Genomic DNA, 72,089 nt, shown 5'->3' on the forward strand with positions numbered 1-72,089 from the left:
TCAGACACATCACATCAATTCTACTTGGATCTTGACTTTCTATATATACAAATTACGTTATCATGTTTTTCATATTGTTCCTACTTGATCCAATTTTGTTAATGGATTAATTGATGAACCTAACACGATAAGATATATTATATATCTTAAACATAAGTGTGAAAAACATGTTTATGTTTTGGTGGGATCAGGCAGGTTAATCAACTCAAAAAGTAGGTATGTTAATTAATCAACTCAAAAAATAAAGAATATATGTTGAAAAAAGCATTGAACTTCAATTTCTGAACATTATAATAAATTATGAAAATACACATTATTTATGCTGCATATATAGCGCGCTTAATTTACAAAGAACTTATATCTATTGAAGCAAAAGTTCAGTTTCAAAAAATAAAACAACTCTATAAATGTTCCATAATTTAAGTCGAGAGGGCATAATGTATTTCAAAAAAAAAAAAAAACACAAAAACCCACGTACATTTCTACCATCTCATGTCGGATCGCGTAAAAAACATATTTCTCGAAAAGTATAATTCCAATTTTTGAACACTACAGCAAACTCTGAAAATTAATACTTTCTTTGTCCCAATTTTATGTGACACTTTTCGTTTTTTGAGAGTCCAATAATTTAAGTTTGACCGGAAATTTGCGCGTGGAATCTTCATTATTTTTGAAATGAAATTTATATATTTGTAAACTACGTAAAAAGTATTATAAGTCTTAATAATTAAAAGATATATGAATAAATTACAGTCCAAGATAGACTTGTTTGAATCTCGAAATCCGAAAAGTGTCACATAAATTGGAACGGAAGGAGTACTATTTTGTTGGGTCTATGTTAAACTTCTTGGCTAATTGGGCCTATGATGTTTGGAGATCCAATAAGACAATGGTTGGACTCACTTCAGTGTGGGCCTATATCTTGAATTGAGAATGGGCTGTTTTTGGAGATCCAATAAGACTAAGTTGGCTAAGAGAATAAATATGGAATATCACTTGTTGTCAATTGTGGTTTAGTGGTTTGGTGCTACTAAGCTAGCGTTATCGTAGATTTTAGATCAGATTTTGAAAATTTACATTTACTTATCTATATGATCATGTGAAGATTGGAACTTTAAATATTTTCAAGTTTTAAAATGACTTAGTTTTTGAGACTCTCACTCATAAAACTTCAAAAAAAATCCAAGTAATATATAATTAGGATAAATTACCTATATACACATCTTTATTTTCCATAATTTCCATTATTCCCTACCATTTCAAAATATTTTCAAAATCCCTTATTTTTTCCTAATTCTCAAGTCAGCCGGATACATAAGTGTCCAACTTTACCCACGTTTCTCTTCCTTTTTTCACTCCTTTAATCTCTCCCTAATTTTACTCCACAATCTTATCAGTTACAATTTCAACTCAATTTGAATGGTAAAAGAATTCTCTCTCTCTAGTCAACCAAATTCAAATCAATTAATTGGTAAATTTTCGTCTTCTTTGTTGTTGTCTTCTCCACTGTCATCTTCTTCTTAAAAAAAAAATCATTCTTATTTTCTGATATGGATCACATTCCTTGAAAAAAGGGTAGAAAAATTTCGTCTACAATTTCTCGACCTACTCTATCCAAGGTAATGATTTTTGATTTATTTCTACGATTTTTTTGATGTTCAATCTTGCATCTAGTTGTTGATTCAAATGCACGATACATTGCTGGAAAAATGATAGAAAAGTTTCATCTACAATTTCTTGACTCACTCTACCCAAGGTAACGATTTTTAATCTATTTCTCGCTATTTTTTTATGTTCAATCTTGCATCTAGTAGTTGATTCAAATGCATGAAACATTGCTGAAAAAGTAAATTTATTATATTGCATGTATCATATTCATATTTAAGGTATTGATACATAATACTAATGTTGTTGAATCAAGTTCTTTAATGTATCTTCCATCTTATTTAAATGTTAGTTTTATAAAATTTTGTTTTAAAGTATATGTTCAATTCATTTTTATAATGTATCTTCTACATTTTGTAGGGATTTTGGATTGTTTGCAGTTGCGTTTGCTGAATTTCTTAACGATGAAATTTCAATTCCATCTAATGATTTCTGATTCGATTATCTCCGCTCAAGATATGCAGCTTTGCTATGAAAATACGGCAGTGAAAAGGCTGAAGCATCAGAGCCTAGGGGTCATTTCATACTACTAGACTATAAGGATTTAGTTAATATGGAATAGTTATAGTGTAACAATGGAATATATATATATATATATATATATATATATATATATATATATATATATATATANATATACAAGTCTCTCTATATATAATAACAGAAGTGAAGAAATTATGAAATTACATAACCACACAAAAATATGGATAAATATAGTAAGTTTTTCCTCTCCACTGGTTTTATTTATTGAAATAAAGTTCTAACTATGACGATTTTCATAGGCAGAGAAATTTTTCGATATCTATATAAAGTTGCTCATATATATTAAAGTTAACACGATTTTTTTTTACTTTACACATTTTTTAGAGCAATTTTCCTTTGTTCCCCCCACTATAGCCAATATCCTCATTTCTGAGATATTTAGAAAGTAAAATTTGATAATATTCAAAAGATTGTTTATCAATGCTTTTTCAATATCACTTTTGCATTATTGGGAGGGAAGTAATTTGAGATTTTTGGTAGTTTTCTATATTCATTTGCTTTCTTGAATTTTTAAATGCTGGAAGTTCGTATAAATATTTTTTTTGGGATCTTTAGATCATGATTTCACAAATAAACGTAATATCTTTTAGATTGCTTATTTGATTTGATTTTTCTTATAAATTTATTTTTAAGAATGATTATTTAGTTAACATTTAATTTTTTTATAATCGCATAAACAAATTAATTAGTTAAAAAAATACATGATGAATTAACCTAGATATCCGTTCATTTAATTATTAGTATTTAAATTAGAAATAATTAATCAACATGTAATATTTACAATGTTTAAAAAAATAAAGAAGACATTTGAATTTTGCGTTGTTAAACTAAAATTATGTTGAATGTATTAAGATATTCTTTGACCTTAATGATCTTACAAACATGTCATATTATGAAGGACATAATCACCTAATAGGAGATTATGGGTGCCGAGAATTAGGGCAAAGGAACAGTTAGTAATTGAGAGTTTATCTCGCTTATCTTTCATACTAATAGTCGTAACATTCCTTTGAAAGTTTCATATTACATTTGTCTTGACTTTGTTCACTTGTGTTTGTTTTCTTTCTCCAAATTACTTTATGGTGATACTTTTACTTAAACCATCAAAGCTTGTTACATATTATTCTCTCTAGATTTCACTTGCGAAATTATATCAAATATCTCGTCGTTAACATATAACATAGTATGTCGGGCTCGTTTGATACGAACGATAAGATAAGAAATAAGTAATTTCAAAATTAATCTTAGAAAAAATTTATTCCATACTATAATTGAAATAAAATTACGAAATAATTTATTCTGATACTAATTATTTTGAGATTATAATTAAAAAGTAGAATAACAATTCTGAAATAACTATTCTCCGATTTAACAAGGGTTCAAAAGGAACAAAGGTCCCACACTCCCATTGAAATTTCCGTCTTTGTTTAATACTCCCTCTGTCCCATTTTATGTGGCAACATATCCTTTTTGGTCAGTTCCAAAAAGAATGTCATATTTCCTTATATGGAAAGTATTTAAAGGTACAATTCCTTTTTTATTCTTGTTGGTCCCACTTAATCTTAAAATAATACTCCAATACATTTATGAGGAGAGAGAAATTGAGTCTACTTTTTAAAAGGGCAATTTGGTAAACATTTCAAAGTCTTCATTTATTTCTTAAACTCCGTGCCCGGTCAAATGTTGCCACATAAAATGGGACGGAGGGAGTATATAATCTGATTTCTTCTTCTTCTTCTTCTCACAACTTCCCCTGTTTTTTTCTTCTACTCCACTTGTTAACAGGGAAAATTAACTCCATGAATGCTACAAAGCTCATTTTGAGCGCAGCAGTACTTGCAATAATCACTGTCCTATTGACTTTAAGCTCCAAAAATGTTTACAGTCCACCTTCAATACCAGGATCCAAAGATCTCTTATCGAAATCTGAAGTAATACATCTGAAAGGAGCAGTTGGGCCGGAGAGTGTTGCGTTTGACCCGAACGGAGAAGGTCCATATACCGGCGTTGCTGATGGCCGGATTCTTAAGTGGAATGGAGATTCTGACGGTTGGGTTGATTTTGCTGTCACTTCGTCTCAAAGGTAAAGCAAAAATCCCCAATTTCTTTTGCTAATTTTTGGTAATTTTTGTTTTATAGTATTTTTTTTAATTCTCAAGCCTTAATTAGTCTTGTTAGATATGCTTGTTACGGAGTTGATTTCTCATATGGTCAGTCGAGTACTTGAGTAATAGTTACTATTAGAAGTATCTCGAAAGTCACTGTCTTTGTTGGAGAAAAATGGAATTAAGAAAGAAAGATGGCTTTTTGAGTTGAGTTATTATGTGAGATATTAAAAAATCCCTTATTAGAGACGAATTCAGGATTTAAAGTCTATGTGCTTAACTTTTGAAATTATGGGTTCATATATACTATTTTGTGTGATTTTAATGAACTTTTAAGCATACATTTATGCTATGCGTCGAAAGTATTGAGTTCAGATAAACGATGGTTTATGTCTGCTTCTACCCTCTAAATTGTATTGTTATCGTGGATTGAAGGAAAAACTAACCATAGGAATTTGGTGTGAAAAATTGTATGTATAGGATAAGAAAAGTATGATAGAACTGTTAGAAATGTTGCATGAGTGAGTTTGTAAATTTTTTTTGTTTCATTTTTCTGATAACCAAGAAATTGTCGAGGGCTAACTGGTAGACGGTTTGAATCTCGGAATTATCATTAAACTGTTAATTTTTGCTTTGATTATTGATTATTGTTAACGGTGATAATCGTAATCGTATAGTATCTTTTAAAATGATAATGGTGGTATACAGGCCAGTTTAAAAGTATGTCGGGTAATTCTAGGTCTTGTGAGGTAACTTTCCTTCTTAAGCTCTGGACTTACTTTTCTTATGATTAATGGAAGTGTCCATTTAATCTTTTTCCTTGGGTTGAGGGTCTATCAGAAACAACTTCTCTACCTCTGAAGTAGGGGAAAGGTCTGCGTACACTCTATCCTCTCTAGACGCCACTTTGTAGGACTATATTGGGTATGTTGTTGTTGTGTTAATGGAAGTGTCAATTGTGACCAAAGTTCAAAATTTTAGACATATTTATATGAGTTATGTGCCTCCGGTTGTGGAATCTATATATTCCGGAGGTTGAAGAATCCTACTTTACTCAATTTATCTTTCTATAGTGACACATTTTTTCATAGATGGAGTCAATTGTAAAATTGTTTATTAAATCTCAAGACATAGAAAACAAAGATTTTGGAAAAATCCATATACTTTATAAAGACCATCAAGTGGTGTGGTGGGATGGATAAGATCCTTCTATTCTTACCTAAAGGTCTTGGGTTCGAGTCCTGTAAATAGAGAAACCTTTAGTAGGGAGCGTTCCCCACTTTCATTGGCCATACTTAGCTAATCTGGATTATTCGAGCTAGTGGGTTCCGGTAAACCTTTAGTAAGTTCCAAAATGTTAAGTTGCGATGTCATGTTCCCTCTATTGCACCACCTTTACGTTCAAGTTCAAAAATAAATCTTTAGTAACTTGTCTTATAACTAGAATATGTAAGTCATCTTCTTATTTGTCTAGTTCATATCTTCTGTCACATGAGGATTCATACTGTACGTAATTACAGTATGTCATCCTTTTAGTTTATGGCTAGTTCGCCGTTGTTCATGTGGTGTTTATTTTTTCAGATTCCTACTATAAACAATCCTTAATACGAGTATTGTCAAAGACGAACACAAATAGCCTTGTCTCAGCAGGGAAACACTTGCAATTTAATGTTTTTTGTTAGTGTGTTTGATAAGTATGACTATATCCTTTTCCTCATTACCCCGAGAAACCGTTGAGATGAACTAATTTTTGGCTTCTCTTTATATTTTTCTGTGTACACCTTTTTCAAAATTATCTAATGGAACTTGACTTGATATCATCAAGGAAGGAATGTGTGCACCCTTTTGCTCCCCAAATGGAGCACGTATGCGGAAGACCGCTGGGCTTACGATTTGATACAAGAACCGGAGACCTCTACATTGCTGATGCCTACTTAGGACTTCACGTTGTGGGTCCATCTGGTGGATTAGCTACCCCACTCGTCACAGAAGTTGAAGGCCAGCCTCTGCGCTTCACAAATGACCTTGACATTGATGAGCAAGAAGATGTAATTTATTTCACAGATACCAGCACACAATTCCAGAGGAGGTAATTTATTGCCAGTGGACTATATTTTAATTTGAATCTGTTCATGTGAAGCTAAATTGGGTATGATAGCCGATAGGTTGGTATAATGTAGATTGCGTATAGGGTTGTCATTGATAAACATTAAGCAAAACAGAGAAGTCAGTTTCATTATTAGCTTATAATTAGTTATATGCCACTTTGTAACATATAGATACTCGTGCAGAAACTGATTCCGATTTCTCATCTTATATCTAGGCAATTTATTGCATCTGTTGTAAGTGGAGACAAGACTGGCCGGCTGATGAAATACGACAAATCAACCAAGGCAGTGACAGTCTTACTACGAGGCCTTGCTTTTGCCAACGGTGTAGCCTTGAGCAAAGACAAGTCGTTTGTACTAGTGGCTGAAACTGCTACCTGTAGAGTAGTAAGGCATTGGCTTAAAGGCCCTCATGCAGGAAAACACGATACATTTGCTGATCTACCAGGATATCCAGACAACATCAGAAGAAACTCGAGAGGGGAGTTTTGGGTTGGTTTGCACTCCAAAAGATCGCTGCTTGCAAAATTAGTCACATCCAATTCATGGCTCGGAAAGACAATACTAAAACTTCCATTCACCTTCCAGCAACTGCATTTCTTGTTAGTTGGGGGACAGCCTCATGCAACTGCAATTAAGCTAAGCGAGGACGGGCAAGTTTTGGAAGTTTTAGAAGACCTCGAGAGCAAGACGTTGAAGTTTATAAGCGAGGTTGAGGAGAAGAATGGCAAGCTGTGGATTGGTTCTGTACTGGTGCCTTTTATTGGAGTTCATGAATTGTCTTAAAAGTTGCAGCATCCTAAATAGGTTAACTCCCAACTTTCTGATGAAAAGTTTTTAACATGAGCCAAGAGTTTATCGGAAACAATGTCTCTGCCTTCACAAGGTAGGGTAATGTTGTGCAAACCCCACCCTCGTCAAACCCTACTTGTCGGATTACACTGAATTTGTTATTGTTGTTTCTGGTGATAAAACTTTCTTAGGTGAACTATTTGTGAATTTCTCAGTTTCTTCTGTAGTCGCCTGACTAAGTTTAAACTTTGAATTAGAGTTATTTAATATACCTGTGTTCTTAGTTATCTCGGGATTATAGCCCTGAGATTATAATTTTCGAACTAATTTATTCTATCTACTATCAACCAAACGCAATATAAATATAACTCAATCATGAGAAGTATTCGATTTCATCGACTTAATGCACATACTAGTTGTTGATCACATGCTGCTGACCAAAAGTAAGGGGGCTTGGAACACGTTACCATATCTTCTAATAATAATAATTAAATTATGACCATATAATATATATCCACATTCTTGGGAACACAAATATTAGAAGCTTCCTCAAAAAAATATCCAAGTTCAACCTTAGCAGATGGTATAATATAGTAATTAATTTTTATCTCGTTAATGTTAATATGTAGTGGAGTGTTGTCTTTCTTTCGAAGAAATCAAACTTGTTGGTGTTTGTCGTTGAGTTCTATTCTTATTAGTTTTTAGTTATTGATAATTATCTTTATCTGTTTATTATGTTTTGGCTATTATACTATTCTGTTGTTTGTATTTTATTTTTTTAAGCCTTGCACTACTATTAGTTGTTATGTTTTGTTACTGTTTTCTTCTTCTTTTTACCAGATGGTCTATCAGAAATAATTCTTTTTACTTTCATAAAATTATAATAAAATCTATGTACACTCTATCCTCTTCAGACTCCACGTATAAATTTTTACTTGACTATGCTATTGCTATGCTCCTCTACTTGTATTTTGTGTAATTTGGATACATTATTTGAAGCAAATCCAAAGTGAAGGAAGATTCTTCTTTTTTTCTTTTTTAATAAATTTAACAAAGTTAAAAGAAAAAAAAGTGTTTATAAGTTTTTCCTTTCCTTTTCCTCACATGCTTAACATAAGATGCTATAAAGTATAAACTTTAACAACCTTTTGAGAATTATTAGATTAATTTTGAGTAACTAATTAATTAATTACATAGAAATTTCAAAAGTTACTTTTTACTGTTTAAAAATACTTATTAGTTATGTTAGTCTATTCAATTTTAGAATAAAAACTTATTCAAACCTAACACATGCAACAAGCTATCACTAATTAACCACCTCCACCTACAAATTTAGTGAGAGACAACTTTTATTGTGAAATATTATAACTTCTATCGTTAAATAGTAAATTTTTATTATGAAACGTTATAATTTTTGTCGTTAAATAACAAAACCATCCATATAGCAATGTACTATTAAAAGTTTATGTTAGTTATATTTAATATATCAATTTCTATTTTGTTTTAATAGTTGTGTTAACTAATTATCATGGTTAAGTGATACACTTGAGGTGAGAATAACTCTAATGTTATTCAAAGTCAAATGAACCAATTATTGAAGACAAGTTTTACTTAATAATAACTTATTTATTTTTGAATTTATCACTAAACAAATCATATAATAATATCATGTGACCTCGAAGTTCTTAATTAGTATTCTTTATTAAAGCCAAAATTTAAAAAAAAAATGAAAGCTCACATGATTTTAATGGAGGAAAGTCTATCTAAACTTTGGATAAGAAGGGTGATATTACTTGCGAAGAGAAGTCAATGTTATAGAATTATTCCCGAATGTGGCTGCTCTTTTTTTAATCAGGTTTCGAATTTGAGTCTAGATATTAAAAAAATATTAGTAAGGAGCATCCCTTCCATCCCACCTCTCGATGGTGCCTTACGTGGAGTAATTCTAATTGGTCGGACTTAAATGTGAATATTCGATACCGGATGAAAAATAGACATGCACCTGGATGGATGTGGTACTAACGTATGAACTTGGTTACTGATTTGACTGATTTTGCAAATATATTAGTGATTGTGCGGACCGTATTTCTAATTACACTAAAAATAATTGTTTAAGATATAAAAATATTTTAAAAACTCATTAAGCTGTGTTTTCTAAGTTCAAAAATTATAAAGTTAAAATTCAAACTTTTGCTTTTAAATATTAAACTCTCTTACTAAAAAGAAATTGTCAACATTATCAATATCCATCAAGCCTAGTTGCTATGGCTACCAATACATTAGCGTTCGATAAGCAGAGGCGTATGCAGGAGGGGGTCACCGGGTTCACGTGAACCCATGTTCCCCTCCTGAAATCATATATAGTAGTATTATATATTTATTTATTTATTAAATATATATGTGTGAACCCACAATCGAAATATCATATAATGGAATGATGATTGGGTGCACCTCTCGTGAGATTATAAATTTGAATTTTATATCTATCTTGTACTATTTTTCTTTTTAAAATTAGGTAACACCTCTCTAAGTGGTTATTGGTAGCATTTTTTGTGTTATAATTAATTAATCATTTCAATTTTGGACCTATATATTTAAAATTCTAACTGTTTTCAACGATACGAAACTAAGTGTCAAACCAATTAGATTCACCTTTTCACAATAGTGCACTATGCACCCATCATTCTGAAATCCTGGATACGCCTCTGTCGATAAGTGAATTATTACAAACGATATTACACATAGTTTTTCTTGCCCTTTTTGTCACTGAATAGTCATTTAACGATCTTAACGAATCGAATGATGATTAGCATTTTGATTTTCTTACTTTTTTTTGTGGCTAAACTTTAAAGAAATAAAATTTGGGGGCCCTATTTTGCTTGTCAAGTTAATCAATCAAATGTCCAAATCATCTATAGCCATAATTTCAAAGACATAAGGGTCCCAATTTACAATTTGTGTGCTTTGAATTTGTTGATTTTAATTTGAAACTAAAGTCTTTTTGTTACATATATATGGTGGGACTTGAAATTGCCTATTCCACAACATATTTGGAATGGATCTTAGCCATAAAAGAATTGTGGGTCTTCATTGAATTTAAAATATATGACTTTTGTCAAGTTAGTTTTGTGGTGTTGTTTCAATCTTTGCCTTCTCCTTTTTGTCATTTATCTTTGAGATTATCCTTGAAATAACTTATATAAATTATTTACTAAAATTAATTATATATATTTTGTATCAATAAAGTTATTCAAGTTATTATATACACCAAAAATAATCTTTAGCGAGAATTAACTAATGAAAAATATTTTTAAAGCTTATAGTAATACTGAATCTAATGACACTTAACTAATGCTGATAAAAAATTAATCAACCCACACCAAAAGCTTTGACTAAAGATTTTATTTCACAAAATAAAAGATAAAACATATTTAAGAAAAAATTCAATCCTTTTAATTAACTTCTCTTCTTGATCAATATGTATATTATTTATTATAGATGTTTTCTTTCTTATAAGAAAAAGGGATAATTTCAAAATTAATTGTATTAGCATATTGATTTTTCAACATAAATTTATCTTTTAAGTTTTCCATATGATATCTATCAAAAATTAGAATATCATTATAGCTTTATTTTTATATGATTTTGAATTATTTTTTAGTTGAATTCCAACATCTCCATTTGGGGATATTAGCTCTGATCTAATTTTATTTTATACGTGTATTCATCACAAAAATAATTTTTCTATAAAAATAAGTACTTACCAATTTCCATCAAAATGTTTTTTTTTTTAAAAAAAAAAAGTTATCTCACTGCTCTAACATGATTTCTAAATGAAACTGGAAGCGCATTAGTAAAACGCATGGGAGACATGCGATTTATATAATCCAACATAGAGTAGTAGGTTAGGTAACTTAATATTTAATATCATATAAAATTATATTTGGGAAAAATAAAAATATTGTGTAATTTCAGAAGTGAAAACTGAAAAATGACGTACGTGAATGTAACCTTACTTATAAAGATAGAGATACTATATTTTCAACAGACCTCGACTCAAATACTTGAAATTATCTTCAATTGAAAAATACTATTGAATCAGATTCATCCATTAAAAGGGTGTTAGTTCATCTTTATACGTCTAATCTTCCACTTATAAACCTTTAAGCGATTACTTACAAAAGTACAACTTTAACCTTCTAACACACTTCATCTTCACCCCAGCTTCGTAGCTTCCCATATCCTCAGTCCTCACCACGCACCTCACGCTTCTACCCATCTCTATTTTATAATATTTGTTTAGATTATAATATCAAGATTCTAGCCCCAACCCCGCCCTCACAATTAGAAGCGAACCCATGATTTGAAAACTTCGAGTGCATCACTAAACTTCAAATAAAAAACAAAGAAAAATAAGGCTCTAGTTGGATTTGAAACCTAGTCTCAGGGGTGGTTCCTCTAACTTCTAACAATAAAACAAGGACATTTCTATACTCGTCAAAGGTGCACTGTTAATTGTATCCTAATTTATATGTGTGTAATTTTTTCCGAAGCTAACGAATGTGCATGACACCCACATATGGATCCGCCTCTGATCACAATGCATACACAGAAAAAAAAATATTTCAATTTTTAAATATTAACTTGCCTTTCCAATTTGCAATCAAGCAATCTTTTGAAGCTTTTGAAAGCAACACACTTCTCTTTGAAAAAATAAATAATAAAAAATCAAAGACGAAATTTATCATAATGTATGTATAACTACAAAAGAAGTATGTCAAGAACCTAATTTCTTTGTCTTTTTCCTCGTAACCAATTTATTTTATTTTATACTTCAAAACAAGGCGTCAAACTCATTTGAATTAAAAATATTTTTTAAAAAATTAATAAAATAAACAAATATCTAGAACCTTTTTCCACACATTACTTAATAATAATATTAAATTTATGAAAACAATCATTTCGAGAACCATACTTGTCCTTTAGATAAATGGAACAGTCATTGAAGCCAACAAGTACTTGATGCCACTTTGCCCATTTTGATCGACTCCACGTAGACTCAAATAATGGTGTTCGAAAATTATTTTGCTGGTGGGACGTGACAGGTATCTCGTAAAATTAATCGAGGTATGTGAAGATTGACTCAAACACTATGATCATCAAAAAAGAAGTAAAGACACGTTTACTGATTAAGTTATGAATATAATAAGAAAAAATGAAATATATCATGCATTTTTTCGTTCAGTAAAGCACTAAGTGCAAATAAACTTTTACCATTTAAATTTACTGATCCAATTAGTTAACATTCACAGTATAAAAATAAGTCATGAAGAGATTTTTTAAATTTCATATCTTGACTCTCGATTGTTCTTTTTACTTATTTAAACGATCATTTTTTTTAATATTAAAATACGCCTTGATAATTAGTTATTGATACATCTAGCGGACACTCCATTTTAATTGAAAAAAAAAAGTGTCTTAAGTCACACTCCACATGACTAATTTCATTCACCTAATCTAATTTTTATGATGTTTATTAGTAGTAATTAATTATAATTAATTAGTGATTTTAACAAAGTATGGGATGTGGACCTGCTGACGCGGATTCAACTGCTTATAACGACATTTGTCATCTGGCCACGTCACTATTCCCTAAAGAGCAATTTTTAGTTTTAGATCCAAAAAGAAATTATGACAAAAATATTATAAAAAAATATGACAAATTAATGTGTAAAAAAAGAACTATAACCACAACAGAATAATGCGAGAATCGAAGAATACTCGTAACCTCTATCTCCACCACCCCACATTCCCATCCTCAGCGCCCTATCTCTTATATCACGTATTGAAGATAATTATTTTTACCTACATATGAATAAAAAAAAATTATTTAATTTTTTGAAAAATCGCTCGGAACAACCCTAAATAAATCAAACTACTTTCTTGTCCAAACATTTTTATAAAATTGAAATATAAAAGAAATTCAAAGTGTCCTACATCATATAATTTAACGATTAATAAATTTGTGACTTGAAATTAAGATTCATTATTAGTTAATGAAAGCTTTTGGATATACCAAAAGGGCCACTTAACCCAAGCATCGTGATTCATGACCAACTATTTAATAATACCAATTAGTAATATTGAATTATGCAAAACATCTACGTAATCTTTAACTTATGTAGTCATTGTTTTTCGAAGTAAATTCAATTTTATTCAATAACTCATAAATCATATAAATAATATAAAGCATCGTAATTCATGACCAACTATTTAATAATACCAATTAGTAATATTGAATTATACAAAACATCTACGTAAAGTTTAACTTATGTAGTCATTGTTTTTTGAAGTAAATTCGATTTTATTCAATAACTCATAAATCATGTAAATAATATAAAGCATCGTGATTCATGACCAACTATTTAATAATACCAATTAGTAATATTGAATTATACAAAACTTCTACGTAAACTTTAACTTATGTAGTAATTATTTTTCGAAGTAAATTCGATTTTATTCAATAACTCATAAATAATGTAAATAATATAAAGCATCGTGATTCATGACCAACTATTTAATAATATCAATTAGTAATATTGAATTATACAAAACATCTATGTAAACTTTAACTTATGTAGTAATTATTTTTCGAAGTAAATTCAATTTTATTCAATAACTCATAAATCATATAAATAATATAAATTGCATTAGGATAAGCTTGATTAGAAATTACGTTGCACCAACTCAGTTATCCTTACTGAATATTCGGGAACCAAACCCGGGGTGTTAAATAACCACCTTTCTTCCTCTTTTTTTTCTATAAATAAAGCATCAAAAAAACGAAAACGAATTTTGGAAAAAGATTGTTCTCTAATGGCGTTAAGGACGAGGATAATCACTAGAGCATTTAGCAATTTGATCCATAAACCAAAGTTGCAGGTTCTCGGAAATGGGTCTTCTGATGTGATTCGGGCTGACCCGACTGGAAGTCCGGTGTCGAATTTGGGGTCTTCATTTTCGACGGCGGCCGCTGCTGTGGAAGCGCCGGCGCCGGCGTCGGCGTCGGTTGAGAGGCTGTTTGGGTTAGTGAAAGAGTATGAAGATTATAGAAGGGGTTTGTATGGTGGGCTTACACATAAAGCCCTTCTTGTTGATGCTGTGGGTACTCTTGTTATTCCTTCTCAACCAATGGCTCAGGTAAAATTTCATCAAATTGTTAGATTTATTGACTAATTTTGGATACACATTTTGTAGTTTTTAGCTTTATTTGATTTATGTTGTTCGGACTTTTCGAAAATATTGTTGGGTGCATGTCGGATTTTTCAATAGTAGTGCATTTTTGTAAGATCCAACACGGGTGCTGCAACGTATTTTGGAAAGTCCTTTTTTTTTTCTACTGTTTTCATGTTCTGTGGTTTTCTTTCTGCTTTTAAGTATGTCTATTCGTGTTTTCATAACTACTTTGAATTGTTGTACTTGAGCTGAGTATTTGGAAACAATCTCTCTACCTCCACGACTCAGTTTTGTTTCTGCTTGTAGTATATTGTATTTGTTTGTTCTGTTTCTAATGAAAAAATTGTCAAAGAAGTGATTTTTTTTCTGGATCTAATGGTGAAGGTTGAAGAACCAGAAAAGCTAGTAACTTTTTTTCCTTTTTTGCTTGTATCTTTGATGTTCTCTCTGTAATTGAAAAAATATTTATCGAATTCCTCCTTCCGTCTTAATTTATGTGTCATTGTTTGATTGTGCTTGAAGATTTAAGAAAAAGAGGGAAGAATTTTGAAACTTGTCGTCTAAAACAAATCTTAAACATTTGTATGGCTAAACATGAAATTTTAAAGTTTAAATTGTTTCTAAATATAGAAAAGTGACGTTATTTGAATCGTCTCATTCTGCGACGTTGTGTTTGAATAATTTGATTTAACTTTTGGATCTTTGGATGCTTCTCTCTGTTTGTATATGTGTGTACACATATATATATTTTACATTATTCTGTCTCTTTCATTATGGGCAGAGCAAAGTTCCTAATTTTCCCCCCTAAAATGACTTCTTTAGTATATATTAATGTTGTTTTTATGGACTTCTCTCTGTTTATTCTGCTTGTCCGTTTTGTTCTTGTTGACAATATTTTAACCATATTGGATGTTGTAGATTTACAAGCAAATTGGTGAGAAGTACGGGGTGGAGTATTCTGAAGATGAGATATTGAAACGATATAGATGGGCTTACGGGCAGCCTTGGGGTAGATCTAGGCTCAGGTATCTTGTTTTGAACCACTTATTATCTTACCTGTTGTTTGTATTTATATCTGTAATAACTTGCCTCCTTGTCGATATTATTTTAATCATACGAAAAGAAGAAGATCAGTCACTGCTAATCATATTCTGCTTTAATTCATTGCTGTTTAGCGTTCATTCCTATGTGATAATTTGTTAAATTTCTCTTGCTTGCATATTGCAGATATGTCAACGATGGACGACCATTTTGGCAACATATAGTTAGTTGTTCGACTGGCTGTTCTGACTCTCAGTACTTTGAGGAGCTGTATAACTATTATACGACTGAAAAGGTTCTCTCACGTTTGAATTACCATTTCTGTTTACAGCAAGTTGGTTTATTCTTCGAGTTGACAACAGAACATTTCCACTAATAAGAAGATACTAAATAATTTCACTTTCATTCTTCAATAGGCTTGGCATCTTTGTGATCCAGAAGCCGAAAGGGTATTCCAGGCCCTTAGAGCAGCAGGAGTAAAGTTGGCTATAGTGTCGAACTTTGACACCCGGTTGAGACCAGTGTTGAGGGCTCTGAACTGTGATCACTGGTTTGATGCCGTAGCAGTTTCAGCTGAGGTAATGTGTTTGTCGTCTTTAAAACTTCCTTTTCGTACTTTCTGATCCAATAGCTGATATTCTTTTTGGCGTTTAACAGGTAGAAGCAGAGAAGCCTAATCCAACAATATTTTTAAAAGCTTGTGAGTTACTAGGAGTAAATCCAGATGATGCTGTTCATGTAGGCGATGATCGTAGAAATGATATTTGGGGTGCTAGAGATGCAGGTTGTGATGCCTGGCTGTGGGGAAGCGACGTTGTCTCCTTCAAAGAGGTATTTTTTTTCCAGAACTTGCTTTATTTGGTCAAGTTACTTAACAAAAGTGGGGAAACAAAGATCTGCTAGCATGAATTTGATTTGAATTCCCAGCGTCTAAAACTCATGGGCAAGAAGTTTCCTATACCATCTGTAAATTATACTTTCTACTGCATTATTGTAATTAGAACGGGAGCCTTGGCATAACTGGTAAAGTTGTTGTTGCTATGTGATCAGGAGGTCACATTTTCTAACCAAAAGTATTGGTCGCGATTCACTAGAATACTTCTCATTACTAGTTGCACAACCTTCTTAGATTCGACTAAGCTAATCTTTTGCCTGAAACTGTTGCATGACTTGATATTTGTCTCGTGCAGGTTGCTCAGAGAATAGGCGTCGAGGTCTGAAAGGGTAATATTAGTAGATGCTTTCGTTGTGTAAAAAGCCGCTGCTTGTGTAGAGATCTCCTCATAATCCTATGTATATATTCTGCTTTTTTGTAATCAGTATGAGAGATTTCACCAATGCCTTTGTTAGTGGCAATGTTTAGTTTGTTTTGAATAAAGTGGCTGTAGAACTTTGGTTTAATTTCTCAATGCCATATTTTTGTATATGTTGGTGTAAGCTGTTGTTCTATCAAGTTATGCATCTTTAATTTTTAGAAGTTGTGCAAATATAATAGTTATCAAAGTTCATACAATTTGACTCTGGAAAAGTAAAACGCGACAAAGTAAAAGTGAACAGAGAGAGTAGGTTCTACTTATTTTCTTCCTCCTCAACCTTGATATCTTCATGTTCTTTCTCCTTCATATGAAGAAAATCAATCAAGCCTTTAAGTGCAATGTCAACTTCATCATCCTTCATCAGTTTCTCAGCCACCTCAGCCGGTGTCACCGCGGTGGCTCCGATTAAATTCTCAATTTCTTGAAAAAGTTGATGCTCTGTAATTCCAAGGTAATTGGAAGCAAGAAGTTTGAAGCCACTAGGAGTACAATATGACATGTGAATGTGCACGTCCATTCGTCCTGGTCGCAACAATGCAGGATCGAGTTTTTCTACGTGATTTGTTGTGAAAATTATGATACGTTCATCGCCACAACTTGACCATAATCCATCGATGAAGTTCAGCAAACCGGACAATGTCACCTATAATGATAAAAGATGGAGAACGAAAACATTGCATTTTTATAGGGCGCGAAGAAAGTCTCACATTGATAACAGAAGGGAAAAAAGAAACATTGTCAATGTTAATAGTGCTAGAGTAACAATTGATTCCTTTTCTCAAACTTTACTCTTAGCAACTCCTATGTTTGATGCAAGATGTTGTCTAATTAGACTACAAATTACAAATGTATGGAAAAGTTCTAATGTTATTTCACGAGGCAATCTATATTGATGTAATAAAGGTGATGGACTATGACGATAACAGAACATCCTAAACAATCAACTCGTTTACTAAGCAATTTCTAACCTCGTTTCAACTGAGAAAGATTGTCAATCTTGGTGATAGGTTGGCTCGTCATCTTAGGGACGAGCCATGTGGTACTAGGTTTGAGGGGTTTCTCAATCTTCCATGACGGACTATGTGGAACTTGACCAAGGGTAATTATATCATATCATGCTAAGAGTATCTTTGGACTAGCGTGAGAGACAAGATTGTTTTTGTTTCTATCAACAACATTATACTAAATTAGAAAGCGTAAAAAGTGTGAGAAAGATGAAGACACTAACCTTGCTTTCTTCCTCATGAGAGTCGTTTGAAGGAGAAGCTCCACGACTAGACAACTTCTCTTGCAAATCAATAGTAGCATCAATATCCTCCACCACCAAAATGGACTTATTAGCGGTTGCCACAAGCAACCTCCTTAAGTCCGAGTTCTTCTTCACCTCTGTCAACTCCAAATCATATATATCAAAGTTCAAGTAATTCGCCATAGCTGCAATCAAACTAGATTTCCCTGTCCCCGGAGGACCATACAACAAATACCCTCTTTTCCACGCCTTCCCAACTTTCCTATAATACTCTTTCCTCTTCACAAATCTATCCAAATCCATCAAAATCTCATCTTTTTGCTCTGAGTCCAATGCTAATGTCTCAAATGTCGCGGGATGATCAAGACTCACCGGTGTCCACACTTCACTAAGATCATGCATATTCTCATAATCCATAGTGTGGATTTTCAGTGTCTTGGTTTCAAGATACTGCAATTTCGCTGCGTTGATAATGTAAGGCAAGTAACATTCAAGGACAAAGTCCTTGCTTTTTCGCTGAAACATGAGTTCGTAGGATCTTACCTCAGACCTCAGAGTAGAGTTGATATCGCGAGGATTGTAAAACGAGTCTCTTGATGTTTGAATTTGTTTACATACCCAAATCCACTTGAACTTATGGCCTTTGTAATAGTCAGTGACCTCCTCATTTCTTTCCATGCTCGTGTTGAAACTCTTTTCCTTCTCAGATTTGCTAATTTTGAAACGACGCGTATCAGGAGAGAGCTTTGAGCCTAAGTAAATTTGAGCTGATTCGTATACTTCATTGCTCACCATTCCATCAAATTCGTCAATCACCATAGTTAGTTGATTCGAGAATTTAATAAATACATGTCTGAGCCCGAAAAAGAGGTAATCTTGAACTTCTGGTGGGAGATTATGTATCAACATGGACATTGCAGCAGCTGAGCCAATTGCTGATATTACAGTTTTGGCAATTGCTAAATTTGATTCACCAGAAGAAGACATTGTTGATTAGTGAAATTAATCAAGATTATAGATAATTAATTGTTGATAGCTCCCTGTTTGCCCTGTTTCTAGTTTTTATAATCTCTTGGAACAGAGGATTAAGATGGGAACAGAATCTTGAAATGCAGTTAATTAATGATTAAAACTATGCTTTTCCTTTTTAACAAGTAATTAAGAACGTGCTAATTAATAAAATCTTGAAGTAAAGAAGATTGTAATGAACAAAGAATATTGAGCACTTTCCATGTGACCACCGACACCCCTCAAGAAGGGCTGACTGATGAGGGCAGGTCAAGCAGGATCGACAGACTTTTAGACTGACAAACAAAAAGAAAAGCTTTTGTGATGACCGACGCCCCTCAAGAAGGGCTGACTGATGAGGGCGGGTCAAACAGGATTGACAGACTTTTAGACTGACAAACAAAAAGGAAAGCTTTTGGAGAATTAGACCCAGGTGTCAATTTCATTACAAGATAATACAAACATCGATCTTGCTATATTATATTATAATGAAATGGACACTGAGTCTAACTCAACCGTAGAAGTCAACTGATCAACGAAAGATTATCCAACACCATATAAAGAGACCAATCATCTTTCTTTCATCCGATGTGGGACTCTTCGACAAACAATTCAAACGTATGTACAACACATGTTTAATTACTTACACTGATAATGCAAATGAATTTTTACGCGATAATTGGAATTTTGCCTGCTATAAAAGATTGCTCGCCTTATTTTCACGTAACCAATTCAACTAGGTATGATAATTTAACTTCTTATTTACCTTTTTTCGTGACCTGATAGCGTAAAAATATTTGATTCACCAGAAGTAGACAAGTTGATTTTTTTTAAGAATTTGGATTATGGGGTTATTAGTTAATTAATCAAGATTATAGATAATTGATTGTAGATAGCTCCCCTGTATTTCTCTTGGAACTGAGGATTAAGATGAGAACAGAATATTGAAATGCAGTTAATTAATGATTAAACTTATGCTTTTCCTTTTTGACAAGTAATTATATTAGGAACGTGCTAATTAATAAAATGTTGAAGGAAAGAATATTATAAAGCCACAAAAAGATTGATGAAAAATTAGAAAACTACAAAAGTTGATTCCTCATTATCAAAGAATATTGACCACTTCCCATGTGACGCCCTCACGAAGGACAGACTGATGAAGGCAGGTCAAGCAAGATTGACAGACTTTCAAATTGACAAGCTTCTGAAACAGAAGTGGACATAACATATTATACCTCAAGGGTAGGCTGATGAGGGCACGTCAAGCAGAATTGATAGATTTTTAGACTGACAAACTTCTGAAGATGAGGTGCACATAACATATTAGACGAATCTCACATCAAAATGAGAGACGAAAGTGAATTTATAAGACATAGCTCAAAGAGCTTTTGAGCTTAATGTAACTTAGCCCGAAAGACAAATCCATATTGTCCTAGACCAAAAGCGGACAATACGTGCCATGAACTTAGGTTGTGATATTCCAAGACAATAAGTACAAGAATTCAAATTGTAGTAAACACCTTTATATCATATATCTTCTCTTATCTCCATGATTCATATATGTCCAATCTCATGAAGAAAAAAAACATTAGTACAAGAAGGGACATCTTAATTGTCAATCATCACATAGGTTGGCATACAATGTGGGAGTAAAAGAAAAGCAAAAAAAAGGCAAAAAATGCATTAAAGAAAATTCCTATTTCATGATCGATAAGTGAGGCCTGTTCAAGTAGTTGAACACCTCCACGACTACCAACAAGGGTTCGAGTCACACTTGAGGAATAATGAGAACACTATTGATCCTCCTGGTGTGAACGAAAGACGAAATCCAATTTCAAGATCCATATTCATATAGGTATCTTTCTGCAATGGCAGCATGAGTAGCTGCACCAATAGGCAATACATCTTCATCAATCATAAAATGTGGTGAATGTCCTGTATGAATTGATCCTAAAGTCTCATTCCTTATGCCAATATAGAAAAATGCAGCAGGAATTACTTCAGAGTAGAATGAAAAATCCTCTGCTCCCATCATTGGCGGAACGACCTTAAAATTGGTCGTTCCAACCAAATCACTCGCGACTCTCTTCACATGCTCGTACATTGTGTTATCGTTCACAGTCGGAGGGTAGATCGTGTCCTTGTCTTCAAAAAAATCAACTGTTGCACTGCATCTGAATACACTAGCTTGTTCTGTGAAAACCTGTTGTTAAAATGTTATGTGAAGATCAGTACAGTTTACTTATTAGTCCGTTTAAAAAATAATAGAACTTTTCATTATTTTAAACTTTATACTCTTAGCCGAAAAATGTATACTCGATGACTTAACTAGTATCTCTTAGAAAAAGAGTATGTCATGTAGAATTTGAAGAAGATATTTAACGTTTAGTTATACTGATTTTGTTTTTTTAGTTAGAGTAGTGTGACTATGTTAGTTACTATTGACAGGTTTCATTGCCACCTATGTTACTCGCACTCTTTAAAAATATCAAAAGGTGCGTATCCGATTCGCCAAAAGTAATGTATTTTTGGAGAATTCGACACAGATACGACATTGAAAGTGAAGAGCTCACGCAACGACTATCAATAGTTTTTTTTTTTAGTTTCTAAATTGAAAGAAAGTCAAATTTATCTAAATACTAGACACGCGAAAGTGGGGGATAAATGCAGGGAAGAAAAAAAATTCTGGGAGGGATTATTTGTCCTTCTAGTCTTCGACACAAAGAAAGTGGTGTAGAAAATCCTCTTTTCTTTTGTATCGAAACGAAAGAGTAATGATTTTTGATGATATTTGTACTCCTCAATTTTAACTTGTACAGTACTTGTGGACATTCCAATAATTGAGTTACTTTATTACACGATTTTCAATATAGCTAAGTGACCATATACTAAAAGATTATAGTATTATTTTATTATGCACGTTTTTGTTATATTTTGTTTTCTTGTTCTACTGTTTTGGATTTTTTATTTTCTTTTCATTTAATGATAAGATCTTTTAGAAGATTGTAGAAAGGACTAGTCCTTATATATGGTGCACCATGAATATCTAAGAGTGGTGATTTTTTTGCTTATTTTTAAAAAACTTTTGGCCCAATCACCTTGGGATCATACCATGTGATGTGTAATTCTTCAATCAATTCTTTATTTTTTTGTGGATATGAGCAACATTGGGTCCCTATGATATTTTGCCAAAACAGGCCTATCTCTCTGCAATTTTAGGATAAGTGTTGCATAAAGCTCAACATGGTATGGTATGGTATGGTATGATATGGTATGGTAGATATCGAAATCAAAAGTTTTGATATCGCAATTTCGATATTATAATACTTTCCCCGTTTTAACTTATATGAGCAACAAGTTTAAGAAAGAAAGAAAGAGTTTTGAGATTTATAGTCTCAAGAAAGTCATAGATATTTGTGTGGTTATAAATTATTTCACTAAGGATAAAATAGATATTTTAAAGTTAAATTATTACTGAATATGAAAGTGTGCCATTATTTTTGGTATTGACTAAAAGGAAAAAGTAAGTCATATATGAATTGGGACAGAAGAAGTATATGATATACAGTTTAATTTTTTTGGTATATTGAATATCATATCGAAATGTATAGACATATACAATTTATATTTATTATTATTATACTAATAAATATGCAGTAGCTCGTTTATCTTGATTGAAATACCCTTTTTGAGTAACTGATTAACAAAGAAAAATGTTTATACTTTCTTTTGGATAGATTTTTATTTGTATAAGGTGTTAGTATACTATAATTTAGACGTTCCTTGAAAAGATCTGGTCATAATTCTCTATGAGTATATATGTAAATCAAAATCAAATAGATTATGATTATTGATTTACTATACTATAAAATACGAATATCAAAATTAAAAAATCTCAAATTAATTTGATATGACAATAATATAGTGCAATATTTTTATGTCTTTTCAATATCATTCATTTAATACCATGCCTATCTAGCCCTAGTGGTGACTCATGAAATGAAATGATACTTTATAACTAAGACTAATAATTGTTGTGGAAGTAAACTATGATATGATATGATTTATTTATTTTTAAGAATCTCAAAGTCTCAATATTAGTACTAATTATAGTGTTTACTAACCTCTCTTATCCTTTTAAGAAGTTGATAAAAATTGGTGGTTGAAAAAGCCCTGAATGTCCCACTGAGTGTAACTGTTTCTGGTATCACATCAAGATTATCTCCGGCATTGAAAGATGTCACAGAAACTACCTAAAAATTAAAATCACAAATCAATCCAAAAATCAATTATTTGAAGATGACATCGAATTATCAATATATTTTAACATGTTATAATTACTAATAAGTAACTTATTTTATAATACAAGTTACTAATTGAATGATAACTTTATAATTATTTTTTAAGTGATTCAATAACAAAATTACTTGAAAACCTCGCTTGTAAAATGAATATATATAATCTTTGATTCAACTTACATATTCTTGACAACCACTTATGAAGTTTTAGAAAATATTTTTTTAGGTATACATGAGGGTAAAATTCAGAAAATTACTTGAAAATTCCACTTTTAAAGTGAGAAAATATTATCTTTTTAGTACAAAAAGATAGACAAATTTTCAGATAAGATGAAGCCAGCGTTTGATCATAAATTTTGAAAATTTAATCTTCAAATATTTTCAAAAACTAACTCGGATAGTTTGGGGAATTTTGAAATTTCCACTCACAAAACTTATGAAATTTTTTTTCCGCATATTCAAACACAACTTCAAAACTCAAAAAATATGTGGTCACACAGGAATGAGATCTTGATATGATCCACGATTGTGATGTGATGGATAGGCTCTTTATGGAAACATTCTTCATAGGGGTTGATTCACTCTATTAAGGCCTTATGCAACATGAATACCGATTAATCAGACTCTAATATAAATATGACCCAAAAAAAAGAATTTTAATGATTACTAGTTGCAAATATACCCCACCTGAGAGTCCAATGGATTGGATTCACGAGAAACAATGCTTTGTAAGCTGATAACAACAGCAGAGGCAGCAAGTATAGGGTCAATTGAGTGGTGGGGATTGCTTGCTTGACCTGTTTTTCCACTAATGACAGCTTTAAAAAACCCACAGCCAGCAAGTAAAGGGCCTGTTCTTGATCCAATGACACCAGTTGGATGTTGATGTGAAACATGTGCAGCAAATATAGCTTCCACATTTTCCAATGCACCATCTTTGATCATCCTTTTTGCTCCATTCCCTGCTTCTTCTGCTGGTTGAAATATGAGAATAACTGTCCCCTAATAAAATCAGGTGACGGAATCAGGATTTTCATTAAGAAGTTTTGTAAATATCAAGTATATTAGACAGTGTTGGAATCAGGATTTTCACAAAGGGGAGTTATAAACATCAAGTGCATTAAACAGTGTCGGAATCAGAATTTTCACAAAAGAGATTCATAATTCATAAATATCAAGTGTATTAGACAGTGTTGGAATCAAAATTTTTACGAAAGAAAGTCATAAACATCAAGTGCATTAGATAGTGTTGGAATCAGGATTTTCACAAAGGGGATTCATAAACATCAAGTGCGTGTTGGAATCAAGATTTTCGCGAATGGAAGTCATAAACATCAACTACATTAAACAGAGTTAGAATCAAGATTTTCACAAAGGGAAGTCATAAACATCAAGTGCATTAGATAGTGTAAAAACGGAATTCATAAACATCAATAACAATAGACAATGATGGAACCAAAATTTCACAAAAGGGATTCAAAATATAAAGAACTAAACACAAGAAAAAAATAACGAAATTCAATATATACTTTGATATACACAAAAAAATAATTTAATTTTTAATATACAATATAATTTTTTTAACCAAAAAAATTCGAATGAACATCTCGCGTCCCTATCTTCTCCACACATTTGATCATCAAGAAAACTGCTTAAAAGGAACTCTCAAAAACAAAGGTTGTAAAGAGAAAGAGAAGATTGGATTGATAGTAAGAACAAGTTTTATTATTTTGCTGCTTTGCTTTGTCCCACAGAGCCCATGTTGTAATAGATTGTTATTTAAGAGTCTCACATTAGATGAAAAAAAAAAAAAACTTCTCAAGCAGAAATGGATTCAGGGTCCATTATACTGATTCCAATTAAACTAGAGAGGTTATGAAGAAAGGATTATTCAACATCATAGATAGATACCAATTATTCTTCTTTCATTCGATGTGAGACTCTTGAACGAACAGTTCAAAGTATATACACCAACTATTTAATTACTTACATTGATAAGCAAATGAATTTTGCACAATAATTGAAATTTAGCCTTTCTATTTACCTTTTATGTGACTTAACAACTTAAAATTTTGGTGTCATTTATATTGTCAGTGTATAAAAGGTAAACTTGAAATAATTTACAATATGTGCCCACTAACTTGCATAAAAAAAGTGACACGAACCTACAGGAGTTGTGGTGGAGTACTGAGTTCTCTTCCATTCTTTATCAAAGGTTTCTGATAAGAGCCTAGAGTATAGAAGTATCTTTATTAAGGAGAGTTTTACTTCTAATGATGGAATCAGGATTTTCATATAGGAATTCATAAACTTCAATAGCTTTAGACAGTGATGGAATCAAATTTTTTTAAAAGGAAATTCATAAATATCAACAACATTAGACAAGGATGAAACCAAAATTTTCGAAAAAGGAATTAAATGAACATTAATATCATCAAAAAGTGATAAGGCCAAACTTTTCATAAAAGTAAACATCAACAACATTAGATAGTGACTAAATCAGGATTTTTACAAAGGGATTTGATTAACATCTACAAGATTAGATAGTGATGAAACCTGAATTTTCACAAAGGGAATTCATAAACATCAATAACAACAGACAATGATGAAACCAAGATTTCACAAAGGAGATTCAAAATATAAAAAACTAAACACATGAACAAAGATCACTAAATTCAACATATACTTTATATACACAAAAAAATAATTTAATCTTAAATATACGATATAATTGCTTTGTCCCACAGAGCCCATGTTGTAATAGATTGTTATTTAAGAGTCTCACGTCGAATGAAAAAAATAAAAGCTTTTTGATTTGAGTTAAATTCAGGGTCCGTATTATTATACGATAATATAAATATCAATTCTGCTATAATATCATGTAATGAAATGGATACTGAATTTAACTCAACTCAAGAAGTTATGAAGAAAGGATTATTCAACATCATATATAGATACCAATTATCCTTCTTTGTTTCGATGTGGGACTCTTCAACAAATGGTTCAAAGTATATACACCATCTATTTAATTACTTACATTGATAAAGCAAATGAATATTTACACAATAATTGAAATTTAGCCTGCTATAAAAGATGGCTACCCTTATTTTCAAGTAATCAATTCTACTAGTTATGATAGTTTGATTTTTTATTTACCTTATTGTCAGTGTATAGAAGGTAAACTTATAATTATTTACCATCTATGTCCACTAATTAACTTGCATAGAAAAATGACACAAACCAAAAAGGGTTTTGGTGGAGTAGTATATTCTCTTTCATTCTTAATTAAAGGTTTCAGATATGAGCTTTGAGTATTGAGTCATCTTTGTTAAAGAATGTTTTACTTTCACTGTGAGTCCCTATAACATGAATTTGGATTTAGTCTGGCTCGATACAAAAAATTGAATGAAAAAATTTATTAGTCACACATAACAAATAAGATAAAATATAATTGGATGCTGTTTGGAGAGTGACGGATCCAGAAGCTTCTGGGATTGAATTGGACTCGTCTCATGTCGAATGAAAAAGAAAGCTCTGAGAGTTGAATTAGATTCAACATCCATTTCACTACAAGGTAGTACAAACATCGATTTTGCTATACTATCATGTAATGAGATCATTGTTAAATCAAACTCAACCTTGGAGTCATCTCATTAAAGAAGAACTAATCAAAATCATATAAAGAGACTAATAGTCTTTTTTTCATCCGATGTGGGACTCTTCGACGCACGGTTCAAAATGTATACACCACATGTTTAATTACTTATACTTATAGTCTGATAATGCAAATAAATGTTTACACCATAATTGGAGTTTAGCCTACTATAAAAGATTGCTTGCCTTATTTTCCAAGTAACCAATTTCACTGGTAATGATATTTTACCTTTCTATTTACCTTTTATGTAAACTAAATAGCACACAAATTTTGTGTCGTTTATATTTTCAGTGTACAGAAGATAAACTTTGAACAATTTACCATGTGTGCCCACTAACTTACATAAAAAAATGACACGAACTTACGGGAGTTGTGGTGGAGTAGTGAGTTCTCCTTTATTCTTAATTAAAGATTTCAGGTATGAACCTTGAGTAAAGATATATATTTGTTAAGGAGCGTTTTACTTTTAATGTGAAACTTTCTAACACAAATTCGAAATTAATTTATATATATAAATGAAGGAAATGATTTAGATCAAATGAGGGTAAATTTTTTGTAAATAAATCTTTCTATAATAACATCATTTCTTACGGATGAAAAAACAAGAATAAAAATTCAATATTGTGACTTGTGAAGTGATGGTTAATATGGGCATCTCTAAATTCTATCCAAAAATTCTAAAGTAATTAAAGAGAAGAGAAAACTCCCAAAAAAGAAAAAGAAAAAAGAAGCACTATAAAAAGGTGTTTTAATCTACCCCATTTTATTAATCCATTGGCCCCCCATTTAAAATATAGCACATTGGCATTTTCTTCAAAGTCCTTAAATTGTGAAAATGACTTGAAACAGAAATAATACCTTGCATATATAGTTCCATGGTCCCAATTATACTCTCAATAAAGCTGTTGGATGTCACCCTCAATAAGTCCTTTTAAAATTAGACTTCTTAACCAAAATAAAAAAAAAGGTATTCTTTTTGACAATAATTAAATTAAAATTAAAAGGCAAGGCTGGATATAATACAAGTAGTTCTTATTTTCATGTACGGCTCGTCTTTCAAATGTACTGATCTTTAATTTTATGCCCTTAACAATTGAATTTATGTCTAGCGAGACATAAGTTCTTTAACGAAACAAGACATAACTAATACAGAAATATAAATTTACGTCTCGCAAATATATATTTTTCTTTAGGAGTAAAAATTAAACACCCAACACAAAATAGTACAAACTGCAAATAACCTTTTCTTTTAGTTATAGATAGATTTGTTCATGTGTAACTACCAGTCTACTAGACATTATAGTACACAACTATAATGACCATGGGACCAATTCTTTATTTTTCTCTATTTTTATTGATTATTTTTTAATATATGCTCATATTATAATAAAGTTTGATAATCATAGTACTATGTAAAGATTCCCAAGTCAAATCTAGTACCCAACTTGTTCATGCTTCTAAACTATTTGCTGCATAAAGGTTAAGGGGCTAATAATTAAATAAATAAAAGAGTCCAATATTTGAAAATGAAATATTTGACTTAGGTCGTAGTATTTGTTTCTTTTTCAATGAAAGGCTATATGGAGGATGAGAGATGAGAGTTGAAGGGTTGTGGTTCTTTCAAAATAGATTATAAAAATATATCAATCAAATATGTAGATATGAATAATTAATGATCACATACGCTAAAAGGACAGACGTATAATATTATCCTACCACTTGACCTATTGGTTCATGTGACTAAAATGTTCAAGTGACAACTTCTCTATTGTCATTACTTGGCCTCCATTTATGGAAAGATCAAGTAGATATAATATGTTAGATACTAGTGAGGCATGAGTCAAAATCAAATACCCTATCAAAAGATATGGAAAATCAATCGACGAGGAGTTAAATCTGCTCTAAACTATCTTTAATTTCCTTTTTTTTTTATAATTATAATGTATGAATCAGCTTACGCGTACGTTAATTTATTTCAAGAGATATATGTTATCTTCCACTAACTTAGATATCGATCGAGAGCCATATGATGTTTTCTTATATGAAGTTCAAAAATATAAAGACCACCCAAAATGCACTTTCAATGGAGAATCCAATGCAATTACATTTGCACAAAGCTCTAAAAGAAACATTAGAAAGTAGATACTCTAATTATTTTTAATTTAAGTACTATATATTATAACTAATATTATTCGTACAAAGTGTCCTTATCTAAAAAGGTATCATCATAATAATTACCTAAGATAAATGTAGATCACTAGATTTGCTATTTGGCCAAAAAGTTTAGGTGGTATTCTCATTGTTGAAAATAAAATAGTCCAAGATACCCATGACAAATTAAAATGAAACAAATTTAATAAGAGATAATTTCTCAAATATTCTTCAAATGTTGTGCCAAAAATTATGGAATCCACCATATGGAGAACAAAAGAATATTTTAGTTTTATTTTAAGGAGTCACAAGAATAAACGTGTTCTTTTTATCTGTCACTCACAAGAACAACCTTGAATTGATAGGCTACACTTTATCGACAGTCTAACGAAGATAATTTTTCTAACGTATCCTACATAAATAAGATCCTTTCCAAACCCTACGCGTGCATGGAACTATACTGATTATGTTATTATTGTTATTGTTGTCGTTAATAGTCTACGCTCTTATTTTCTTTTAATTGGGAGTTTGGAAGGAAACTAAGGAAAGAGATTACAAAATGGAGAATCAAACCCTCATCAACAAGGTGAAAGTTCAGATAGTTAACCAACTAAGCTATATTAAGATTCTCTGACGTTACTAGGTCTTTTCACTAAAGTTTGAGGGAATAAAGACCATTAACATTATGTGACTAGAAATGAAAAGATTAAACTTTGTTTCACTTTCAAGAAAAAAAAAGTAATTTTATGACTAGAAAAAAGTGACATATTTTGCAAAATATGACTATTATTGTAAAACAAACCTTTAAGTTCTTCTCACGAGCCTTTAAAATTCTAGCCGCACCAATGAGCATAGCCACATGAGCATCATGGCCACAAGCATGCATTTTACCAGCAATTTTGCTCTTGTGCTCCCATTCAACAGCTTCCTAATATTTTAAAAAAAAAAAAAAATTAAAAAATTAAATGTGGATGGTCATAATTTCAAGATAAATACTTTCATTTTATTAGAATTTATATATTTTCAGGTGTTTAATAAATGAACCCGAGTCTAAGTCAAACTGACAGATAGTTGATGTCAGATATAAGTGAGTCACATGTTGTGAAAGTACATAAGAATGTACGAAAAGAAGATCTAATCTTGTCGTTCAAAATAAGTTAGACATGTATTTTCAAAGTAAAAAGGAATGTAGATATGAAGATAAAGAGTTGACACTTTACTGAAAATGGTTATGCATGTGAGACTAAAATCAAACATATAGTTGATATCAGATATACCTGAGACATGTATTATGAAAGTACATAAAAATTTTGGATAATCTTATACTGTCGTTAAGTGCAAGCAAAATACAGTATTTTAAAAGTAGAAATAACAATAGATAATGTTTGATGTTTTCTTAAAAAAATAATTAGATATTTCATGTGAGACTATACCCCACATACAAAAAAAAATAAAAAAATTAGAGTAATAGATCCCAAGTTAATAATATACAATTGTAAATATATTTACTTATTTATTCTCAATTAAACTGTTAATTCTTCTGTTTCAAACTCAATTTTATACGTACAAAACAAATAAGTAAATAAAAAATGAATATCAAGTTTCAAGTTTCAGAAGTAAGATAATTTTTTAAGAAAACACCAAAAAGGAGTTAATTTCTCAAACATCACTCAATTAATAATTAATATTTCACAAAATTATTTTTTCATGATTTTAATTCTTTTTCATTTAGAATAATTATTACTCTTTTTGTCTCAATTATACGCACAATTAAAATTCTGAGAATTAGCCAAGTTTTTGGTGATCAAACTTTTAAAAAAAAAATAATCTGTTAGTTATTATAATTTGGAATTTATAGTAATTTATACATGATTTTTAAATATATAAATTCAATTTTTTAAAAAATATTTTGATGTCTAATTAAGTGATTATCCGAGAAATTTAACCCCGTAAACAAAAACATGAGAAGGTTACATTTGAAAACTAAAAATAAAAAACCTGAATTGGAAGGGCATCCATATCAGCTCGAAGAGCAACAAACGGCGGCTGGCCGGAGCCGATGATGGCTCGGATTCCGGTGGTAGCCAACGGAAACCGATAAGAAATTTCCATTTTTTCAAGTTCTTGACGAACAAGTTTGCTAGTTTCAAATTCTTGAAAAGCAAGTTCAGGGTGTTCATGGATTTTTCTCCTCACTGATTTTATCCATTTAACATGCTCTGTTTTCTGGGCAATTTTCAAAATTTCATTTGAGCATTCTTTTGTCCAAATTGAACAATCAGAGGATGTAAAAAGAGTGATTTTTGATGTTCTTGATTGATTTTGAAGGTCTATAATTGTGGGTTTTTTCAATAAAGTTGTGGATTTGAAGTACGTGATCAATTCTGGTTGTTGATCAGACGAAGAAGAAACAGAGGTTTTTGCTCCTTTTAATGGAGTTATTATCATGCAATAGAGGAAAATGGTAAAAAAGATTGCTTTTTTAGAAGAAATTGGAAAAAACTTCATTTTTTTTTTGTTGTTGTTGAAGGGAGAGAGATGAAGATACGAAGATTCAAGAGAGATGAAAGTGTGAGTTTTGTTGATATGAGTAAATAGAGAATAATAGATAGATGGAAAGAGTGAGTGAATGAGTGTGTGTGAGAGAGAAAGAAAGAGTGTGAGTTAAGGGCGGATTCAATGTTTCGATATTGAATTTATCTGAATTCACTATTTTTTATATAAGATGTTATTGGTCGGATTCGTTTGAATTTACTATTTTGTTATAAATTTATGATAGAAATAAATTTTGAGTTTGACATGATCGTAAAAGATAACTTAGATTATGATTGTTCGAGATCATTTAAGGATACAAATTGTCATCCCATTTACCAATGTGAGGCTATGAACACCCTATGGTTACGCCGGCCATCTATAGTGTGGACAAAATAAACAAGAACTCCGCGTGCACAATTTTCATATGAATTTTTATGATTTAACTCAACCCTAAAAACTAGTGAACTAAATAAGGATACAAATTATAATTTCAACCACCAATGTGAGACTACTAACCATCTTAACAAATGTTCTTTTCATTACAAATTTACGTGTTATTTTTCGCTTCTTTAGATACGTCGTAAATATAACCAAGGAAGTAATACACTAAGACTCTGAAACATTGATATATAGATTATGAAAGTATAAATATTTGTCTAACTATGAAACTTCCTGATCTTCAAACACTTTGAATTGATCGGATTCTCAAAATTTTCACTTGTTAAACTATGAAACACAAATTTTCAAGTTTCAACTTTAAAATTTTGGACGGAATCCATAATAAATGTTTTGAATTTTCTTCTTTTAGTGGGGTTGGAAAAGGACGGCGAGAGCCACAAGGCGAATAGTAACAACACGTGGTGATAAACAAAAGAGAAAGGGTATAATAGTAATAAAAAAAGTAAAGAGGAATTTATAGTGATTTGTGTCACGTTGTGAAATTAAATTGCGTTAATTTATGGAAAACTAACGTAAAGTCTGACAACAATTGAAAGAAAAGTGGGACCCGACCCGTTTTGTCATTTTTCCAATTCAATTCGGGTGGGTCAACTCTTGTGGTCACTAGTAACTGATTGGATGGTAGAAATTTAAACACAAAAAAATTAAAAAAAATTAATTTTTTTTTGCCATAATAAGTATAAGCATGTTGTATAGCATAAATCACCGAAAATTGAATTATCGAGTCAAACTGAAAATTTTGATATTCAAAAATAAGTTTCAGCAGTACTTGATTTCGATAGTCGGTGAATTCGGTAATTCAATAACCGATACTACTGTATACGGCAAAATTGATGTCCTAGCAGATATTTCTCCTTATGCTTTAAACACCTACTATGATATTATTTGATATAATATGAAGTTTTAATAAAAAAGAGAAATGTTTTAATTTTTGTGGTCTAAAACAAGTCATAAATGTTTGTATGGTTATGAATCAACTCATGATTAAGGATAAAATTGACATTTTGTAGTTAAATTGTTATTAAATATAAAAATGTGCTATTCGTTTTTAGGATAGAGTAAAAATAAAATTATGTCACATAAATTGACACAGAAAGAAGGGATGGCATATACGAACGGGTTAAAGGGGTTAATTTACGGGTCAGATAGGTTGTTTAAAAGAGGTGTTTTAATTTATTTATTTTTAATATAAATGTCATGTGTTAATTTAAAAAGGTCGTGACAATTCCATTTGTCATTTAAAGAAATGGAAAATGAGTTGGATATTTCCTGCAAACCAACTTTAAAGCATAAGGAGGTATATTTAGATATTTTCGAATAGTTTAGAGACATATTTGACTATTGTTCCTTTTTTTAATAATGTCTGTTTAAAATCTTTAAATTGTGATCTAAAAAAATTGACTATTCCCAAAATGAGACAACCACAAAGAGGGACATTAATATTATACGGGACAATAAGGGAAAAAGGACGTAAAAAATTAATTAAGATGTTGCAAGCTTGCAGCTAGTCTATTTATCAATTTATATAGACTAGTAGACTATACTAATATAGTACTGAAACTATACTATATAAAGTAAGTTCAAAAAATAAATTTACTATTTTCTGTGATTAATTAGTATACAATAGATAACGTGTTGAATTTTTTTCCCCTGGTGAAATAAATGATACTACTATTTATTTATAGATTAGGATGTGTGCAATTATTTCATTTTTTTTGTATGAAAAGAAAATTTATAGTAGGAAGCATTTTTTATGCTTTTAACAATTTATGCGATGTGAATTTAGATTAAATAGTGATTCGTAAGTCCGGTTGCTTATATTATATTTGCAACGGTCATAGAGTTGAGAGGAGACAAATGCTTCCAAAACATACTCATGATTCTTTGCTTCGATTGAAATTTCTTTGTGAAATTCGTATAATATCTACGGTAAAAAAAAAAAACAATCACTTTTTAATACATATATTAAACAGTAACATAAGAGACTATTTGTTTTAATTCTATAAATGATTCATGAATAGAAATTACAGGTAAATCCTTGATTTGCACTCGACTAAATATTCGTTGATAAGGATTTACTAGCTGCTACGTACCAATTAAAAGTGGTCAAAATGAATATCGAACATTGAATATGAGATTGAAAAAAAAACTTCGGAAATTGGCGGGGGAAAACGACATTTAGAGGGTGTTTGAATTGGCTCAAGTGTTGGTCAAACCTACTTTTAAATTAGTTTTTAACTTTTGAAAGTGTTTGACAAAAATAAAAAAAATAACTTAAAATAAGTCAAAAAAAAAAAAGAAGTAGGTCTCCCACTACTTTTTATTTTTTGACTTGAAAGTCATTTAAGTTTGACATTTTATTTTTGACTTAAAAACTACTTATTTTAAGCGAATCTAAACCGGCTCTTAATTTTATAGCCTTAATTTTGTCAAACAACTTATCCATTGGAATAATGTGACACATTTAATTTTTGGCCAAGATTATTTATCATACATTTAAATTAAAAGTTTGGAGGTGAATTGTGAAACATCTTTATTTATACAAAATTGTCAAACTAGCTCCCTCAAATTTCAAGAAAATGTGAAAGATGCATTTATGAATTAGAAAATGACAATTTATATCATGTACGGAAAAAGGTTATAAATAGTTATAATAGGTATATGGTCTATACCATAGAATATAAATGTAAATTATACCAGTGGCAGTACTGGTGAAGACAAAAAAAATTTACCATCAGATCGATTATTTCTCTTTATATGTTATAAGAATAAACATAATCGATAATACTAATGAATTGAATATCGATAAAGTTTATTATATTAATCGACCGTTCATATTAACCAACGAGGCATGATAGCTACCTAACTAATTGGATGGTCCAGGCAATTAATCATTTGTCAAGTTTCAAATCAGGTTTTTAACTAAAGAATCATCACTTTTTGCTTTTTTATTAGGTCATAAAAATGATTGAGTTGAAAAAAAAAAAGAAAGAATATATTGACTCTTTATTTTTTTAAAAAAAAATCATATTAACGCATAAGAATCTTTCTTTTGAGATATTTTTTGCCATTTTCTGAAATTCTATCATCAACAAAACTTTGTGTGATGTTCTATTCACCTTGTGATATATTAATTTCAAATTATATTTTTTTTCACTCTAGTGAAGAATTATTTGAACTAGAAGTACATATATAATATTACTTTCGAATATTATGCTCATAGACAAATATTATGATGATTTTTTTTTTAAGTCAACATTCTTTCAATTTCAAAGTTGAAATATATATTTAAATATATCTTACCCTTATTTTTGGGATAAGGGTCTGAAAAATATCTCAACTTTGACCGAAATTGTTGTTACGATATCAAACTTTAATGAGGACCTATTACCCCCATACTATTTAATACCGTATTTTAAACATATATATTTGTCCACGTGGACATAAAAAATAATGCATAATTATAAATAGTAATGTGTCTACGTGGGCACATATATACCTTTAAAATACACTATTAAATAGTTCAGGTGATAAAAAATACACTATTAAACAGTTCGAGGGGAGGGGTAATAGGTCCTCTATAAAGTTTGATATCGTAACAACAATTCCGGCCAAAGTTAGAGTATTTTTCAGACTCTTATCCCCTTATTTTTTGATGTTTTATATTTTTAGATCATTTTTCTGTTGAATTACTCCACGTTTAGATTCTTTTCCATAATACATTTATTAAATGACAGTTGTGAGGAGAATATCACAGTGGCATTTTCATAATAATAATTGTTTTGAAATTAATTAAAATGCTGGTGGATTAAGTTTGATTCACCTACACAAGTGGAACCAAAATGTTGTGGGCTTGTGGCTATGATGGGACATATAACATACAAATACGGTAACAAATAAATGACTTAGCCGTAATAATATAATTCTCATTATGATAATATTATGTTAATGACATTAAAAGTTTTTGTGACTCTGAATATAATGTCATTAACTTCATTACTGCTAATTTTGTTTAATTATCACTAAATATCTCTTTTATTATAATAAAAGAAAAATAAACTATGGATCCATATCTAGAATGTGTCTCATGGCTACTATGAAAAGACGGATCTAATTGTTTTACTAAAAAAATACAATACAACTTTTTATCGATGAAATTAGAGTGAATGCACTCGTCCTCCTAGATCTGCCCCTGCTACTAGAGACCTAATGGTGTAATTGGTATGCTTAGTTTTTGTAATGACTATTTTAGTAATTAATATCCACTCTGACCTTTTTTACTTGTTCAATTTGACTTTTTATTTATTATTTTTGACAAATCAAGAAAAGATAATATTTTTGACGTATTATACCTTTAATATATTTAGAAGGTTAATGTTTTTGAAAATGGTAGAAATTCTTTAATAAGTAAATCGATTTTGAAATTCTATCAATTGATAGATGTAAAATGATAAACTCATTATATCAATTATTATTTTTTAATAGATGTGTTAAAGTAAAAAATGGACAAGTAAATAAGAGACAGAAGGAGTAAAAATGTTAGTTATAAAGAAAGAGATTAATTAAAGTAATTTCTTTTTTTAATGATTAAGTGGCACCTTATCTATATGTGTACAATTTAGTGGGGCCATTTTTGTTGACCACAAGCAGTATTTAGTAATTAATGTTGACAATCAAATCTAGAAATAAGTAGTGCCTTTGAAAGACTTTTATTAATGGACATGTGACACTTTTTAAAGGTCAACATTTTATTTATTTATTTATTAAGCTTACTATCATTAGTGCTTAATAATTTCTCGAAGTGTTGCAACTTGTAAGTTGAGTGGTTTCTTATCAAGCTTAATTAAAATCATTAGAGCTTAAGAAAATTGTGTCCCTTAAACAAATTTAAGTTACAGAGGAAGGGATCACAAGTTTCAAATTTGTGCTTACATTAAGCTAAATATATAGCTCAAATTGATACAAAAGTGTTAATCAAAATATTCTCAAGTTTTTTTTTAAATAATTAGGCGTGTTAGACTTACGTCTCATTGTTATTTGTTAAGTTTTTTTTATTTTTAATGATAAAATCTATTTTAGCCAAAATCAAGTGTACTGTAATGGTTAACCATGTTTTCCGTCCAAATAGAGGTAGACATGGTAGGGTAGATATCAAATATCATATTAAAATTGATTTTTTTGATATTTCAACTTCAATACAATGATATTTGAAATGGTATTTGTTATGCATTTAAAAAAATGGTATTATATATATATATATATATATTGAATACCATATCAAAGTATATAATTACATATAATAATTGCAAACATATAAAATAATATTAATATAAAACTAATTATTAGACGTCAGAACTTTGACTAATCTACTTTGATTGTCTTTTTGGATGATTGATTAACGAAGCAAATTGCTTGTACTGCCTTTGAAGATTTCTACATGTGTAAAGTGCTAGTATGATGTAACGAAAACGTTTCATGAAAAACCCAAATCAAAATCTCTATTATATATGATTATATGTAAGTTGAGGTCGATCAAACTATGATTATCAATTTATCGTACCACAAAATATCGAACCATGCCTACAACCAAGTTGGTAAACCAAAGTTTGTGCAATGGGCTTTATCTTATCAATCTAACCCAAATTCTCAATATTGGGCCTCTTCTAGGTTCCAATTATTTTTCCTAGAATTTGGGAAGATTCTTTAATTTGTCCTAAATAATTTCTTCTCTGGTTTATGAGAGTGTATCACAAATAAAATATAATGGCAGTTGACTTAATGATCGTCTCAACCATATATTTTACAGAAAAATAAAAGGAATAAAATGCAAACATTATATTAGTCACAAGTTAAATAAATATTTAGTCGAAAACGACTGATTATTAGTATTAATTTTAAGTTTGTAACAATAGAGTATCATTATTAGTTTTACTTTTGATGTGACAATTCTTTTTAATTAAAAAAAAGTAGGTATATTTTGAGAGTTAGTGGTTCTCACTTCATCTATATTTTTCTTAACACAAAGTTTTAAAAATAAAAAATTAGTGGACCAAAGACAAATCAAAGTAATTCATGAGATATTTGAAAATATCTAATTTTAATTATACGTGATAAAATAATTCTAAAAATAATATGATATATTTTTCTTTAAATATATGATCGAATAAAACCAGAGACATCGTATCCCTACTAAAATGCATCTTATTTTCCGACCAAAGCTTCATTTTCTTATGCAAGTAGTTTTCTACTTCTAATAAACTTTTTTATGACGAGCTTACCTCTTTTCTTAGCTCTAGTAGCTACCATTAGCATTAAAAGAGTAGGTATATCTGAAAGTTAGTATAGCTCATTTTATCTATTATTGTTTTTAAAATAATAGCCGACTTTTAAATGTTAAATTGAAGCTTTGTTGTTTTCGAATAAGAAATGAGAATCTTAGTTACACATCTGTCATATTTGACGTTTTGAAAATGAAATATTGAAAATTAATCGAATCAAACAGAAATAGAAGTGAAACCCAAATGATTAAGACATTTAGAAAGCGAACTTAATTGATTGAATCTAGCCATCGATCCCTTCACATTTATGTAGAAAAATGAAATAAAATAAAACAACTTGTATTATATTATTGATTTTATTAGTTATTCCATCATCCTAAAGAACCTTGCATAATATTTTAACATTAAAAATGTAGACGTGGCATATTTAATTAATTAAACGTGTTTAAGTATGACATATCCACTAATTACTCGAGTTTAAATTTTAAATCTATTAGAGGCTCGTGCATGTCATGTGATCTCACACGCAATGACTCCTTACAAACATATATTAATAAATAATTAGTCATTTGATTGTATATTAATAAACGGGTTAATAGCACTTTTAGTTCTCTAATAATTGGTAAATTATTATTTTGGTCCTTATAGTATTTGACTATTCGTATTTAACTTCTAACTAATTAAAACATGTGTTTTTAGTCCTTTTACGCGGGAGAATATTTGGATTACTTTTAAAATCATATTACCGTAAAACATAGAGTAACAATACAAACATAATGTGACACATGTGTGATTAAGTAATGGAACAATTGATACTTATGATAAAGGAAACACAACGATCCCACAGTGTCTTACAGTCTTCTTTGACTCTGCGAAATAACTTTCTTTCTTCAGAGTGAAGTCAGGGCTCTGCTGAGTGTCACTTCACTCGACCCTGGCCTACATACCTATTTAAGGTATTCTCAGAGAGAGTCGCCCCAAAATTTAACGAAGTGTTTAATAAGATGTCAGAAGGATTAAAATCAAAATTCTTCAATTATTGAAGGACAAAATGTGCAATTATCCCAAATAATTAAATATTTCTTAATTAGAGTAACTATCATGATGAGCTGTGCTCTGATGAAATCTATTGGTTATAAACTATAAATCCTCATATATAAACATCATGTCAACATTGTCTTACAAAATAGTACTACTCCCTAGTTAGTACTACTAATTAGTAATTAAAGTACAAAAAAAGTCTTAAGAGTGTGATTAGCAAAAATGCTTGCCATTTCTTCTCCTATGTTTTCTACTAATTATAATAATTTTGGTTGGCTTTTGGAAGATCCAATTAGCCAACAAATTAACATTAATCCCATGGAACCTCTTCATTCATCATCATCATCACAAAAAAACCTTCAACACTCTGATTCAACTAAATTTGATCAGATTACTATCAACGGTGGTGATCATCATCAACCTGATCAGACGGTGAAGAAGCTTAATCATAACGCAAGTGAACGTGATCGTAGAAAGAAAATCAACGGCTTATATTCTTCTCTTCGTTCTTTACTTCCTCCTTCTGATCATACGGTATGATTTCTTTTCTTTGATCATATTCATCCCAGAAAATCTGTTTATTTTGAAAAGTATTTTTATCATACGTGCTTTACAAAAAATTACTTTTAAAAAGTAACATTTTATGTTTGACTTATCAATTTGGAAAATACTTCTGTCAATATTAGAACAATAATTTGTGCTTGACTAGGAAAACGATCTTTGTACTACTCAGAATCAACTTTTTTTCCCTAACAAACACTTTAGACTTCTCAAAAACTTGATCAAACAGATGATTAATTTTGGAGAATTTTTTTTTTATTGTCATATGCTTATGAGACTTCATAATTCTTCATGTTTCACAGAAAAAGTTAAGTATTCCATCAACAATATCAAAAATTCTAAAGTACATACCAGAGTTACAAAGTGAAGTGGAAAGATTGGTTCAAAAGAAAGAAGAATTTACATCAACAACTATTTCCAATAAGGAAAATTTAGGTGATTTTAACAAGCAAAAAAGAAGAAGTGGAGGAATTGAAAATTCTTCATTAGTAATTTCAACAAGTAAATTAGGTGACAAAGAAATAGTGTTTCAAATATCAACTTTGAAGATCAATAAAGGTTCAATTGGTGAGGCTATTTCACAATTAGAAGATGAAGGACTTGTTCTACTAAATGCAACTTCTTTTGAGACTTTTGAAGATAGAGTATTCTATACCTTGCATTTTCAGGTATTATCACATATCCTTTAATTTCTGTCTGTCGATGTATTTGCTTTGTATCTTGTTATTTTATTATCATGTTTTTCTTTCAACCTTGCTTCGAAAACTTTTCTTTTGAGTCGAACGTCTATTAGAAACAATCTTTCTAGACTCCACTTGTAGGATTATGTGTGTTGTTGTATTAAATGTCTTTTTGTCTTCCTTTTAATCGTATATGGTATCTAAACTTCACCTACCGCTTAATCAAGAATAATAAAAAAGGACATTTTATCACAAGAACAAAACTGAATTATACTAATAAGAATAAAAAAGAACAATTATTTGTCTTTTTATTAGACAATATTCAAAGCATGATCATATATATATATATTGATATATTAGTAAATTTTTGTTTGTTTTCTATTTTACTAATTATTATTTTTTCTTCTTTTGATTTGGGTATTTGTTCAACAGGTTGAAGGAAGTATGGTGGCTGATGTTGACATGTTAAGAGACAAACTCTCATATTATTTTGAGAAGGAAGACAAGTTATAATTACTACAATGAATTTCTAGTTTACTTTTTAGAAAGATTTAATTTATATAAAAATGACATTGTAATTTCAGTTTAATTTTTTCCTCTTTTGCTAATATATATGTAAATACCATCTTATTTTTCTTGTCATTGTGAATGTGCCTTCATTTTCAAGAGAGGCAATATCTTGTAATCATAGACATGTTGACTATAGTAATATTCTTTGGATCTTGAGTCATTTGCATTTCGACAAGTTTGGGATTTAGTAAATTTCTATACAAATTTGTTTGATGGGGAATTTATATCAAATTAAAGCTCCTTCTTAGGTAGAGACCCCAAATTTTTGAAGTTTATTATTAATTTCTATAACAATTTTAATTTATTAGATGACAATAATTGAGTTCATAGTCAAATATTATATAGGATTTAAGCAAAAGTTATTGAGTTTTCGTGAACTCACACCTGACAAATTGGCCCGCTCCTGCTAATAGTGAGCTGTTATGGCTGAATCCAAATTAGTCGGGTTTGCTTGAATTTAAAACTTTGAAATCATAAGAATTTGATTAGCAAAACTGCTAAAGCATCTTGTTTCGTAAGTCGTAAGTGTTGAAGTATGTTGTCGATCTCATCTAATATTTTTAGTTATTCCACATAAGCACATTCTCTATAGTTATTAATTCACGTATGGATCAGATTGACGTTGTGTCTAACTCAATCGGAAAAAAAAAGCTCCATTTATCAAAAACCATATATAAGGGATTTAATTATCTCTCCTAACCAATGTGGGACACTAATATCTGACACATATAAAATTTTATATATTTCATTGTATCACATTAAGCTCTACCAAGTACCAAGTAATTCACAAATAAGAGTTATTTGCACTCCCTTTCTATTTTCTTCTAGCTCTTCTAGTTTGGAATTTTGTGGATTCCAAAATTAGATACTTAAGTTCAAATATTTTTGTTTTTGAAATGTAAAAGTTCAAATATTCTCATAATTTTTAAAAGAGATGATATATTTAAATATGTGGTGATCTAAACCACGTTACCTACTATTTGTTTGGCCCAAGAAATTTTACGAATTTCTCACTTAGATATATTATTATCGAGCTCCGAATATTAGATTCATGTAACATGATAAAAATTTCTCATTTCTTAACCGAAAAAAATATATGGTTATGAAAGAGTGAGGTGAAACAAAACAAACTTGGTAATAGAGTCGTGAAAATGCTTTTTTCGAACAACAAGCAGCTCTAGAGATTTGAGGGCTCTTGCTATAGCCAAATACAAGGTAATTAAGAATCATTTATACCAATACTGATACGTATGTACCATATGATTTTGTATGCTTGTGTTATAAAGTTCATTACTTTCTTCTCTCATCCAATATGAGATTCGCCTAAAATTTCACGTACACCTCTTCTTTGATCTTTGAAAACTTATTAATCTAAAAATTTGTTAGTCCTTATCGATCTGTGACCACTCCATGTCATGACGCACCACATTTAATTTAACTAATTAAACGTGCTTACATGCACGTGACATGGCAACTAACTACTCAAGTTTATAACTAAAAACATACTCAATGCTCGTGCATGACATGGTATCCACACGCAATGCACATTACAAACTTATACATTTTAAATGCAAATAAACATTGTCCATAGAATTACACAAGTACTATATTATATAGAATTATTATTTTAACAAATAAAAAAGACTAAACATTAATTTATTTCACTTGTTATGATATGATGTATGTCCTTATCAAAACTATATAGTATAGATTAATTCTCATTATAAATGTCATATGACAACATAGTCTTAATCACAAATTAGTAGTAAACCAGAAAAATTAAGTGTTAATTAGCAAAAATGTTAGCCATTTCTTCTTCTACTTCTCCTTTATTTTCTACTGCTACTAATAATAATTTTGGTTGGCTTTTGGAAGATCTTATAAGCCATGAATTAACAAATAGTGGAGAAACTTCAAATTCATCTCATAATAAGAGCCTTCAACATTGTGATTCAAATAAATTTGATCAAATTATTATCAACGGTGGTGATCATCATCAACCTGATCAGACGGTGAAGAAGCTTAATCATAACGCAAGTGAACGTGATCGGAGAAAGAAAATCAACGGCTTATATTCTTCTCTTCGTTCTTTGCTTCCTCCTTCTGATCATACGGTATGATTTTTAAAGCTTAATGATATTTTTGGGAAAAATTGTGCGATTTTGGTTCAAAATGAATTTTAAAAAGTGTCTTTTATGTTGTTTTAGCATCGAATAACGATTAGTATCAGAGCTAGTGATTTGATAAGACGAATATGAAATTGGTAGAGTGATGACTTGAGGCTTGACTTAATATCTTTACCTGTCTACGAGTTAATTTACTATCTTTACCTATAGCTTGAAAAAGCATACACACAAAAAGAGGCATATGTTTGGCTTAGATGGCCATAAATTAAATACTCCGAATGATGATGGTGTCACGTAGTAAATTTCAAATTATCCCATGAATCTAGGTGAAGGGCATGTGGAACTTATATGGTTCAAGGGGGTGTATCCGAATAAAGTCATATATACATAGCTAGAAAAAAGAAGAAGTTATATGATACTTTTAATGATGTGAGACCTTTTTGATAAAACTGTGTGAACATGACCTCAAATGTACAATATCATAAAAGAGTATCTTTAGGTTATTTTAGCTTTGACAATATGGGATTTACAATTAATTTTGAAGTATTTTTTTTTTCATAATTATGCTCGCTAATATTACTTCTTCATTTTTTATGTTTCACAGAAAAAGCTAAGCATTCCATCAACAATATCAAGAATTCTAAAGTACATACCAGAGTTACAAAGTGAAGTGGAAAGATTGGTTCAAAAGAAAGAAAAATTATCAACAACTATTTTCAATAGACAAAATTTAGGTGATTTTACCAAACAAAAAAGAATAAAAGGAGGAATTGAGAATTCTTCATTTGTTATTTCAGCAAGTGAATTAGGTGATAAAGAAATTGTGATTCAAATATCAACTTTGAAGATCAATAAAGGTTCAATTAGTGAGGCTATTTCACAATTAGAAGATGAAGGACTTGTTCTACTAAATGCAACTTCTTTTGAAACTTTTGAAGATAGAGTATTCTACACCTTGCATTTTCAGGTATTATTAAATATCCTTTTAATTTTATTTCTATTGCTTTAATCCCCACCTTGTTGCTCGGATCCTGCAAAAATGTTGTCGGATGTGTGTCATATCCTCAAAAAATGAGTTGGGACGATGTTTTTGGAGGATTCGAGGAATGTAATCTTTAGGTATGTTTGATTTAGAGAGATGTATTGGGAACAACCTCTCTATCTCTATGAGATAGGGGTAAGGTTTGCGTATACTCTATTATCTCTAGACCCCACTTGTGATATTACACTGTATGTTATTTTTGTTTTTGTTTATATATAGTGTTTTTCCTTATATGTTTTTTATTATTTTGGTCAACAGGTTGAAGGAAGTATGGTAGTTGAGGTTGACATGTTAAGAGACAAGCTATCATCATATTTTGAGAATGAAGAAAACTTATTACGACAATGAATTTCTAGTTTTATGTTTATTGAAAAAACATTGTAGTCACACTTTTCCTTTTTTTTTTCTTTTTTCCATCTTTTTCCTCTTGGACAATACTCAAGAGCAATACAAAAATGTAAATGTATTTTTATTTACCACGTTATTGTTATCACCATTTCCACAAATCTCAACTGGTTTTGTAGTCCTTTACAAATTCGTTTTTAGTTTTATGTTTGAAAGTGTGAAAATAAGCCTCAATTGGTGAATTAACAAACCTATCTTTGACGCGTCAGATTTTTTTTATAGTAAGACATTGTTACTAAGAACATATTATATAGCATGCAGTTATTTATGTATTATATGTAAGTAACTTATGCAACAACATGAATAGTGATAAGATAAAAGAAAGGCTTGCTAGAGCTCAAAGAGAGTGAGTGCACCTGCATTGCTGCATGGCCTTTATATACATTAATTAAAGAGAGGAAATATTGAAAATACTTGTAAACTTATTAGTTTCATTTCCGAATTACTGACAGAGTGACAATCTTAAATCACCCCTCTACTTAACTAACTGAACTTAAATACAACCCTTTATCTTTCCACATGGGTGAAATACACTCCTGAATTCTCGTTAAATTTAAGTGTGTTTTCAACACTTCTCTCGATTTTTTATTAAGAGCTTCATGCTCCTACCAAAGTTTGAAACCACTTCCTATGTCATAAGGCAGTTATTAGGAGTGTATCTAAATTTAGTTAGTCAAGTAGAGGGATAATTTTAAGGCTGTCAATAGTTCGAGGACACAATTAATAATTTACGCCAATTTCAGGGTGTTTTCAGTACTTTAGTCTAACAAATTCTTGTACGTACAATAGCTAGCACTACCTGAAACTAATTTTTGGCTCTCTGTTCATCATATTCACGTTTTCTTTTTCTGCAAGACTCCATTAATAACATTCTCCACATTCATGAAGAAACTCCATATCCCTCAATCAGATTATACAGAAAATTGGAAAAACTTTCAAAAAGATAAACGCTACCAAATAATGTTAGCAAATAGAACTGATCAATATTTCAACAAGGAGCATTATGAAGCTGAACAGATCATCAAATATGGATATACGCGAATATTAGTACGTTTCATCTTCTTTTTTCTTCATGATTCAACTAACATTCTTGTTCCCTTTCTTGAACCCTTTTTTTTTATGACAGTTTGAGAAGTTACCAGAGATTGTGAGAGATTTTACCGTCGGTTTAGCTTTGATTGAGCAGTTACCAAATATCGCGCCATTTTTGTTGGAGTCAGCTGCCTACAGGATCATGCTTTTAATAGTTAACAGTAAGATACGTCTCAAACTAGAATAAATGTTTTATCTTATAATTATACGGTTTATCATAATCGAGGTGACATTTTGATTTTTTTTGGGCACATTATGCAGAGGATGATGATCATTACTATCTTGACATGGATAGTTTTTTCAATAATGGGATTGTAGACAATCTAATTGAATGTTGTCGATCAAGAAATTGGCGTAGTCTTCGTGTGAGTATAGTAACTTATAATAGTAGTTTGATACATAGCAAGTAATATATTACTGATTTTGCTCTTTTTTTTCTTAGAGTCAAGCTGCTGAGACATTATGTGAATTGGTTAGATGTGGAACGATGGCACAGAATCAGGAATTGCTTAGACGTGGTGTCGTTACTATTTTCCTGCAAATGCTTAATGATGAGGAAGCTATAGACCTTGATGATGAGGAGTGGTTGGATGACTTACTAATTGTTGAGGTACAAAGCTATTTTTTTCTTAATTTGTTCTGCAGTATATGTTCTTGAAGGAGCTTCAATGATTGTACTAAAATCATGTATGTATTTTATGAAACAATCGATGTTTTTCGATCTCCTAACTTATTTTTTGATTTTATTTACTAAAGGCTGTGAAGACTTTGGCTTTGTTGTCAACTAAAGTAGATGTCAGGGGTGATTTGGTTACTGCATTTGTTGAGCAAAATCTGTGTAGAAGGCTGATGTTGCTTTTCAGGTTAGTTCTTCTCGATCACATGCTTGTCGTCTACTGTTCTGTTATGTTTTTGCCTACGCGATCTGATAAAATGAGTTGATTATAGGAATACTAGACACACCATAGTTGAAAATGTGTTGACATTTGTGGAGAACTTTCTTACTAGAGGAACTGAAGAGCAAATACAGGTAATCCAAACTCCAAAGCATTTGTTGTCTCTTATTCCATCATTTATTGTTTTACTAAGTTTTCATCTTATGTTATATGTTTTAGGTTCTCCTTGACAACCAAGTTTTGCATCATCTCAGACTTGTAATTGTCGAGCCTGTGGTGTCCGATTTATACCTCCTTGGTGGACAATATAAGGCAGTAGAGATTTTGGGTAATTTTGCCCGTCGTTCAAGAAGGTTGAGGGACCTTGTTATTGACAGTGGTGAAGATCTCATCTCATTATTTCGAGTTCTTCGTTCCCTAGCAGATGATGCCATCGTTGCATTTGACGCTTCTCCAGCAATCAGTGCTGCCAGGACAATAGGATACTTGTGTTTTGGTAGTCCACCTCCACCATTTGATAAGGTTGAGCTTGTTTTCTGTTCATTGAGATCTTTATATCACAGACTAATTTCTTTGATGCTGATACGCGCTACATTGTTGTTGTTTCAGTTGAGACCATCATTACCAATCCTCTGGTTTCTCATAAATCAACTGGAGCCTCATATAGGAGAAAGAGCATGTCCTGTTATTAAGCATGCGTGCTTGATTGTTGCATGTCTGTCACGCGGTGGATTTGATCCTATAAATGCATTGATTGATGACAATATGTGCCCAAGCGTGGTGATGCTTTTGACGTAAGTTATTTTAGCTAGTTCTGATAAAATGTTTAGCTAGTATAACATAGAATCTAATGAACTTGAGGTTATGCCAGACATCCTGACAGTGAGGTAGTTGCAAGTGTGCTGAAGGTTGTGGAGAACTTCCTTAAGAATGGAACTGAGAATAAATTCAGGTAATCTTGTATTGTCGATTTTTACTTATTTCATAGGTATTATGTCATTTTTGTGAATGAAAGTCTACTTAATTTTTCTAGGTTCTACATGACAACCAAGTTCTTCAACATGTTTTAGAAATTCTAATCAATCATGACAATCTACCTCCTTTACATCTGAGGAGTGTTTGTCGTGCCATCGCAAATATAGTGAACTACCGGAGCAGTCAAATCCAGGTTCATTTCCATACATGTGTTATCTTTTTGTAGCTGAGACATTCTATATGAATACTATTAACTAAAGCCTTATTCTATGAAGCAGAGAATGGTTGATGCAGGTATCTTCCCTTCTATTATTCAAATTTCGATTAACCAAGAGGTTGGTGATACCAAATATGAGGCAGTATACGCCATCTCAAGTGCTGTCACGAGAGGATCTCACGAGCAGATTAGGTACAATCTTCTTTTTTAGATTCTTTAATGTTGTGACCATGACTTTTAGTGAAATTCTACGATTTGGTTTGTGTGTTTCACTTATCTGATTTGGAAGGTCTCAAATATGTTTATTTGGTATTTGCTCAGATACTTGGTAGATCATGGTTCAATTGTAGCACTATGTCAAGGCCTTTTGTGTGGAGGTTACACTAGAAGAGCCTCTTGTTTCCAGGGTCTTCGCGGTATTCTGAGGGTTGGAGAAGCTCATAAGGTAGATGGTGTGAACATCTACACACAGATGATCACCGAGAACGGAGGGCTTGCTAGGATCAAGAGTCAGAGGGATGACCGTGATGTCGGAGAGATAGCAAGAAGATTGTTGAGCTCATACTGGCCTGGGGAAGTATGATATGATTTGCCTTTTTGTTCAGACTACTAGTGTTGTGTACTTAAAAAACTTGATGAGCTTTGTAGTTCTTGCCTTGTAGGCTGCTAGTGTTGTGTACTCTTTAACCTCTAATGTAAAAGAGTGATGCTTTACCATTTACCGACATATCGTCAATCACCACACATTTTTCGGACATGACCATGAAAACCACCAATTACTAACATCAACAAGCTTTACTATCACAATCAACAACATCACTATCAACTGTCACCATTATGTCAGTCACTACAACACCAACCACCTCCATCATTACAAGTCACAACTATCACCATCACCATTACTAGTCACTAACATCAATCATTACCACACACCTACAAACCATTGCCACTGTCACTAACGAGTTTAAATATTTTATTTTTTAAAAATTTATATATTTTAATATTTAATTATTTTTTATTTGATTGATATATTTACAAATTAAAAAAAATACATTCAGATATTGAAAAACAAACTGTAATAGTATTCAAATTTAAAAATAACATTTTAATCTCTTAATCAAATATGTATTCAAATTCAGATGTGCTAATAATAGTTTAACATAAAAATAGATATTTAATGTCATGAATTTGCCATTTTAGTATATAATTGGCCCAAATAATATTTATTTTTTGTAGTTCTCCTAATAGCAGTTGGACGCCTCAAATAGGTTTCTTTTTTGTGTAACTGCGACCCATACATACAAAACCCGGGGCGGATCTAGAGGATAATCCGTTTTCGCCACAATATATATAAAGTATTTTTTTCTTAATATATACATATAGATTATGAAATTAGAGTTTTGTTTTTAGCGTTCGGGTTCAAAATTCACGTTGAGGTTACAAGTTCAAAAGTAAATTGATGGAGAGGAACAAAGACCAGAATACGCAAGCCTATGTTCAGGTTCCTTTTTTTTTTTTGAAAAAAATATTTGTGCAGTGCTTTGTTAATTTTCTTTTTCCTTCTTAGTGATAAATAGGATGGTTGTCACACGTTGTAATGTATTGTATGATAGTTTAAATATCATGTTTATTTTGATCGTTACTTAAAATCTGTTGTCCCATTATATGTAACAACCAATTTGGTGTGATCGCGTAGTTACCTAAGCTTAGTAATTGCTATGTTTCCGTTTATTACAGATTTTGGGGACAGGAATGGATACACAAGAAACATCCCCATCTGTTCTGCTCTGCTTCGACCACGAAAGATTCATATTTAATGCTGGAGAGGTAACTCTTGAGTGATAATAATATCTATTTATCTGCTTGCAAGAGTTTCTAGTTTAGTTACTTAGTTCTAACAACACTTGTACGGTGTTAATCCTTAAAGCATTGTTCATGATGCAGGGATTACAACGCTTTTGCATGGAGTATAAGATTAAATTATCTCAGGTATGTATGCCTCAAATGCGCGATTTCAGTTTCAAACTAGTACAAAAGTTGTTGATCACTGCTAAACAATTACAGATAGACCATATATGTCTTACTCGTGTCTGCTCTGAGACAACAGGTGGACTTCCAGGTTTGCATCACTTTCTTAGAGAACTAAATTGATTTTCTATGTGGTATAACTTATTACGATCCCAATAATAAAATCTCTCATGAAATCATTTTCGTTCATGATCCCTAATTCACTTTGTCTTAGGCTTGTTATTGACTTTGGCTGGCATGAAAAACGGAAGTTCTGAGAGTGATGATCATGTGAGTAACTCCCCTATTTCTCATTAAAATGAATAGAGACAGCGGTGTTACTACTTGCTAAAAAAGCCTCTCGATTTGTCTTTTAAGGTTCGTATATGGGGTCCTCCAAATCTAGATTTGTTGGTTAATGCAATGAAGACTTATGTACCTCATGCTGTCATGACGAAGAAAAATATCATTCCACAAAGTGGATCTGCATTAGCTTCCCCTTTACATGCAGAGGAGCTGCGAGATGTTGAAAAGTTCAAGGCAGTTAGTATATCAGTGTTTCTCCTATCACCGACTCAATTTAGTTCGAATGATACCTCCATTGTATATATTTGTAAATTACATGACATCAGGGGGAAAGTTGACATCGTAAAGGCTAAAGCTTATGGACTCGAAGATAAGAGAAAGCTTGGACAGTTGCAGAAAGGGATCAGTGTGAAGTCAGATCTTCTGGATATAGAGGTCAGTTCTAATAAACTCGATCGTTAGGACTATAGTATGGACATTGTTTCTGCAGTATTCTTTGAAATCAGACGACTTTCATTTTTGGCTCGTTCAGGTCCATCCAGATGATGTTATAGGTCCACCTATTCCTGGTCCGATTGTACTGATTGTCGACTGTCCAACAGAACCTCATGCACAAGAGTTATTCTCTGCACAAGCTCTTGATGTGTACTATTCAAATTCCGAAAGCAACTCCACCAACGTTGTGAACTGCATCATTCATTTGAGCCCTGCTACCGTCGTCAATAGTCCAGTTTATGAGAAATGGATGAGGAAATTTGATTCTGCACAACATATTATGGCAAGAGCTACAAGGTATGTAACTCCTCTTAATGCTTATTTTATATTTTTCGATAATCAACACTGGTTCATAGTCGTTCTGTCGCAGGAAGCATGAAACAACTCCAATTCTAGCATCTAGTGCTAGAATAGGTACAAGACTGCATTATTTGTGTCCTCAGCTTTTTCCAGATCCTAGTTTTCCTTCTGTTCATAATGATGATGACGACGTTGCAGCTCCAAATATCAAAGTACCGGTGGAGGTTTGTTTTGAGCTCTAGAAGTCGATAATCACACATCTTTAAAAGTCGCGGAAAACTTGTGATACTCTACTTGTCTTTGCAGGGTTCAGTTTGTGGCATATCTGCTGAAAATCTCTTAAAGGTATTGTTGACTCCAATTTTCCTGATCACGTTGCTCGGACTCTTTAAAAATGCCCCCTGTGCATGTCGGATACTTCAAAACTAGTGCATTTTGGAGGATCTGACACGGAACATTATTGAAGAGTTCGAGCAACATAGATGGAAACTATATTTACAGTTGTAAAGGAGCAAGCATATAACCTTAGGCTTCTTACTACAACTCTATGATACCTAACAGTGAATCGGCATCTTACAACAACGTTCATTTTTTATTTTTCATTTGCATGGAATGAACTTTTCTTGTCTAACCTGTTCAACAGTTCGCCTTACGTCCTCCTAGAAAACTGGGATTGGACAGATCATGTGTTCAAAATACGATGACCTCCTCCGTTTTCATTGAAGAGTTACTTTCAGAGATTCCTGAGATTGCTGATGCAGCTAAGAGCATAAGCAAATTTTGGCACAAACCTAAAGAAGATGAGGTAGAATTATCCGACAGGCAGGACAGTAATGATGTCGTGACTGAAGAACCTTCGAAATTCTGTGTCCCTAAGTGTCTCGAGAATGTACAGAGAGATGATCTAGAGATTGTTTTTCTTGGCACTGGTTCTTCCATACCTTCAAAATATCGAAATGTCAGCTCTATCTATGTTAATCTTTTCTCTAAAGGAGGTTTACTCCTTGACTGTGGAGAAGGAACTTTGGCACAACTCAAGAGGAGGTAATTACATTGAACTCTTTCGATTCATGTTATGTCGTTCATAATCATTTTTGTCATTTTTTTATGTCGTGTTCCACTCCCCGGGCTTATTTCAACTCTGTGAATAACAGATATGGCATTAGTGGTGCAGACAGTGTAGTTAGAAATCTTAAATGCATTTGGATTTCCCATATCCATGCTGATCACCACGCTGGTTTGGCTCGTATACTTGCTTTAAGACGTGATTTGTTGAAGGAAGTAGAGAATGAACCCATACTGGTTATTGGGCCAGAGAAGGTTGGAGAGTTTCTTAAGGAGTATATAAAATTAGAAGATCTAGACATGTTGTTCCTCGACTGTTGGAGCACTACGCGGTCTAAGTGGGATAACATGGAGGCTGAAGACAGTTCTCTGCAGCCCTGTTCGAAAAAATTGAAGCCAAGCACTCCACTTGATGACATAGCATTGCTAAAGCATTTAAGGAAAGTTCTCGGTGAAGCAGGGCTAGTGAGACTCATCAGCTTCCCTGTTGTACACTGTGATGACGCGTTTGGTGTTATCTTGGAATCAGCAGACAGAATGAATCGAGGGGAAGTAGTACCGGGTTGGAAGGTTGTGTACTCTGGTGACACGAGGCCATGCTCAGAAGTTATAAACGCATCTCTTGGAGCAACAATTCTTATACATGAGGTCAGTGCATGAACTTCCCCTCGTGTCAAAATGTTTGTCTGGTTTTGACTTGGCACGGATTTTAAGAAAGTGAAGAAGACTTTTGAATCCTGTAACTTATCCTTGGTTATGCAAAGTTCATGAATTGTAATGTGTAGAACAAGGAAATCTTTTTTTACGATTGACATGTTAGTACATTATCCTCTGCAGGCTACGTTCGAGGATGGCCTTGTAGAGGAGGCCATAGCAAGAAATCACAGCACAATCAAGGAAGCTCTAGAAGTGGGAGATTCTGCTGGTGCATACCGCGTAATATTAACTCACTTCAGCCAAAGATACCCGAAAGTACCTGCACTTGATGAAGTGAGTATGCAAAGAACTTGTATTGCTTTTGATCTAATGAGTGTAAACCTAGCAGATTTGCCAGTGCTCCCTAAGGTTCTTCCCTACCTCAAATTGCTTTTCAGAAACAACGGTTAATTTAAATTTTAAAGTATGGTCAGACTGTTCTATAACAGTCATCCTATATAACAGTCTAGTTTTCTTTGGACCCGACTTTCATATATGTTATATTATACCTCTCTCGAATTCTTAAGCGGCATTTACATTTGTTGTTGATGAAAAAAGATGCAAAAGAAGAAAAGAAAAGTGTGAATACATCACTCTATTTTTGTAAAAATAAAGCTAGAAACTCATTTGTGGTAATTTCTATTTTAAAAGGCTTTTTTTTTAAAATGGCTAGACTTGTGTTTGGGGCTTAGTTCTGTGAGGCTTATGCCCGAAGTACTCGATTGTACTTGTACGCATTAAAGATTGATAAGTTCAATGCTCAAGGCTCGATTAAGAGTTATAATCAAAATCGTGTCAAATTTCCTAATTAGCATTGTATTGACCCTCGAATTCTTTAACGAAAGAACGATAGAAGTTTTTTTCACTATTAATACTCTGAATAAAATATTACTCCCAAACATTTGTTAAGTTTGAAACTTTCAAATTTCAAAATGTTGTTTTCAGTATGTTACAAAAAGTTCGCATGTGTGGTAGAAAACAATCCATGATATTATCACATACTAACAAATATTATCATAAAGCTGAGGAGCATTTATCATATTGTCTCTTTCTTCTCTTTATTGTGAAAAGTGCCGACCTACATCTCGCTAAACTTAACGTCCACATATTCGCATATCCATTTGCAAAATATTGTGTAAATACATATATGAAAAATTTTATTTTACGATGTCTTCTCAACATATATGGCATATCCATTTACAAAATATTATTTATATATATATATATATATATATATATATATATATGAAAAATCTTATTATGTCCGGATCATCAATGACCATATGTGTGTAAATATTATCACCATCAACTTTATTAGCCTCTCTGACACCTTTAGATATTTAGGAAATTCAGCAAATAAGAGATTTTTTTTGTGTAACCTTCACATAAAAGATGCATAGCAACTAATCCAACATCATATAAAATGTAAAACCATTAGAGGTGACTTAATATACAAAATTAATGATCTAAAGTTAATTCTTAATAAAAGATCTTAAACATTTTAAATAAAATTTATATACGTACATGCAAAAAGTTAGTGCATGTCACATTTTTTTCTTACTTATTATTCATACCGCAATACTTTTATAAGACTTAAATCCATTAAGTTCACAACAAACATCTAATAGTAATATCGTTAATTATAATAGTTTATTAATAAGACATTAGACATGTCTTTGTAATACATTACTTTGGATCTTGTTATAAGAAACTTTATTTACTAAATAAAGATTTTAGTAGTTTAATTTAGGCATAACACATAAATACACTTTTTAACTTGGCCTCAGTTGATATGTATGTCCTTCAATTATGAGTGTGCACAAGTAGACACTTAGACCTGTAGAAAGTTGAATAAGTAGACACAAATGTCATATGTAACATAATACATGTAGAATGCCACATAGGATGCAAAATTGTCATGTAGGATGTGTGTGTCAACTTATTCAACTTTACATAAGTTTAAGAGGTCGTTTGGTAGAGTGTATTAGGACAAAATCGACCTTGACCGAATTACATGAAATAGAAAATCACATAATAATTCAAAAGTATAATTGGAAAGAAGCATTTTGTAGAGTTTTAAACCAAATTAAAGGATTAGGTGGGAATCAATGTACCAAACGGTTGATAAAAATAATCCCTACATAACTGATCTTTGTGTTATTAATCTTTGTATCAAACGACCCCTAAGTGTCTATTTGTGCACAACAAAAGTTGAAGGACATAAATATCAGATGATGCTAAGTTAAATGACACGTCCATTTGTTATGCCTTTAATTTAAATCTAAAATATTTCTGTAATTATTATTATTAATTTTAAAAAGACAACCTTTCTTTCTTTATCTTGTATTAAAAAAAATTGTACATTTGTTTACAAACTTCAATTTTTTAATTAAGCAAAAATTAAATCACTAATCCACCCCATCCCACCCCACACCCCTACTCATCCACGATAAAAATTTTATAATATTTATCTAGAATATATATAAATATTTGTCGTGATGGCATAACAACAAGCCAAGTATGATACTATAGGTTATAAGTAAAAATTAATGTCTGAAATGCAAGCACATCTTCTCTCTTTAGTCATCTGTCCAATAAAAAATTTTAATTTAAACTATAGGATATACATTTAACAAAGAAGAAAAAAATGAAAAAAGATTCCTGGCTGATGGAATCAAATTAATTATATGGAAGTAATTAAATAATAATTATACGATAGTTGAATTTTTAAAATATAAAATTTAGAAAATAAACCTAAGTGGTACAGCCACGTGGTCCATCAACTTTGGCTCAAGCTTGTAATATGAGAGCTTGTGTTGTCCATGCATGCACACACACTTTTCTAACAATTTAATTTTTTATCACTAACAATGTATATTTCTTCGATCTCAATTTATGTGATGAAATTTAACTGATGAATCAAAGGTATCAAAATCATAAGCTTAATTGAATTTCGACGCGATAAACATAAAATGAATTGAATTAATAAATACGCAGGTTATATTACTTGAGTCAAAATAGACTAAACAATCTATTATAGCCCTAACTTGTTTTTTTTTTACTAAATTTTAGTTTTGAGGCTATGTATATATTCCATTTCTTATTTACTCCATAAGTGTTGGACAACTACTAAAATAAGATCCAGGTCATAGTATTATCTTAAACTTTGTATTTAATACAATAAGAAGTATTCATCAGTTAAATATATAGCTTACTCTATTTATCAAAATATTATTTGTTGTTGATATATATTTTTTTTATCAATTATTTTTATTGTGACTTTTTTATTATTGTATTTTTTTTCATACATGATTTTATATGTTTTACTTAAACTGAGAATCTATCAGAAATAACTTCACTACTTTCACAAGAAAGGGATGAGAGTTAGGACTGTCTACACACGACCACTTTTTTCAGACTCTTAAATTACACTGAATATGTTGTTATAAATAAATAGAAAATATATTATATCTATGTAGTTTACCCAAGTCTGAGCAAGATTCCATTTTTATTTATGTGCATCCAAGATAAGATCGTAAATTAAGTAATTAAGGTTACACCAAACGCACCAAAGCATTATGTTTATTTTAACTAATTTTTTCAACAATGAATAAATTAAGGAAATTAGACTTTTTAATCCCTCAAATATTGATAAATTTTGTTTTTAATCCTTATAATATTTTGTTAAGAAAATTTAACCTTTAATTAATTGATATGTACGCTTTTGATTCCTCTGACGGTAAATCTTCACAAATTTAATGACTTTTAAGCGTTAAACCATTCAATTATCAATTTTTCTTGTAAATCCATATCTCAAGACAATATATATATAGTTCTAAAAGAAGTCTAAATATCAAAGTATATTTTTTATAAAGGGATCAAAATACACATTTTAGTTATTTCAAGGTTAGATAAGCTTAAAACAATATTACAAGTACCAAAATCATAGTTTACTAATAATTGATGGATCAAAAGTTCAACTATCTCATTAATTGTAATTCTTGGAAATTGTAATTCTTAGATTAAAATAAAAACCAAAATATTAAATTCAAGAAAAATTATATGTACGGGCAACAAATTGTATAAATACTCAAGATAGTCAATCTCTCAATAAAATCATTTCTCCTTAAAAAAAAATGCTAGCTTTTTTTTCTTCTAATATTTTTCCAACTATGAATAGTATTGGATGGTCCTTTGAAGAACCACTTAGCTATGATGATTACCAAAAAAATACGACAACAATAACTATGCCTCAGTTCCAAACCGATCAGACTAACAAGTTGTTTGAAGGTTTACGTGTCGATAATACTACTGATTTACCTTTATCTCATCATCAACAACAACAATGTTTGAAAGAAAGTGAGTTTGATGTTGATGAGTTAGGGGTAGAAAGGTCATTAATGGAGAAGAAGCTAAATCATAATGCAAGTGAACGTAATAGAAGGAAGAAGATGAATTTTCTTTATTCAACTCTTCGTTCTTTGCTTCCTCCTACTAATAAACATCAAAAGGTACAACTTTACAAAGTTTTTTTTTTTTTGACGTTTCATATTCAAAATTTATTGATTCGATTAATCAAGATGCCCTTTGTGTAAGGTCCATTTATGTGAATAATGCTCAAATAGCACTAGGTATTCACTTTTTGAGACGCTATTTAAGGTTTAGCTAGATTAATTCATACCTTTGTGTCGATTTTTGAAACTTCAGATCTAAGGTTTGAAGTTTAATCGTAAGGCGGACAAGTTTAAAATTTTTGTAATGATGGCTATCTTTTAAGATGGTTATTTGTGCAATTTTTCACAAGCGTTCCTTATCAAAAAAAAATTTAATTTTCAGAATTAGAATTCGAAACTTTAAAGATAAAAGGATATCATCTATTTCATTATACATCTTAATGGTAAAAGGCCCCTCTTCAATTCACCAAAGAAATCTTACAACTTATTATAATTAATTAGATATCCATATAACAAAGTAATTTTATACAACAAACTACTGCTTCTAGCCTAGGGTGGATAAGGGGGGTGGGGTGGGAGGGGGGTTGTTCTAACTTCCAAAAGTTGGAAGTTATCTTGGATGAATTTTATTAGTTTAACTGAATTAATTACTTTCAATTCTACTTTAAATGACGGAAATGAAGTATATAATAAAATCACACTCATTTTGAGTCATTTAATTCTAAATTATGTTGTAGAGTAGGTTGAACAGTTAAAGGTATGCATTATTTGCCTTGACCTAATAACATCTAAAAAGGGCTAGAATCCTGAACTAATAAACTTCAGATCCCTAATCCGTCTCTAGACCAGAATTAATTAACATCTACCTCAACTTTGATGTAATTAATATTCACTTTTAATTTATTAATACTATTAGATGTGCATACATATTCTTTTTATCCATATAATTTATTTAACCTATATATGTCTTCTTCTTTTTTTAATTACAGAAAAAATTAAGCTTTCCAGCAACAGTATCATATGTACAAGAATACATACCAGAGTTGAAGAAAGAAATAGAGAGGCTAAGCAAAACAAAGGATTTGCTTTTATCAAAGAAATCAAATTATTCATTACTCCAAATTGATGACAATAAGAGAAAATTAATTATGGGTGGAACTTCTTCTAATTCTTCAACAACATCAATTTGTGCAAGTCAACTAAGTAATGGACAAGTTTTGGTACAAATTTCAACAACTCAAGAAAATGATTTTCCAATTTCACAAGTATTTGCAAGTTTAGAGGAAGATGGATTAATTTTGCTAAATGCATCATCCTTTAAATCTTTTGGAGACAAGGTTTTTCATAGCTTGCATTTTCAGGTATATATATATTAGTCTCTATGGTCGTTTGGACATAAAAAATGTGAAATTTGAAAGATAAAAAAAAAACAAAAGGAGGTATTTGGTAAAAAAATGTAAAAACTTATATTTTGAAATTGGAGTTGTGTTTGAACATGTCGAAAAGGGTAATTTTGGAGTGAAGCATGTGAAAACAAGTATTTGAAATTTTTTGAAGTACTAAAAATTATAGTAATTCTATGTCCAGACATGATTTTGGAATAAAATTCCAAAAATAAAAAGTAAGAATTATTCATGATCAAACGGGCATTTAAATGTGTTGTTATACTATACTCCATAAATTGAAAACTAAGACTCCAAAGAAAAAATGCATGTGAAATTTTGATAAATTTTTTATATTTATGCAGAAATAAGTATATACATATATAGATTTTAGATTATAGATAAATAGGGTTAATTACTTAATTTTACAAATGGTGGTTACTCAACTTTAGTCAAAAACCAGTTGTTGATGTTTTTTTTTTTTTTTTGAAACTAAAAAGCCCATCAAACAATATAATTTTCAGCAGAAATTATGGTATTTCACTAAAGCTTAATTCTAATTTGATTTTCTTTTTGTGATTTTTTCAGACGCAAGGGCCAATAGAAATGGACATTCAGATTTTGAAGATGAAGCTTTTAGTAATGTGTGAAAAAAGAAAAAAAGAATCATATATACTTTAACTTTCAAGTTCGGTAATTTGGTAATTGATTGTTAAAAGTAGATATTAAATATTAAAATTTTAAATTTCGGTTCGATAATTCGTAATCGGTAAATTAAATTTGGGTTTGATATGGAATTTTAATATCGTATTGAAGTTGTAGCCTATCGTATTACAATGTTAATATTATTTTTTCCAATCATATCTATTTTTTTATGTGGAGACACGTTAAATAGAAGATCAATAAGTAAAAGACATCAAGAAAAACAGATTGATACAACTAAAAGATATGTATATGGGTTGTTTATGTTCATTCTTTAACTTTCTTCTTTGAACTTGTACTAATGAGTAATGTACATGTTGATACATGCTCTTTATTAAGTAAATAATTTTGTATTCGAGAAATACCAAATATCAAATGGTACTAATGTCTCATACCAAACCCAAATCCGAATATCATAATTCTAAAATTCTACTCCCGAATACCAAATTACAAAAAATTTCGGTTCGATTCGGTAATACGATTTTTGGAATTTTATGTTAGCCCTAATCAAAATGAATGGATTGGACTGAATTTAAACAGATTAAATGAAATAAATTAATAAATTCACAGAGTATTAACACTTGATTAATATTTTTAAATAACACCACAATAAATTATTTGAGAATAGATGTATGATTTTATGAAAGATTTAATGTGAAAGAAGTACTATTGGGCTATAATCCCTTATAAAGCCCATTTTGATCAAATTCATGTAGGCCCAAATAATATTTGGGCTAGTTAATGATTCAAAATTTATTTATTAATTTAGTTCATTTTGATTTTCTTAAATTCAACCAACTTGCCCTCTAATATCTTTATATCTTATTTATTTTTATTGAGATACATATGAATTTGAAAACACATAAATATTAAATATGCATTACGATCGAAATATATATATCTGAATACACATTTAAATTTTAAATAATTGAAATTCATGAACTCATTGTCAATGGTGCTGAATGGTGATAGTTGATAATGATGAGAAACGACAATGATAGTTGATAATGGTGGAGAATGTCAATAATAGTAAATTAAAAGAATTTGTGAACTATTATTTTTAAAATCTTTAATGATGTTAACGATTGAAATCTGGATTTAAATAATTAAAATTAAAACCTTTATTAAAACATTTAGATTTGTCCAATGATATGAATATATGTCAAACATAATTTTCAACAAAGTAAAACCACATTTCCACATTATACATTTTCCAAAGACATAATCATTTTTGCTTTCTACCTTACATAGTCAAATATTTAACCTTAATCTAAAATTTTGCAATATGTCAAACCCGCCAACGCCAATGACAACAAAAATCCAAAGAAACGTAAAAAGATTATAGTATCGCGCTCATCTAAATTCATGAATTTTGATACAAAATATAAATTTAAGTATGAAAATTAATTAAAATCATACTTTTCTTATCTCAATTTATACAACACAACATATATTGTGTGAGTAAATTTTTTAATTTTGATTAGGAATTCGAATAAAAAAAACTTTAGATTTCTAAAAGTAAACTTAACATATTTGGAATAACTACTAACAAGCATGATAAGTTATAATGATTAATAATACGAAATACCTATTAAAAAAACATATGAACAGCTACAATCAAATAAAAACTCTTTTGGCACTTAAAATTCAAAAAATAACACATAAAAATGACGGAGAGAGTAATAAATGAAAACACATCTGACTCTTAAAATTCAAAAAGTGTTGCATAAACTGATACGTCTTGTAATATCAACATTTATTATCTACTTTTAATTTGAAAATATCATCTATAGTATCTTAATGGAGCTAAAAAGTTAGTACACGTACTTATTTATAAGTCAAATTATTGTCCTACTAGTAGTATTTTGATAGAGTAATTTTGGGTCAATGTATCAATTGATGATATTAGCTAAAATTAAAGATATGTCTTATTTCAATGAATCAAATGTCTGGTCTGAAATATGGTAGAGGGGAAAAAGTACATTCTCAAAATCGAGGATACCAAAGGTCCTACGTTGTCTCAATATTCATCTCCCATTTTTGTCATGGAGTTTGACTATAAATAACACCATTCATGCTCCTAGTTGTAGGGGCCAAACCGAAACGATGTCGGAAATTTTGTTAAGAAAATCCAGATTTAATATACATACATATTATAGTTTTTTGACGAAGGGGTCTGACTAGACATGCTGAACTATGTGTGGCTATGTCCCTGGGCCAAGTCATCGTTTTTGTTATGGATTCGGTAAAATTCAATATTTTGACTTAAATTTTATATTTATATCGGGGAAAAAAAATATTTGATATGTATAAATTAATAAGTTTTTTAGAATAACTTAGTAAATAAAAAATTATGATTTAGAATTTATAAACTAAAAATTCTGATTTCGACTATGGTGATTTGTGATGTTTAATTTGTACCAAATATGGTGTGATTTTTTTATCATTTCAAGCTAGGCCTTTTCCACATTAAGAACAAAATCAACATATGTAGGTGATATTTTATACCAACCTTGTGTATATATTCGTGTGGGACTGTCCAAATTAGTTTGTGCAATAATACCAATTGCACGTGCAATAGTGTCTAAATTAATTTTGTGCATGAGGGTGTTCATGTATTAGATTTAATATCGGATAAATCAAGAAACAAAACGAGTCTGACTCTGTTACTATAATAAAAATTAATGAATATTGGATATAAATATAAAAAATTAGCTCAAAAGGTCATGAAGAGACCATTTTTCTCATTCACAAACTATTGTAGGGCTTCAATTTTCAAAACAAAGCTCATGGCACAATATTATTCTTTTTGTCTAAAATATCTGTAACAAACCCAATAATAAGATCAACTCAATTCAAATTCAAACAATCGACAAATCTATTTCATCAACTTGTAATTGAAATTACAAAGAAATTTAAGAATTAAATGGAAATTGAAGAACACGAGTAGAAGAAAGGGGATGAGAAGCAGAAGTCATAGAAAGGGGATGAGAGGACTAGACATTTTTCTCAACATTTTGCATAAGTCCAATTTGCTCTCCCAAGTCGTATTTATCAATCCGGATCCCAAACATAGTTTCTTAATTCGGTGTTGGGCTATTTTGCCCATATTGGCCCTGGCCCGTTCATAACAATATCACATACGTTTATTAACCTGCCCTCATCCTATCGTCTTCCGTCAAAAGTGTCACAAATGAGTACTAAAATAATTCCTCTTAAAGCTTTCAATTAACTACTTGAAAAAGTAAGATTTTTTTTCTTTTTTAAAAGATAGATCCTTTTTATCAACATATATTAAGATTGTCAGTATTTCCATAATGTTTCTTCATAACGTTGTTCGACATAAATTGTCTAAATTCATGTAATAATACAAAGTATCTATCGTTTTTTATGTTTGTTGATGATTCAACTTTATTGCTTGTAATTTTTAAAGTGCTCCATATGATTAAATTAGTTGTTCCAAAGAATAACAACTTTTTTTTTTTTACTTTTCATCAATTTGTGTACGTAATTGCAACATGAAAAGTACATATTCAATTAATCTACAAATGGGAGATTCCAAATTTAAATAAACAAATATCCAAAATGAGTTAAATGGTGAGATTTTTGAAAATATTATGTTTAAGAATTTATGTTATTTAGAATATTCACATTCAATATAAATATATTTTGTGTAGACCAAAGTTTAGGAATTTACCTTATTTAGATAATGTAGATTTTTTTTTACCTAGAATAAGAAATTCTTGTAAAAACTTTTTTTAAAAAAAATAATTGGACTATATGAAGTACAAGGTGCGGAATCAAATTCACACGAACAAGGTGAGAGTTTAGTCAGTCAACCAATTGAGCTACGACTCGAATCTTGAATTTATCGTAACATGAAAAAGATAAATACTGAAAAAAGCTTAGTGTTTATAGCAGCTACATACAAATGCTTGTGTGATAATCAAGATTATAAATATTTTTACGTCTATTTCTGATAGTACATGAATAATCAATACTACATATCATATGACATGTGATTCTAAATCGATTGCTTATCGATCGATACACATGTGATAGTCCATGTTTCTCTAACCTAAACAAGTGGAGAATTAAATACAAGTAAAAAAAAAAATCCTTTTTTAAAATTACTCAACTTGCATGTGGAATAATATTTTGACATCTTACATTTATCATTTCATTAAGTCCTTTATTAGCAAGAGGGTAATATTTTTTTTTCCAGAAAATAAAATAATTAATACCACCAATAATAATAAAGGCCAATGGTAATTAATTAATTAATTAGCTTTTAAATTGAAGGTTTTAGTAGAAAATTAGATGACCAGATACAGAGATTCTTGGTTTTAGTCATCAATCATAATTTAGCTTAATTGTCTTTGTTTTGAAGTTATCACTATATCACCATCAGCATTCTATTAATTACTGGTTAATTAATTGATTAAGGAAATGTACCTACGTACTTAAGTGAAGATATTTTTTCTTAAATTGTACGTCTGGTATGAGATATTTTTCATATAGTCACTCAATTAACAATTGTCATCTCAGAAAGTCGCTTTCTTTATTAAAGATAATTGAAATCAAGAAAAAAAACGTGACTTTCCAAAATAATACATAGTATGACAATAGAAAAAAACAACCGAGTTTGCGATAGATGGTAGATATATGCCACTATCACATAATGAAGTTAATTAGATGACAATTAAATATTTACATAAGCCCAAAAAGATGTCATTAACTAATTTTTGTGAAGATCTTGGTTATTTTATTTTTCAGTAAATAACTTCATTATATTACCTCATAAACAAATATGCTACAAAAAAAATCTTACACAAAATACATTTCACATAATTATGAAAGTAATTATTAATTTAAAGTATTTCCCTTTTTCTTCTTTAGTAAGAAAATATTTTTGTTTTCTTAAACAAAACAAATAATATCTTTTTGTAAATTGTAATCCAAACGGAACTCAATTTAAATGGTGGATGAATTACGTAATTAATTAGTGTCAATGCATTTTTAATTAGCACAATGTGAAACTTAAACATAATGTAAAAGATAAAATTGACTAATCACATTCAACCATTTTTTTATTATTATGCACTAAAAAATAGTAAAAACGTCTTAAATAATTTCATTCCACTTATAGAAAATATCATCTACCATTAATTCAAGAATGTCTATCATACTGATAATCTTTCCATTTTATATCAATTCAAGAATAATAACTTAACTAAAAAAATATTCAAACGTATTCTGGAACATTCTAATTAGAAATTGGAAACATTGTATTCTTTTTGAGTTTTGCAAGAAACTTTAACTAAAGATCTTCTCATTTTTTATTTATTTTTTTAATTTTTCATCTCTGACTAAATTTGAGTCATTCATTGCAATTTGCAGTGTTCATTCGGGATAGTGCTTTCAACAGATTTTTTTTTTTATAGCCAAAGCTTAAATCCAAAACCTTTGATTTAAAAATGACACAGTTCCGCTACTGCATCACACCAACATTTTGTTTGTTGAGTAAGAGAAGGATAATTACACTATTGAATAAAGCTTTTTTTAAATATATGATAATCTTCTTGTATTATTATTCTCAACTTAAATTTTTTTTTTATTGGCATTTGAGGTCTCGATACTAAAATTTGGCCTACATAAAGTTCAACTTTCGACCATAAAGAAATATGGTTTAGAAGGTTTCAATATCAAGTTTTAAATATAAAATTTTAGAAATAGAAAATATTTCTTCTAAATATAAATTTCATACTATATAAATTCAAATTAATCAAGTTATAACGCGAAAAATATGGAAAATTTATCGTCAATTCAATTTTTGGAAAAATCTCAAGCAAACGGCAGTACCATTCATATCCATCTTTTTTTTTAATTTACTAATATACCCTCCTGTACGATGTATCCAACCCAAAATTTTGACATTACGGTTGTGGTTGGTGAGGTGACGTGTCGGTTTGACTATGACTCTTAAAGACCGATATTGATATTTTTTCGACATTGAATTCATCTGAATCTAATACTTTTCATGAAAAAAATATTCTTCGTTTGAATTTATTAAAACATTTTTTTATCCTTTTCAAAAAATAATAATTCATTCTTATTTTAGTAATTTTTTAATTTCAATTTTACACATGATATATTTAAGATCAGAATATTAAATGACATTTTAAATGCATTTAATAATATCTTTAAATCAAAACCTTCTTTATTTTCTAAACCTTACCCCAAAATAAAATAGGTCAAATAAATTAAAGCGAATAAAATATTAAAATTACAAATATGAATGTGTAATATTTTTTTTTTATAAATTCTACTTTAATATTGAACCCATAAAATTTTCCTTTAATTTTAAGTTAGTCATTTATCAAAAACAAAATCATATAAGAATTAAAATCTATATATATATATTCAAACCTCATTTATGAAATTATACTTTAAAAAAAATTATTGTTATTATTAGTATATATGAAACACGTAAACTTTAAATTCTGAATTTGTATCTGTCTCGCCTTCCCCTACCACCTAGACCCCACCCCCACACCCCACACACCCCAAAATCTTCCTACATATTCTCCTCACTTTTTTCTTTCCTTTCATCTTCTTCATTTATACCCATTCATTCCCCTAATACCCCTACACATACTTTTTGTTTCCTATATAAATCAAACATTTTATTAAATTACTTACATTTTATATATTTTCAAATGAATGAAGATGATGATGTGCAAAATTGATCCATTTGATGATAAATCAATTTTAACAAATTTGATGTTGAAGAATTTGAGTTCATCTAGGGCTATTTTCGTCATGGTGATTTTAACGATAACGCTTTTGGTGTTGCCGTTAATTCTACCGCCGTTACCACCACCGCCGCTAATGCTACTGTGCGTTCCAGTTTTGCTTTTAATTTTGCTTGTTTATTTAGCTTTTACTCCTTCTCAATTACCTAATTATAATGTGCCTATTACTTCTTTGTAAAACTTGTTTATTTACTATGAATGTCAATAGAACGGATTAATATAATTTCGATTTTTCCAGATTTTTTTGTTTTTATGTAGTAGTGGTAAAAATGTGAATTTGACGTTTTTGTCAGAATGTTTGTTAGAAATATGAGATTTTCGATGGAATGTACCAATTGGTGTAATTAATTCTGACAGAAATATATGAAATTTCTGATAGAAAGTCGTATTTGACATAAATATTAGTACTAGATTTTTTTTGTATTTTCTTTTTATATAGTACGTGAATTTCTGACGGACGTTTTTGTTAGAATGTTTGTTATATTAGAATTTAGAAATATAGTTTTTTTTTATGGAATGTTTCAATTGGTGTAATTCTGATATATATAAAAATTTTGATAGAAAGTCGTAAAAAATATGAGATTTCTAATGAAGAATTATTACTTTCCAACTAATATTTAGTCGGAAAGTAGTGATTTGGATAACTTTTAATACGAATACATTTCATAGGAAGTTATAGTTTAGTTCTTTTGGTTGTATACTTGTTTGTCTAGGGGTGGAAGTAGAGTACGGTTATCGGGTGTTCATCTAAATTCAATATCATCAATGAAAATATAGAAGGTTCTAATAAACAATACTCCTATAAGTTTATAACTTTAAAAATGTAATAAGTTTAATGTTAAGAATCTTATTAATTGAATTCATAAATCTTAATTCTTAAATTTGTCTTTGTGTATGTTTTATAGTTCATACTCAAATCCACAATTTAACGTATACATACATTAAAGTTTGAATTCTTGTTTACATCGACAATATATTTATTTATTTATTGTTGGGAGCAAAAGGTGTGAGTTCTAATAAGAAAAAACAAATGGAGGATTTTAGTTACCTACTAATTTTCATGGTGCATTGAATAGAGTAGTTATAAGGAAACTTTGTTTGAATTAATTTCATCAGAGAATATATGTGGAATCAGAATTTACTGGAAAAAAAAATAGGTTCGTTGGTTGTATTAAGCTCTCGTTATCTTTGATTTTGAAAAGAGCATAATCACAAGAGTTCAATATATGCGGTTTTGCTCTTCTTTTTTTTTTTGCAAGAAGCTATTTTTACGATTTGGACTCTTGACCTTCTGGTCACACGACAACAATCTTACCAGTTACATTACACTCTCCTTCATAAGCAAAGGCATCAAGTGAAAAAAGAAACATTAATAATCATATTTTTACCAAGATTTAAACCTAAAAATTTATAATTGTTATTCACTTAATTGATTAATATTTGAATTTTGTTTAATAAGCATTAACTTTTGGGTAATTATATCCATAGTTTTAACGTTTAATTAAGATAAAATTAATCGAATTTATAGTAATATATTAATTAGTTGTAACCATTTGCCGCCACTGGTAGTCTGGTATTGTCTTAAATTATGCATAAAATTTATAAATATCTATAAATGGTCAATTATATTTTATTCAACTAGCTAGCTTTTCCATATGGTTTAGCAAAACCAGGGTAAATTACAAGTAATAATTTTATTAATTTGACGTTGAACTATTCTATACTAATGAAGATCACGTACTAAACACAAATGTTTAATTTCATTAAACGCAATATGGTGTATATTAATTAATGTTCATATTTATAATCACTAAAAGCTATTTTTATTATAATGTAACGATACCGTTACTTGTTTTGAAATAATATAATTCACTTTGTAATAAACGACCATAATTTTTGTTTGTCTTTCAAGTATTGAGTGGAAAATGGGGTCACTAAATTCATCATTAACATATAGAGAGAGTACACAACAAGTAGTGTCTATAATTACCTTTTAAATACATTGCACCATTAGAAAATAAGAAAATAGCACCAACATGTGGTGCACTGGTAGACTGTTCCATCCTTAAATAGATGTCTCAAGTTCGAGCTTTGACTATGAAGAAAATTATATTAAGAGCTTCATCTTCAAACGAGTTTTATAGTGCACAGTTCAAATTTAATCAAAACTCTTACAAATAATCATTTAAATTTTATAGCTAATTTCTTATTTTCTTATAATGTCGAAAAACAAAGCCTCGACTTCTAAAATTGTGTCTCCCCAAGAAAGGAGAATTTCTGTGGGCTACTGATAATTCATCTGTATATAGACAAGTTTTCCTCCCTTTAATTTCCATAGGGTGCTACTCTCTCTTTTTTCTTTTCTTTTTTTTCGTACTTGATATTTGATATTAATATTGAAATATGATTAAATTTAAATTTACATAATTTATTTATGGATGGTGCTCCTAAATAGAAATTTAAATTCGAGATCTCTAATTAAAAATTGAGATATTTTAATCATATTCCACTACCACTTATGTTAGATTCTTTGAATAAGGCCTAGTCTCTTTCTTTTTCCAAACTAAATTTGATATCTATATTGGGATATAATTAAATTTGAATTTACATATTGCATATTTTAATTTTAAAAAATTACTTAAATACACATTTTATTTTATCATAATCTCTAAAATTTCCTACCATTTAAAAAAAATACAAAAATTTCTCTCGGATACATCCCGATCCTCTCTTAGATGCATTCTTATCCCCTTTCGAATACATCCCTTTACTCTCGGATATATCCGTGGGCTATGTATCCATAGATTTCCTACCATTTTAAAGAAAATACAAAAATATCTTCTCGGATTCATCCTTACCCTCTCTTGGATACATCCCAATCCCCTTTCAAATACATTCCTTTACTCTCGGATATATCCGTAAGCCTATAGATTTCCTGATATATCCGTTATATGTGTTTGACCAATTTGAATGCCTAGTTGGTATATATGTACATGTGAAATAAAAGTTAATACTCTTTTTTGCGCGTATATATATATCTATATATATATGCGCAAAAAAGTCTTATACGCATAAATTCAAATTAATTAAGACGCTATATATATATATCATCTTAATTAATTTAAATTTATGCGCATAAGACTCTTACCTATCAGAGTTCGGGACTCAAACAACAAATATCTAATTAATTAAAAATGTAGAAATCATATACTTTTGGTGTGGTACCCAAACTTACAGTACTAATAACGATATACAGTAAATTTTATATGTGATTAGTACAAATTAGTTATCTTTTATCAGGTTATCAATTATCGTTTAGCATGATTTTTCTTTATAATGATCTTAAAACTAATTTAATTAAAATGTCTTTTAAATTGTCAATGCAAAAAACGTAAACTCTAATTAATAAGTACTAAAGACAGCAGAACTACTAACTAGGCAGAGAAGTGTGCTCTTAATTGTTTTGTTAGCTAAATGCATGCACCCATAAAGTTGGATTTGACTCTGGGTTAGACTAGTTATAGTGCTGGTAATTACGTGAATTTAATAATTTTTATTTATTACTTTTTTTATTTTATTATATTTATCATGTTTTATTTTTTGAGAGTTAAATTATATTTTAATAACCATTACTTCAATAACTATATATATAGCTTAATCACTACAACAAAATGCTGAATTACATAGAGATTTTTCTGGGGATTTGTATGAAAATTTGCAGGAAAATAAGTATCTTGCGAATTTTCATACTAATCCCTAGAAAAATCCCCATGTAATTCACATTTTTCCTGTAGTGAATAACATAAAAGATAAGCTAAATCAACATCATGATCACTAATTTTGAAAATTTTCACATTATATTACATGAGGAATTAGTCATCTTAGCATGTTTAAAGTGAAATGACAATGATTGTCAATCTAATCTGAATCAAATAAAATAAACCTACTAAATTCGTACAACGTAAAATTCATTTCGTTTTTACGTTCCTTGTTTTGACACACAATATGATTGAAAAAGACAGACACCTAGATTTTGATTTATTTATTTTTCAATATAAATTTACAGTATTAGATTAGTTGTTATTTCCTTTTATTTGGGAACATATAGGACCTACATTGGTTCTTTCTTCTTTAATATGCAATTAATTTTCTTCTTTATTTTACATTTAATTCTATTATTTGTAATATTGACAATTATGATATATGCAATTAAGAAAGTGGCCCTATATATAGATTTTATTGGTTGTGTAAGTAAACTTTAATTACGTGTGGTTGTAAGGTGTACACATGTACATATATTTGCATGATTATTAAATTAATTAATCACAAGGTCTAGGTTCAACACACGTAAGGGTACTTAATTATTTGAAATTCGAGTTTTGAGTATGAAAGAACATTTTGTTAGAAGGTGTGATTACTCATTACGGCTTGTTTAGATCGATTATTTTGAGTGATCTTATTGTTATTTTAAACGTCTATTTTAATTTTACCGTATTATATTGTCAAATATATATGTTTTTATGAAATCATAAGAGATATATGTTCTTTTATGCAACAATTGGTGTGAATCACATTTTTACATATTCTTTTTTCTCATTTTATCTTTACTTATTATATAATCAGATTATATCCTTGATTCTATCTTTTTTGTTTATAATATCTATCATGCATGCATCTTATTTTTCTTTGTAATATTGTAAGTTTAATCTCCATTCTTTTTAAAGAAAAAATATTTGGGGTAGGGGAAAGAAAAATGAGGAAAAGAGATTATAATGCTGGAAATCAAATCTTCACGGACAAGTTGAAAGTTCCAATCGAATCAACTACTAACACTACTAGAAGCAAAGCATTTCCCGTCGGAAATTAATTTAAAAAAATTATGTTATAGAACATAATTTTTCCAGTCATATCCCACTAAACCAGCTCACTTGAAAAATGCATGAGAAAACATATCCTTCATTGAAATAGTGACAAACTTCCTAATTTTTTCATATGAAAACATTGCTATTTTTTCTTTTCTCACCGATTCTATCAAAATATCTTGGAAGAAATAACCATTGAACATTTTTCAATTAAAAATTTTGGTGGAAAGATAGGGACTTTTTTAATAGTATAAGATCCATCTTCTTCCTATTGTTGTTGTGTGACAGTAATTATGAAACTACAGAAATCAATACAATTAGTATCGTATTTATCAAATAGCATGATATGATATGATATTTTTTTTTTTTGATTTGCACCGGGTGTCCGAGTCTCTTTGAGCCCCGACTAATCCCGGGGGTGCACAGGCCCTCGGCAAGGAGTTTCCCGCAAGTGCACCACGGTTAATTCAGGTTTTACCCAGTCCGATGGCCCTCAGAAATTGTTTGCACCTAGTGGGTTTCGAACTTGAGACCTTGAAAGGGAGCAAACCCCAAGGCTCAAGTCAATTGCCAGCAGGCCAACCCCTGAGGGTTGCATGATATGATATGATATAATATAACATAATATATTATAAAATAATATATAAATTACGTAACCATCTAATACTGATCAAAATTAATCGAGTCAGTGAATCCAAATAACAAGTTGTGAAAGAAGAAGAATAGTACGAATGGAAAATGTGAACCATGAGGGGAATGGTGGCATGTTAGATTCATTGTACATAAAAGTTCAAACGGTATCTTTTTTTTCCTCAAGAAGGAAAAATTAAAGATCTTTTATATGAATGTTCACCAAAAAAAAAAACAACTCAAAATTGATAGTAGATTCATTGTACTAGAAGCTTAAAGAATATTGTTATAATATGTTTACATGAATGTACAAGATATCTATATTTTTTCA

General features: G+C 30.2%; 7 protein-coding genes and 1 pseudogene across 7 annotated transcripts; 6 read left to right on the forward strand and 2 right to left on the reverse strand.

Annotated features, from left to right (window-relative positions):
* The first annotated feature begins 3,924 nt into the window (after nucleotides 1-3,924).
* On the forward strand, nucleotides 3,925-7,505 carry LOC125866091 (protein STRICTOSIDINE SYNTHASE-LIKE 10-like). Its single transcript, XM_049546384.1, has 3 exons — nucleotides 3,925-4,291; nucleotides 6,139-6,402; nucleotides 6,637-7,505. Exons 1-3 carry the CDS (start codon nucleotides 4,008-4,010, stop codon nucleotides 7,205-7,207), a joined length of 1,119 nt encoding a protein of 372 aa, XP_049402341.1. The 5' UTR covers nucleotides 3,925-4,007; the 3' UTR covers nucleotides 7,208-7,505.
* A 6,447-nt stretch (nucleotides 7,506-13,952) lies between these two features.
* LOC125866094 (uncharacterized) lies at nucleotides 13,953-16,914 on the forward strand. Its single transcript, XM_049546387.1, has 6 exons — nucleotides 13,953-14,413; nucleotides 15,368-15,474; nucleotides 15,677-15,785; nucleotides 15,907-16,068; nucleotides 16,148-16,321; nucleotides 16,681-16,914. Exons 1-6 carry the CDS (start codon nucleotides 14,090-14,092, stop codon nucleotides 16,708-16,710), a joined length of 906 nt encoding a protein of 301 aa, XP_049402344.1. The 5' UTR covers nucleotides 13,953-14,089; the 3' UTR covers nucleotides 16,711-16,914.
* On the reverse strand, nucleotides 16,913-19,188 carry LOC125866089 (protein HYPER-SENSITIVITY-RELATED 4-like). Its single transcript, XM_049546382.1, has 2 exons — nucleotides 18,035-19,188; nucleotides 16,913-17,449 (listed from the first exon to the last, which is right to left on the reverse strand). Exons 1-2 carry the CDS (start codon nucleotides 19,040-19,042, stop codon nucleotides 17,060-17,062), a joined length of 1,398 nt encoding a protein of 465 aa, XP_049402339.1. The 5' UTR covers nucleotides 19,043-19,188; the 3' UTR covers nucleotides 16,913-17,059.
* Nucleotides 19,189-20,573: 1,385 nt separating this feature from the next.
* LOC125866088 (IAA-amino acid hydrolase ILR1-like 6) lies at nucleotides 20,574-31,700 on the reverse strand. The gene is made up of 5 exons (XM_049546381.1): nucleotides 31,166-31,700; nucleotides 29,970-30,095; nucleotides 24,049-24,363; nucleotides 23,188-23,316; nucleotides 20,574-21,266 (listed from the first exon to the last, which is right to left on the reverse strand). Exons 1-5 carry the CDS (start codon nucleotides 31,673-31,675, stop codon nucleotides 20,898-20,900), a joined length of 1,449 nt encoding a protein of 482 aa, XP_049402338.1. The 5' UTR covers nucleotides 31,676-31,700; the 3' UTR covers nucleotides 20,574-20,897.
* An 8,002-nt stretch (nucleotides 31,701-39,702) lies between these two features.
* LOC125864211 (uncharacterized) lies at nucleotides 39,703-44,818 on the forward strand. Its single transcript, XM_049544124.1, has 7 exons — nucleotides 39,703-40,014; nucleotides 40,344-40,709; nucleotides 41,154-41,227; nucleotides 41,781-41,812; nucleotides 43,086-43,405; nucleotides 44,022-44,384; nucleotides 44,718-44,818. Exons 1-7 carry the CDS (start codon nucleotides 39,703-39,705, stop codon nucleotides 44,805-44,807), a joined length of 1,557 nt encoding a protein of 518 aa, XP_049400081.1. The 3' UTR covers nucleotides 44,808-44,818.
* A 1,625-nt stretch (nucleotides 44,819-46,443) lies between these two features.
* LOC125866096 (uncharacterized) lies at nucleotides 46,444-47,544 on the forward strand (annotated as a pseudogene).
* A 1,890-nt stretch (nucleotides 47,545-49,434) lies between these two features.
* Nucleotides 49,435-53,384, forward strand: LOC125866087 (tRNAse Z TRZ4, mitochondrial-like). Its single transcript, XM_049546380.1, has 12 exons — nucleotides 49,435-49,545; nucleotides 49,782-49,871; nucleotides 49,989-50,033; nucleotides 50,109-50,163; nucleotides 50,287-50,342; nucleotides 50,430-50,792; nucleotides 50,890-51,149; nucleotides 51,223-51,376; nucleotides 51,459-51,497; nucleotides 51,796-52,196; nucleotides 52,307-52,865; nucleotides 53,055-53,384. Exons 1-12 carry the CDS (start codon nucleotides 49,504-49,506, stop codon nucleotides 53,322-53,324), a joined length of 2,334 nt encoding a protein of 777 aa, XP_049402337.1. The 5' UTR covers nucleotides 49,435-49,503; the 3' UTR covers nucleotides 53,325-53,384.
* Nucleotides 53,385-57,049: 3,665 nt separating this feature from the next.
* LOC125866095 (transcription factor bHLH100-like) lies at nucleotides 57,050-59,493 on the forward strand. Its single transcript, XM_049546389.1, has 3 exons — nucleotides 57,050-57,424; nucleotides 58,357-58,728; nucleotides 59,338-59,493. The coding sequence occupies exons 1-3, from the start codon at nucleotides 57,050-57,052 to the stop codon at nucleotides 59,428-59,430; spliced, it is 840 nt and encodes a 279-aa protein (XP_049402346.1). The 3' UTR covers nucleotides 59,431-59,493.
* The last annotated feature ends 12,596 nt before the right edge of the window (nucleotides 59,494-72,089 follow it).

The sequence above is a fragment of the Solanum stenotomum genome, chromosome 5 (genome assembly GCF_019186545.1).
Source record: "Solanum stenotomum isolate F172 chromosome 5, ASM1918654v1, whole genome shotgun sequence".
NCBI classification, from domain to species: Eukaryota; Viridiplantae; Streptophyta; class Magnoliopsida; order Solanales; family Solanaceae; genus Solanum; species Solanum stenotomum.

Coding starts and splice junctions, on each gene's coding strand:
- LOC125866095 (XM_049546389.1), top strand. CDS start 57,050: ATGCTAGCTTTTTTTTCTTCTAATATTTTTCCAACTATGAATAGTATT. Junction 57,425..58,356: donor CTACTAATAAACATCAAAAG/GTACAACTTTAC, acceptor TTTTAATTACAG/AAAAAATTAAGCTTTCCAGC. Junction 58,729..59,337: donor TTCATAGCTTGCATTTTCAG/GTATATATATAT, acceptor TGATTTTTTCAG/ACGCAAGGGCCAATAGAAAT.
- LOC125866089 (XM_049546382.1), bottom strand. CDS start 19,042: ATGTCTTCTTCTGGTGAATCAAATTTAGCAATTGCCAAAACTGTAATA. Junction 17,450..18,034: donor CTCATGAGGAAGAAAGCAAG/GTTAGTGTCTTC, acceptor TTATCATTATAG/GTGACATTGTCCGGTTTGCT.
- LOC125866088 (XM_049546381.1), bottom strand. CDS start 31,675: ATGAAGTTTTTTCCAATTTCTTCTAAAAAAGCAATCTTTTTTACCATT. Junction 24,364..29,969: donor CTCGTGAGAAGAACTTAAAG/GTTTGTTTTACA, acceptor TGATTTTATTAG/GGGACAGTTATTCTCATATT. Junction 21,267..23,187: donor TTCTTAAAAGGATAAGAGAG/GTTAGTAAACAC, acceptor TTTTAACAACAG/GTTTTCACAGAACAAGCTAG.
- LOC125866087 (XM_049546380.1), top strand. CDS start 49,504: ATGGAGAGGAACAAAGACCAGAATACGCAAGCCTATGTTCAG. Junction 49,872..49,988: donor TCATATTTAATGCTGGAGAG/GTAACTCTTGAG, acceptor TTCATGATGCAG/GGATTACAACGCTTTTGCAT. Junction 51,150..51,222: donor ATTATGGCAAGAGCTACAAG/GTATGTAACTCC, acceptor GTTCTGTCGCAG/GAAGCATGAAACAACTCCAA.
- LOC125864211 (XM_049544124.1), top strand. CDS start 39,703: ATGCTTGCCATTTCTTCTCCTATGTTTTCTACTAATTATAATAATTTT. Junction 40,710..41,153: donor TCTATACCTTGCATTTTCAG/GTATTATCACAT, acceptor TTTGTTCAACAG/GTTGAAGGAAGTATGGTGGC. Junction 44,385..44,717: donor TCTACACCTTGCATTTTCAG/GTATTATTAAAT, acceptor TTTGGTCAACAG/GTTGAAGGAAGTATGGTAGT.
- LOC125866091 (XM_049546384.1), top strand. CDS start 4,008: ATGAATGCTACAAAGCTCATTTTGAGCGCAGCAGTACTTGCAATAATC. Junction 4,292..6,138: donor GCTGTCACTTCGTCTCAAAG/GTAAAGCAAAAA, acceptor GATATCATCAAG/GAAGGAATGTGTGCACCCTT. Junction 6,403..6,636: donor AGCACACAATTCCAGAGGAG/GTAATTTATTGC, acceptor TCTTATATCTAG/GCAATTTATTGCATCTGTTG.
- LOC125866094 (XM_049546387.1), top strand. CDS start 14,090: ATGGCGTTAAGGACGAGGATAATCACTAGAGCATTTAGCAATTTGATC. Junction 14,414..15,367: donor CTTCTCAACCAATGGCTCAG/GTAAAATTTCAT, acceptor TGGATGTTGTAG/ATTTACAAGCAAATTGGTGA. Junction 16,069..16,147: donor CCGTAGCAGTTTCAGCTGAG/GTAATGTGTTTG, acceptor GGCGTTTAACAG/GTAGAAGCAGAGAAGCCTAA.